General features: G+C 46.7%; 2 protein-coding genes and 1 long non-coding RNA gene across 3 annotated transcripts; all 3 read right to left on the bottom strand.

Moving 5' to 3' along the window:
* Positions 1-38,537: 38,537 nt before the first annotated feature.
* LOC130370002 (uncharacterized) lies at positions 38,538-51,486 on the bottom strand. The gene is made up of 5 exons (XR_008892940.1): positions 51,362-51,486; positions 49,921-50,033; positions 49,634-49,746; positions 39,308-39,436; positions 38,538-38,913 (listed from the first exon to the last, which is right to left on the bottom strand). It is a non-coding gene; the product is annotated as an uncharacterized LOC130370002 (long non-coding RNA).
* A 6,612-nt stretch (positions 51,487-58,098) lies between these two features.
* Positions 58,099-59,873, bottom strand: LOC130369946 (uncharacterized). Its single transcript, XM_056575568.1, has 4 exons — positions 59,821-59,873; positions 59,669-59,724; positions 59,028-59,591; positions 58,099-58,742 (listed from the first exon to the last, which is right to left on the bottom strand). Exons 1-4 carry the CDS (start codon positions 59,841-59,843, stop codon positions 58,210-58,212), a joined length of 1,176 nt encoding a protein of 391 aa, XP_056431543.1. The 5' UTR covers positions 59,844-59,873; the 3' UTR covers positions 58,099-58,209.
* Positions 59,874-65,979: 6,106 nt separating this feature from the next.
* LOC130370024 (uncharacterized) lies at positions 65,980-67,711 on the bottom strand. The gene is made up of 4 exons (XM_056575650.1): positions 67,659-67,711; positions 67,521-67,576; positions 66,910-67,443; positions 65,980-66,629 (listed from the first exon to the last, which is right to left on the bottom strand). Exons 1-4 carry the CDS (start codon positions 67,679-67,681, stop codon positions 66,097-66,099), a joined length of 1,146 nt encoding a protein of 381 aa, XP_056431625.1. The 5' UTR covers positions 67,682-67,711; the 3' UTR covers positions 65,980-66,096.
* Between the last annotated feature and the right edge of the window lie 4,378 nt (positions 67,712-72,089).

The raw sequence follows: 72,089 nt of genomic DNA, 5'->3' as shown, positions 1-72,089 counted from the left end.
GATACAACTGTGCTTTTATTGTTTATCGTTGAATTGAACTTTGCAATGAAGCTCTGATTCGTAAGTGTTTACATATATTCATCGACAAGCGTATGTTCGTAGTTGTCTGGAAACTTGAAAAGCTTGAGGGGGCTAGAGAAGGTGTAGAGAGACTCAGGGTGTAGAGACTCAGGGTGTACAGACTCAGGGTGTACGGACTCAGGGTGTAGGGACTCAGGGTGTACAGACTCAGGGTGTAGAGACTCAGGGTGTAGAGACTCAGGGTGTAGAGACTCAGGGTGTAGAGACTCAGGGTGTACAGACCCAGGGTGTACAGACCCAGCAGGGTGTACAACTAGTCACAATAGGGAGAGATGTAAACATTATCTGTGTCTTGTACGATAATTCGCCCTCCTGTTTGTTGACGATTCTCTAATCAGCGTCGCTAATCACTCAGAGCGTACTCTCAGCGCGGGGGGCCCGCGGTTCACCGCAGGGGCCCAAACAAACATACAAACACGCTTACCAACCCGCCCACTCTGTTCCGGTAGTCTTCCCTTGAACGAGACGTTACGCTCCGTCTTACAAAGTATATTGCTGTCGCTACAGCTGCCGCTACAGCTAGCTGCTACAGCTAACTGCTACAAGTAATTGCTATGGCTAACCGCTACAGCTAACCTCTACATCTAATCCCTACAGCTAACTACAGCTAACCCATACAGCTAAATGCTACAGCTAACTGCTACATCTAACTGCTATAGCCTCAATACAGCAAACCCTTACAGCTTCCCGCTAAAGCTAACTACAGCTCACCAATGCAGCTTACAACAGCTCCTATCTGTGCATTCGATCCTTCTGTTCCATTACGCTGCCCGCCATCTGTTTGATTCTTAATCGATTTTTTTATCTCTGTTCTGCTGCGGCTCCACCGTTTTATCACCCAGCGTTTGGGCTGCGCCGGCCACTGTTCCACATTCCCATCCATTTCAGTCATTTATAACCTTGCACCACTCTGCCCCAAACCCCCTCTTTCACCAGCCCTCACACCCTACTCCTCCTCCTCTCCTCTCATTTCCTCAGTCTTCCTCCTCCTCCTCCTCCTCCTCCTCCTCCTCCTCCTCCTCTTCTTTCCTCTGTCTTCCTCCTCCTCCTCCTCCTCTTCTTTCCTCTGTCTTCCTCCTCCTCCTCCTCCTCCTCCGCTTCTTTCCTCTGTCTTCCTCCTCCTCCTCTTCTTTCCTCTATCTTCCTCCTCCTCCTCCTCCTCTTTCCTCTGTCTTCCTCCTCTTCCTCCTCCTTCTCTTTCCCTTCCTCTACCTCTCCTCTCTTTCGATCACCACCTTTCGGCTCATTCTGGAGCTCCCTCCTCCCTCTCCCACGGTCCCCTCTGGTTCCTCCTGTCTCTTCCTCCTCTTCACTAACTTATCCGTCCCCACCCACGCGTTGCGCTCCTCATCCCTGCCATCTTTTTTTTTATTACCGTCTTAAATCGTTCCGCTGTGTGATCCCCTCCCACCCTCCTTGTCTCCCCTTTCCTCCTAGCTCCTCCTCGTCAGTGTCTCCCCCTTTCTCCATCCTCCTCCCTCTCATTCCCTGCCTCCCCTTCCTCCCCCTCATCTCCATCCCTCCCCCCCTCCCCCCAGCCATCTCCTCCCCCTCACTCCTCCTCTACGCCTTGGTAGCCCTCCTCCTCCCCCACCTCCTCCCCCACCTCCGCCCCCTTAGCCACCGGAGGCAAGAGACCGCGATCTGACACACCAATATGACACGTCCCCCCCCCCCCCCCCCCCGCACCTGCCCGATATACACCTGTTCCCAAACCCCCACGCGCACCACTCGGCCTAGCGGTGCCACCACGCTAATTAGCAGGGCGCTAATTAGAAGGGCGCTAATAAGCATAGCGCGCTAATGAGCCCAGACCCCAGTGCGCCCCCGGGGGGGGGACTGACAGACCTCATGCTAAGCTAATTAGCACGGCGGTAATTGAGCGGGCGGTGGCGCCGTGGTCAGGCTCGCCGCGGACAGCGTCTGGGGCGGAGGTTTTGGGGCGGGGGGGGGTGACGGGAAGAAGGGAAGGTAACAGGGAACAGAGACACGGAGAGAAGGTGTACTGGTTGTTGCTGGTTGATGCTACTGTTGTTTAGTCGCTGAGTAGACACTTTCAGCCAAAGAGACTCACAGTGAGTTACTTAAGATGCACTTCGTTATGGAGTAGGTAGGGGTTAGGGGGCATGTGGAGGACAAAGTCAGGCAAAGCTATGTCGGTCATGTTCTTCGATCTATAACAGCAAATGTATTCTTTAATGTTTTTCCCAAAATTATATAGATGCATGTTTCTTCCCCCCATCACACTATATGCACACTTTTATGTGAATACATACGCATACAGACTTTATCCGATGCAGTGGGCCTACAGCATTACCTACAAGATCCTCAGAGATAAACTGAAAGTGAATCTGCAGGAGTAGTTACATGAGCAAGCAGGGATGCTTGCAAATGTCCTTATAAAGTCAACATGACGCCAAGATCACATCATGAGATTAAAGTGCGTGGCTCTGCTTGCATCTCTCCAAATAGAGTCAACAGTCTAGTCCAACTCGAACTTGACTTGAAACATCGTACACATAAACATGTGAATTTTTTTTTTCCAGCAGGCAACATATAAATATAGCGTATATAGCGTTTGCTCTGTCCCTCAAGATCCTCCAAGATTAAAGTGAAGTCTTCTCTAATGTTTGCTTATTGATAAAATGATCACTAACATTAAAAACATTAATAAACATATGCTGATGATGAATAAGTGGTATAAGTGTGAGCTTTATCAGCCATGTGCAAACCGACCCCCTAGTGACATCACAAGTGGCCCCCGGATGTACAACGCACAGTTCAGCCCCCCCCCCCCCCCCCCTCCCCCCGGTCACTACGGCCCGCCGGATAGGCCAACAAGCGGAGCCCTGATCAATCCTCCATCATGATTAGTTCCTCGTTAATTAGAGGCTCATCAATTACTCATGAGCGAGCGTTATTGCAAAGCGTTAGCGATTTCCCTCTCTCTGAGTTATGGACCGCGTCGAGGAGGCCGACCGACGGCGGAGAGCCCCGGGCCAATGACAGGGCCGGCCCCACGGCGGGTACCGCCCCCCTAGAGGAGGGAGACGAGAGGGAGAACATGGCGGCTAATGAAGAGGAGGGGGGAGGGGATGGAGCGTGGGTGGAAGGAAGTCTGCTGGAGGAGTTATTCAGAGAGGGAGGGCGGAGCCTACGGCTGCTCGGTTACGGACAAAAGAAAAAATCACAGTCAGTCGCGATTATTCTGGTCAATTTTGAAATTAAGATTATTCAAACGATTTATTGAGGTCGAAAAACACGATGCATTTATTCAGCGTTTCTCGCAAAAAAAGAAAGACTTTGTAACTGAGAACGGTGAAGTTTCCCTTTAAAAAATACACACGTCCAAATCGAAAATTCGAACAAATCGAAATTGTTGTACAAATATGTATCCAGTTGTTCTGCAATTTCTATAAGACATTTAATAATATATATATATATATATATATATATATATATATATGTATACATAAAATAAAATAAAAAAATAGAAATCACAATCAAAAGTCGATTAATTGCACAGCCCTAAGAGAACATGATGCTACAGCTCCTCTCTAAGCCCAAAGAAAAAGGGGATGTTCTTCCCCCCCCCCCCCCCTTCAGCCGTGTTTGTAGTTTTGTTGTTTTGGAGTAGGTCTTCAGATAACCACAGAACACTGGGTTAATGGGTTTAGGTACGACTTTCCTCTCACGCCAACGTTGATCAAAGCGTACAGTCCCAATTGGAGCAAGCGACAAAGTTGCGAGTGTTGCACGACCCAGATTCCCTAACATCCACAGAGGAGCTGCAGGACTTAGATCCTGCACACCGCGTCTCGAGCTCCGCTCCCCCGGAGAAGCTGCAGCGTCCTCTGAAGAACCGTAACTGACACCCCCCTGCTTTGCAGGATACTCCACGAAAAAAAGATAAGGACCTTCTTCCTTCAGGGTAAAACGAAATCAACTGTACGTCACGGTGGACGACCAGAGCAGGGCTCCGAGCTGGGCCCGGCCGAATACGATGAATCAACAACGTAATAGCTTTCCCCCCCCCCCCCCCCCCCCCCCCCCAAGTAATTTGGCCCGCAGATATTCTGCGGCAAAACATCCTTTGTTGTTTTGAGTCTGTGTACATAAACTAGGCCTTTAAATAAGATGACATCAGGATAATTGGCAGATGTTTTTACCCGAACACAGACACACAGGTGGAGGTGCAGAGCCCAAAAAAAAGCTCACAACAACAATTGGGAGGCCGCTGCTACAAAATAAAAAAATGCATTCACTGTCGGTGAATAACCACAGCGGTAGTGCCTCTCCACAAAGGGCCGTCTCCCGTCAACACAACAGAAGGCGGGAGGCCGGAGCGGCGGGAGATATGGACTCAGAGACGGGGCCTAGCCGCGGGGGAGCGATGGCACTCTCCCGCCAGCCACCCCCCCCGCAGCTCAGGGATCAGCGTCCCGTGAAAGGAGGGGGACCGCATCGTTCAAGCGGAGAGGGCTCGGAGTGTGAAGAAGAGGAGGATGTGGTGAGTGAGTGTGAGAGTGATGAGGCCCGTGTGCCGTCATGATGGCGTCACAGGTGAGCGTGGTGCTGTGTTTTGAAGAACAATGTAACAAAAACAACTCATAATACGGATGATGTTAATTGTTAGCTATGCTCGCAAGCAAACTGTGCGTGTGTGTGTGTGTGTGTGTGTGTGTGTGTGTGTTTGTGCGCGTGTGTGTGTGTAGTTGTGTGTAGTTGTGTGTTTGTGTGTGTGTGTGCGTGTGCGCGTGTGTGTGTGCGCGTGTGTGTGTGCGAGAGAGATCACGGAAAAGGTGTTGAATGAATAATATAAAAAAATTCCATATTCATATAATTTGTACTCCGATTTCACACATATCCGCTCTCCCACAAGGTTAGCGTGTGTGGGCGTGTGTGCGTGAGTGTGTCCCTGCGTGTGTGTGTGCGAACGACAGTGAATGACCAGGGCTAAAAGGATCATAATAATCATAAGCCGAAAAGCTCAAAGCCTGCTAAAATACACTGTGAAAAGTTGAAGGCAGAATCCGACGTGAACCTCTCGTCCACAGCAGATGGGCATCCTGCCGGCCAGCCGACCTTCAAAAGGGACCCACGGCGTCACCCCTGATCCCCACACTGATGACGGCCAGCAAATGGACTTTGTTCATGTGCACGTGTGAGGTCTGGTGAGCGTGCACGTGTGAGGTCCGGTGCGCTGCAGCCTCCTCATTGCAGGCGCTGTGGGCGAACTCGGATAAACACACACACACAGCATGCACAATGAGGAGACCGCAACACACACACCTGGCAGCGCACAGCAACGCACACGCCTGGCAGCGCACAGCAACACACACACCTGGCAGCGCACAGCAACGCACACGCGCTGGTGTGTGTGATTGGGTTTTGTTTTTCGTGGGCATTAATCCTCCGTTGTCCTGCTGTTTGTGTTTCAGTCTGGAGGGTTGCTGATTGGTTGTGTGTGTTCGTATGCATGTTAAACCAATAACAACGCATTTGAGGCCGGCTCTTCTGTCTCCGCTATGTATCTATTATTAGATATTTATTCTATTTAGTGATTTAAATGATGTCCAAATCGCCCTAGGCCACAGTGAATTGCTTTGCAGATCCATTTCATTAAGGAGTAGGTAGGGGCCAGGAGGCATTTGACCCTGGGACACCTACAGTCTGTCAACTGTTGACGTCGGGGATTGAGGCCAGGAGTCAGCTCCAGGCCAGGAGTCAGCCACCGTAATAACCGCTAGACAAACCTGCCCTCGATGGCAAACAAAATCGTAACAAACGAAATTTTCCGCCGTGCGAAGCAAAACAAAGAAGGCTGAATTTATGTTAGTGATGGGTTCGCTTTTATCACAGCCATCTTTTGTGGACCGCAGACAAACACAATCACCTCCAGCAAATCCCCGACACGCCCGTGAGTTTAATGCGCCACAAACATGGAAGAAGGGCTGTGGAATGCGTCGTATTTGCATTCGGGCCTCGCCACATCTACGGCATATCACTTCAGAACGTCACCGCCGCAACGCATCGGCCCGGCTGACAGACCACTTCTCCGCCGACCGCGACGCCGTCTCTCCGGGGAATTGTTTGTTGTTATACTTTCTTCCTCTTTTTCTTCTTCGTGTCTCGCTCTCTCTGTCTAATCCTTATCTCCCGGGCGCGAACCGCGCGAGCGCGCTAGCCACAAAAGGCGGTACTCCTTGCGGTTTCGACGCGGGCTCCATTCCCGCGCTCATGCTGCGTGTCACATCCTGCTCGCTCGCTCGAAGAATTGCTATTTCCTGTCTCCACGCTTCAGTGTCAGCGGTGTTCTTTATGGACATGACAGCCGATGAGAAAATAAATATGCATCTAAGGACGACGTTTCTTTTGGCGGCTGGGCACGTTGCACGCATTCCACTCACGCCAGCGACCTGTGCAGTCCTGTACGATAAAGAATAGTCAACAAAAACGGGGATATCAAACCTGGCACTTATTTAACAAGGCCCCAAACAACACACAAATCACTGGAGCAGTTTCACTTCCTCTCAAAACAGACAAGGGGTAAGCTGATCATGCGACCAAGTCTTATGACAGATGGAGCCCTGAGCTGTATATTATACACCATCTCTGATCATGTAAAAGCCATCCCTCCCCATCCCATGCCTGCCCCCGTCCCAACGCACCGTTGGAATGCGTCACAGACAGTGGTTAACCACGAGATACGCACACTGGGTGACATTTAACATCTTTTAAATCGACTGCCGCAGTTCAAAGCCCAAGATGGATTACATCACTCCCAGTGTTCTATCCCTGCTCTATGCTAATTCTGCTTTCACGGAATTGTTATGGGGAAAAGGGCTCTGTGGCTGTAATTGGATTAGGTGGACTATTTACTAGCGCTTCCTCGTTTAGCGGGCGCCTTCATCCAGAGACCCACGTGGGGAATACAGATAGGGCTGATTTAAGAGCAGGTGGGGTTTAGGAGGCCGACGGGCAGGCTGTGGAGATGAAGGGTATCGAACCCTGAGCCTTCTGGGCTATCTGCATCGTCCCACTCTCACGGGTGGAGACGCTCTGGTGCCCCTCTCCAGGCAAGAAGCTTTTCTCCTCCGTTCTCAAGAATTGATTTTGTTCATTCAAGGATTTCGCTTTTCCTCGACTGTTTAGGTCTGAGACGGTGAGACTTTTGTTATCTTCTGATTAGAGGCCAGCGCCGTAGTCGTTCAAAGTTAAATGATACAGCCTCTAAAGTCCTTTGAATCACCTCGTAAGCTTGACTCCGTTTGTTTTTTTTTCCTTCATTGGGCTCCATTTTACAACCTCTATTTGTCCACTCCTTCTGGACGAGGCGATGTGATTGGCTCTTTTAACGGGGAGCATTGCCGCACCACAATCGCTTTTTAATGAGTCTCCGAAAATCGACCGTATTCCTGCGCAGTCCCTTTAAATGACCGGGGCGATTGCAATGCCGGCAGCCATAACACCTTCAATTACTATGCCGACCGAGATACCACGTACACATAAGCACACACACACACACACAAACACACAGTCACACACACACAGAAATATATGCGTGGTTATAGGTCTACAAACATCAAACTCGTGTGAACTACATACAGAGAACTGATTTTAAAACGCATGTCTGTGTTGGAAACAGATGTGGGACTCTGCCCCCTGCCAATTAAAGCCATTCTGTACATACCTAACACACACACACACACACACACACACACACACACACACACACACACACACACACACACACACACACACACACACACACACACACACACACACACACACACACACACACACAGGACAGGTGTACCAGCGTGCTCCTGCGAGGAGACTAGATCTCCCGCTAATTGGGGAGAGGAGACGTTCCGGCGGATGTAAAAAGACAGGCTGCTGCAGTCAAGAGTCACTTATTATCAAGTCCCTGGCCAAAGGCAACCTAACAATGAAAGGAGAGTTAAAGAAGGGCTATAGCGCCACGACGGCCATCACCATTTACCGCCAAAGCCTGGAAATCTCCCGAAGAAACGTGTTCATTAAGAAAAGCGATTGAGGACGAGATACCACGGGGACTTTTGTTTAACAGGTGAGGTGTATGCGAGGGGTCTCTGAAGGGGTTTACCTCAGCTCATTGTTTCAAGCCTGAGGCTCGAGTGACAAAGATAAACCAAGGGGGTTGGAGAGAAAAGGCAGGGGAGGAATGGTGGGAGGGAAGGATCGATGGCATGTTTCCTTCTAGGCCAGGGTGGTTGGGGGAGAGAGAGAGAGAGAGAGAGAGAGAGAGAGAGAGAGAGAGAGAGAGAGAGAGAGAGAGAGAGAGAGAAAAATTAAGAAAATAACTGCAAAGGGCCTATTTTAACGGCCTGAAACGCAAGTGAGAACCGCCAAACGCAAGTAGCTTTGTGGGCGGTGCTATTGTGATGTTGCTATTTTACCGGCGGATAAATGACTCTTGCGTCCGGCGCAAATCTAAAAAGGGTAGGTCTGAAGGAGCCTAATTACCCATAGGTGTGGTTGGGGTAACGTGCAATAAACCAATGAGGGTTCCATCTCCCATCCCCTTGAAGCGCCATGAGCGCATTTGATTCTGACAAGTTGATATTTTGACATTCATTCTCCGATGAGACTGATGCATGACCACATGAATTTCAAACTTCAAATGGCTCAGTTTATGGCGAAATAATATGGCCTAATTGGGAATAGCGTTTTCCTCCTCAACTTCAGAAATACTGAGTCCTCAAATAAATTTCGGCAAAGAAAACTTAACACACATATGATATGTGGTAACTGTGGTTCTATTTAATGACGCAATACATTAACAAACATTGTTTCTTACCAGTATCGTATGCCTTATCGTTATCGACTTGTGTTCCTAATATGCATGTGTCCCCCCGTTAATATACATTGCCATGAATGTTTCCTGTTACGGTTTCCATGCTGCAGACCCTTGACGGTAGACATGTGTGAGTGTGAGGGTGTGTGTGTCTCTCTCACCGGCACTGCATTATGCTGCTCACTTGCCACCGACACGCCTACACCCTATTAGAGAGAGAGAGAGAGAGAGAGAAGAGGGAAAGAAGAAACAGGACGGCGTGAGTCAATCTTCCACATGTGCGACAAGAATGGCTTCTCTCACACACACACACACACACACACACACACACACACACACACACACACACACACACACACACACACACACACACACACACACACACACACACACACACACACACACACACAGTAGGGGTCCCGGCGGAAGATACAGTGACTTCAGTCATCACCATGGTGACACAAGGGGTCAGAGTGTAAATTAGCCAATCTCTATTGATTGTGCTAACGGCTCCATTCAACACGAGCTCAGGGACCACTTGACCTCCTACTGCTTCTCTCCTTCCTCTCGTATCGCTCCTCCTGCCTTCAGTATCCCCTTCAGTCCTCTCTCCATCTGCTCCAACTCTTTTTCACTCTCTCTCCGTCTCCTTCCAGCCATTCGGTTTTTTCTTCTCTTTTATCGAGTGGAACTCGCCATCGCTGGTACTGCCAGACGACCCCAAAATTCAATACAGACAGCAAATTGCCTCTTATCAAATCCATCAACCGCTCTGACTATACCTCAGGAAGGGAAGCAAATGTAAAACCGTATGGAAAATAAAACCAAATCGATGAAAAGGACATTTCGGGGAGGAAGGATACGAGCGCCAGCCAACAATAGATGAGCCAACAAATAGGAAAATGCAGACCAACTCCTGCTGAGGAGTTCAGTCTCAGCCCTCTACACTACAGCTGATGATCTGTTTAACACCAGAGGGATCAGCACCAAGCGCAGTCTGAACATCAGCACTAGGGCGGAAGGATTTGGGGAAATGATGGAATGGCGATTCATTTAAATCAATAATGTGATTTGGTATTCAATTTTTCCTTTTAAAATTCCTTATGTTCCGTATTAGTCACTAAACAAGCAATAAATCATTCGATAGTCTGACCAACACAATTCATGATGCATGAATTGATTATAACATCTATATTTAACTATTGAATTGTAAAAGAAAATGTGACTGATCTCCAGTCAGTGACAGTAACAAATCGTGTTCTATTACATCGCAATGTCGGTTGGAATTTGATTAATCGTTCAGCCCTGATCAGCGCTTGTGGAGCAGGAGCCGGAGGATAACAAGTGCTAGTTTCACCCCCCCCTCCCCCCCCCCTAGGTGTGAGCTTCTGCACTGGAGGGGAGGGTCTGGGGACCTCAAGGATGAGCGCTCTGTCTTCACTCGGTGGCTCCTGTCGAGTGGCTGTCGCCCTTGACCTCCGGTGCACATCTAGCTCTGTTCCTCACGCTCCATGAGTGCACCAGCGGTTCTCAACCAGTGGCTCGCGGCCCGTAAGTGGCTGACAGTAGGGGTCTGAGCGGACCGAGAAAGGTAGGCCCTGTCCTATACCTCCAAATCCCACAACTTTGTCATCTTACTTCCTGCTCACTTCCTGTTTCCGTGCTACTTACTTCCTGCTTCTTTCCCCACTCTCCATTTTATTACTGTTCTGCATCCCTTCCCAGTTCAATCTCTCTGTCGAGAGTACTTCTCTGTCAGATCAATTTCTATCCAATTTATTGCACTTGCTCATCTTCTTAATTCATTTTTCCCCGTTCAATCAATTCCTCGCCTGCCCCGTCTCTTCCCATTTATATCAACGTTATCTCACATGCCAAAGCATCTCTCTCTCTCTCTCTCTCTCTCTCTCTCTCTCTCTCTCTCTCTCTCTCTCTCTCTCTCTCTCTCTCTCTCTCTCTCTCTCTCTCTCTCTCTCTCTCTCTCTCTCTCTCTCTCTCTCTCTCTCTCTCTCTCTCTCTCTCTCTCTCCTTGCCTCTGCTCCTTTACACTGTCTTCTTTTAACTGTGTTCGTTCCATATATCTGCCTCTATCACAATCCACCAGACACCTGCTTTGGCCTCTCATCCTCTCTAATCCTCCTCTAATTCTCCCTCCTCCCACCTCCTATCCTTCTCCTCTGTCGTCTTCCCTCCTTCCTTCATCTCTCCTGATCTTTCCTCCTCCACTCCATCCTATCTCCTCCTCCTCCTCCTCCTCCCTGATTCTGCTAAATCCCTCTTCCATGGTTTTCACGAAACGTGCAGAAGACAAGTTTATGATTCTCCCTGTTGTACAGATATCATTTCGCCCACTTCTTATTTTTATCCTAGTCTTTTTGTCTCCTACAAACTCCATCTCCTGGCCTCCCTCTCGTCCTCGTCCTCGACGGAAGACCACCCACACCCCTCGTCTCCTTTCCTCTCTCCACTACCTCGGCATCCGTCCTGTTGGGAGCGCCTCTTCCACTCTTTATCTCCTTCACTCCATACTCCTCGTCCCTCCTCTCCACCCTCTGTCCTGGCTTGCTGTGGGATCGGCGAGGTGGTGGAGCGGTCCCCTCCGCTCTCCTCCTCCTCCTCCTCCTCCTCCTCTCTCCCACTCTGCCTACCTCACCGTGTTCACTCTTCCTTCCGTTTGGCTCAAACCCAATATGCTGGTCCTCGTCCACTCCTCTTCCCTCAACCGATCCTATCAGTCCAGGCTCCTACTGTAGTTTATCTCATCCCTAACATTAAGTATAGATTGACCCCAATCCTACCCCCATAAGGAACCAACGGGGTGTTCTGTTTTTGCCGTGATCATTCATTTCACTGATAATCCACATTCACGTTGGATTTTATAATAGCTATCTTCTGTGATACAAACGTCATTTAAAATTAGCCCTTACCATTGGCAGCACCGCCAACAAACACAACTAGCTGCTAATTAGCGAGTTAGCATCTGAGGATGTCGTGGAGGAGGCATGCATGCATGCTAATGAAAGATGTTATTCAACATGGTAACCATGTTGACTAATCCTCCGGCAAATGTGCTTTCCTCATCCACTTGTGGATTCAAATGATTAGAGTTCATAAATAGGTTGGATGTGTTCGTGGTTTGGTCATTCAGTGATCATCATCATAATTATTATCATTTTGCTTGATTTAATTTGTGTCAATGTGAATTAGCCTTTAAGAAACTCTGTTAACAGATAACAACAAAAAACATGATAATTTTATCGGACAACATCTCTGAATAATTTGTCTCGTGGGCTTTTCGGGTGGCTTAGGAGGCATTCAAAATAATTGCGCATTTGTACTTTGTTTTTAAAAACATCTCAATCCACCACATTAAAGCAGTGTTTGTACACGTGCAACTTTTCCACTGCAGTGCAAATGTTATGCAGTCGTCAAATGGATCCAAGTGTCTCCAGAGTGTGAAGGCCCGCCCCCACACCCCCGACAGCCCGGGCAGTGTGTGTGGGGCGAGAGAATCCCCGCCGTGTCAGACATTAGGACTCCTCACGGAGAAAACCTCGAAACGTAAACACTAATCCCAAGTACAGCTCTAGCCGAGTGATGTAATGCTCTCTAGTCATATGAACATCATCGCTATCCATCTCCCCTGCCAACTTACTACAGCCATCATTACTGGCTCGTTTTATCTCCCCATCTACCCATTAAGACTATTTATTTATTCATCAATCATCTCTCTCTATCTCTCTCTCTCTCTCGCACCCTCGCCCCCTCTCTCTCTCCCCCTCGCACACCCTGCCCATCTCTTTCTACCCCACTCCTCCTCCCTCTCTCTCTCTCTCTTTATCTCCCCCTCCCTTTCTCTCTCATTGCAAGACAAACTATCTCTCTCTATACATATATGTCTCTCTCCAGCTCAAGTTTGTTGTGTTCACGTATTTTGAGTTAGAAAGCACAAGATGTTGTTGACAGGCCGTGAGAGGCCCACAGTGTGCGTGTGTGTCTGTGTGCGTGTGTGTTCCCTGCTTTGAAATAAAACACATTGGACTGTTGGATTTTAACACGGAGGCACAATTAGGCCCCGTCCACACGAAGCCGAAACAGTTACGGTTTCGATCTATCCGGTTTCGGAGTATCTCCGTAAAGACGGAGTCAGGCGAAACCGGGTAGAGCTGTAGAAACGCTGTAGTACACATTCCAGGCCCATAAGGGGCGCTGCTTCTGCTACAGCAATCCAGAAGGAAAATAAATAAGAAGAAGAGGCGAGCATGCGCATAAAGGGTGAGACTCCGCGGGCTTAACAGTCATTGGCTAGAGGGTCGAGGGGTGGGGCGATGACGTCATGGTTTACGGTTTCAGGCGGTTTCAGGCGTCCACACGAATCCAAAACGAAACCGGGTAGATTTGAAACCACCTCCGAGGGTGGTTTCAGAAGTTTGCGGTTTCGGTCAGCGGATTCGCCGGCTTCGTGTAGACGGAAGGCCGAACCGTACAAGACTTTTGCGGTTTCGCCATGAAATCGGCTTCGTGTGGACGGGGCCTTAGAGGTGGCTTTGAAAGAAACAAGTGTGTGTTTGACAAAACCATGCATGTTTACGTAAAGGTCTGTTCAGATATATGTAAGTGTGTCAGAGTGCGAGTGTGTATGTGCATGGACACTGCTTGTGTATAAATGTGACTGTTGGTGACACAAAAATCCTTCTGGTGTTTCCCTTTGTATGCATGTGTGTTATCTGCATGTGTGTGAGTGCTAATGTGCGTTTGTGTTAATATTTGTGTACGTTAATGTGCGTGTGTGTGCGTGTGTGCGTGTGTGTGTATATGTGTGTGTGTGTGTGTGTGTGCTTGTGCGTGTCTCCGTCCTCCACTCAGTGAAATAGAGAGTGAGAGAGACACACAGACAGACACACGAACAGACAGACAGACAGACAGACAGAATGGAGGTATCTGAGGGTACTTTTACACTCTTTACCGTTCTCTGATCTCGGCTGGTAATAACACCCTTCAAAGAGCAATGCGTCCGGGAGCAGGAAACACTCTTATTATATTCATCCATATAATATAATATATATTATATTATCATACGGAGGGAGGCTGTAGGTGATTAAGTAGAGCATCAAAAGAGATGAGAGGTAGAGAGAGGAGTACAGAGAAGAGGAGATGAGAGGTAGAGAGAGGAGAACAGAGAAGAGGAGATGAGAGGTAGAGAGAGGAGAACAGAGAAGAGGAGATGAGAGGTTGAGAGAGGAGAACAGAGAAGAGGAGATGAGAGGTAGAGAGAGGAGAACAGAGAAGAGGAGATGAGAGGTAGAGAGAGGAGAACAGAGAAGAGGAGATGAGAGGTTGAGAGAGGAGTACAGAGAAGAGGAGATGAGAGGTAGAGAGAGAACAGAGAAGAGGAGATGAGAGGGAGAGAGAGGAGAACAGAGAAGAGGAGATGAGAGGTAGAGAGAGGAGAACAGAGAAGAGGAGATGAGAGGGAGAGAGAGGAGAACAGAGAAGAGGAGATGAGAGGGAGAGAGAGGAGTACAGAGAAGAGGAGATGAGAGGGAGAGAGAGGAGAACAGAGAAGAGGAGATGAGAGGGAGAGAGGATACGTGAGGACCGGTAGAGAGAGGAGGGGAGAGGTAAAGAGGGGAGAAAAGAGGAAGAAGAGAGAGGAGAGTAGTATAGAGAGAGGAGAGAATAGGTAGAGAGAGGAGAGTATAGATAGAGAGAGGAGTGGTAGAGAGAGGAGAGTATAGATATAGAGAGGAGTGGTAGAGAGGAGACCAGCGGAAGAGGGGAGAGGAGAGGAAGAGAGGAAATAGAGGAGAGGAGAGAGAGAGAGGAAATAGAGGAGATGAGAGAGAGAGAGCAGAGGAGAGGAAGAGGGGAGAGGAGAGGAAGAGGGGAGAGGAGAGGAAGAGAGAATAGAGAGGAGAGCGGAGAGATTAGAGAGGAGACGTAGAGGGAGGAGAGGAAGAGAGGAGACAAGACGAGAGATAGAGAGAAGAAAGGAGAATAGAGGAGAATAAAGGGATGAACAGAGCGGTAAAAGAGCAGGAGACGCGCTGAGAGGGAAGGAAGGGAGATAAGAGACAAACGCACACAAAAATACACACACACACACACACACACACATCCCTATCCCTGAGGGGAGGATGAAAGAGAACGGTCCAGGGACCATCCATAAGCATTGTGGGTAATTCCAGCATTGTACCCCACACTGCTTCCAGGCAAGAGATCCCATTTGGACCAAACAAGCAATGTTCCTGTCCAGTCCAGACATCCGCCCCTCCGTCCAATCATCTATCCAGTAGATGATAGATGATAGACAGCCATGCTCAACTCCCTCCCCACTCTGCCCCCCCTTCCCCTTCCACTAAAAGCCATGGACTTTGCCCCCCCCCGCCCCTATCAACACTGAAATCTTTAATTTGCAGGACTTTCTTTTTTTGCACTATGCACTTTGCACCAATACCAGTCTACCAGTCTCGTGTCTGTCCTTGTGTACGTATGTATATTTTTAGATATTTTTAAACATATTTATTTATTTGATGTATTTTGCACCTTTGGGGTTGGAGAGTATTGTAATTTCGATCCTCGGTATGTCCTGTACATATTGGTGAATTGACATTAAAAATGAATTTGAATTTGACTTTGATTCATCCATTCATCAGTCCAGACACACACCCATCTGTCCTTCACTGCATCCCTCCAACTTTCCATCCAAACAACCATCTACTCAAAATGTTGTTTATGTAAACCCGTTTGGATTAAGTATAAAGTATTAAAAATACAAAAAAAAAAATACACATTGTTCAAGTCTGATCAGTAAAATACTATATCTTCAAAGAGTGAAACAAGCAACTACTTTAAATTCAACGTAGAATCGATTTCCTCTTCGCTCCAGAGTCCCAAAACTAAAGCAATTTGTTTGAATTCCTCTGGACAGGGAGGATATTAGCGAGGGTGTTGTCCGGCTTCTGACCCCAGCGCTGTAATCTGTCCAAATCCCCTAAAACCCTGTCCGAGTGCTTGTACTGGTCCGGCCTCCAGGGACCAGATGGTGCAGAGGTTGGCCTTTTTCCCTATCCATTAGAAGGCTTAGCTGGCTGGCTAGTGTCCCATAGGGAGGCAGATGTTTAAAAGTGACCCTATTCAACCATTCCCTTGTTCCTCTACCGACCATCTTGGTTCTTAACAGCTACCGTTTAGAACCGTGACGGCCACCACATGATGAACTTCAACTAAATTATTTACCATTAAGCAGACGCTTTTACCAAAAGAGCATCACACTGAACTGTGTTCAAGGAAGAGGGAGACAAAAAGAGTGGAAGAAGAGTAGAGAGGAAGAGCTGGAGAGCAGGAGACGCGCTGGAAGGGAGAACAATAGATGGAGAGCAATAGAGAGAAAATCGTTTGTAGTGTAGGATGGGCCATGGCAGATCCCAAGTGCTGTAGGGGATCCACATATTTCCACCACCACCGCAACAACAACAGGTCAACCCCTAACGGTTCACATACTTTCCAGGGAATTAACAGAAAACAAACAGGCCAAAGACAGAAGGCTCAATAGAGCGACAGAACACGGCCATGAAGACTGTTTACTGCCGCTCCGGAGCTAGTCATCAAACAAACATTTCCCTGTCTGCTCTCTACAGAGTTTGGCCTTCCTGTCTTTCATGTTTCCAACCGCCTCAGAGTCTACGGTTCTACGATTCTAGGACCCTAACCGGCGACCTCTCTCCAAGCTTAAAAATGGTGGTGGTGTGTGGGGTGCAGCGAGTGTTGCCTTTAAGGTGATTCAACCTTAAACAGTAGACAGTAGTAACAGCACATCGTTAAACACACATTATTAATTTGAGGAAGGGCAGAGGAGAGAGACGGAACTGACGCATGTGTGAGTGCTGCAGTACCACGGGTCATCCCATTGGTTGGTTTGAGTCATGTGATGTCGCTGCGCGCACATACCTCAGAATGCTAATTGGGGAAATATGTCAACATAGAAATGTAAATAAATATGGTGACCATAAATAAACATGAATCATAGGCAAACAGATTAAACACAACCTTACACCCTCAGCAAACAAATTAATAAATCATGCAACGGCGTAATTTAAAGAAGATACAAGCAGACTACGATCAACCCACACACACACACACACACACACACACAAAGTTTTGCAGGGCTTTATTATTACTGCGGCACAGTCACGCTCAGATAGTCTAGAAAACACAACAGAATCACCACCACACTAACCCAGAACACAGAGACAGAGAAAGAGACAGAGACAGACAGTCAGAGAGACAGAGAGCAACGGAAAGAGGGAAAACTGAGGAGGGAGGGAGAGAGGAAAAAGGGTGAGAGAGGGAGCAGAGGGAGAGAAAGGAGGAGAAAAGAATGGAGATGAGAGTGAAAGAGGAGGAGAGGGGGGAGGGAGAGAGGAGTTGGGAGGCATCGAGAGAGAGGGAGAGAGAGAAGATGATAGGGACGGAGGAATGGAGAGGAGAGGGAAAGAGGAGGAGAGAGTGAGGGATGAGGAGGAGGAGGAGAGAGAGCAGAGATGGGGGAAGGAGAGGAGAGGGGAGGGAATGCGAGAGAGAGGGAAAGAGGAGGAGAGAGTGATGATGAGGAGGAGGAGGAGGGAGCAGAGATGGGGGAAGGAGAGGAGGAGTGATGGCAGGGGAACGAAGTAAGGCATGTATAAGAAGGAGGAGGCGGGGAGGAGGGGGAGGCCGGAGGAGTGAGGGATTGGTGGAGAAACGTTCAGGGCAGCATGGCTGAAGGGAGGGTGAGGGGATTTATTGACCCCCAGCAGAGAGGGAAAAAAACATTTCACTTGATTAACCCCCTCCCCCTCAGGTTCTGTGCTAGACTAATTAAACACACACACACACACACACACACACACACACACACACACACACACACACACACACACACACACACACACACACACACACACACACACACACACACACACACACACACACACACACACACGGCAGCATTTCCCTGCCTCCAGTACAAAGTGTAAATAGCAGGCTCTTAAGGGAGCGTCCACAGTAAGTAACTATAGCCATTCCCACAAGTCTCCCTGGCAGAGAGGCCGGAGCTTGAAGAGACAAGCCCTCCTTAAGAACACATGGAATTATTCTTATGAGATCCCATTTGTAAAGAACACAAGAGAAAGTCTTAACCTAACGAGATGACCACTCTTTAAAAACACAAGAAAAGGCCTTAAATGAACGTGATGACCACTCGTTAGGAAACACTAGAGAAGGTCTTGAATTAACGAGATACCCACTTGTTACAAACACAACCAGGTCTTAACAAGACAGCCAATCTTAAGACCACGAAAGCTGGTCTTGCCTTAACGAGATGCAAACTCGTTATGACCGCAAGCCGCTATGCTCAAAAGCCAAAGTCTTAACTTAACGAGACAGACACTCGTTAAGACCTGCCTGTGATCCTAGCGGATGGCCATGGCATTCAGAGCCGTTTGTGGTCCTAACCAGGTCTTAACAAATGAGCAGGTCATGACTTAACGAGGTGCCCACTCGTTAAGACCACAGAAGCTAAGCCGCTGGCCATGGTATTAGCCTAATGGACATACTAAGTGATAAAGGAAGCCTGGAAGTTGCACATGTGGTAATGGCAATAAGCACGATACATAATCTATTCAAAAATATGCAGATCCTTTCTGGTCGAATAATAAAATGAGCAAGGAACGCACACACATGGGTTGGCAATGCACCCGCTTTTTATGAGAAAATATATTGTACTTCCAACAAGGATGAGTGGAACTTTCCGATATGTTAGTGACTTTGACAACGCCACACACAAAATGAGACATACACAGAAAATGAAACACACACACACACACACACGTTGAGTGAGTATGTGTGTGACACCCTCCTGCATCCACGACTACACAATCCCTTCCTCCCCTTCCTCCCTCCCTCATCGTCTCTTTCATTCTGCCTCTCTCTCTCTCTCTCTCTCTCTCTCTCTCTCTCTCTCTCTCTCTCTCTCTCTCTCTCTCTCTCTCTCTCTCTCTCTCTCTCTCTCTCTCTCTCTCTCTCTCTCTCTCTCTCTCTCTCTCTCTCTCTCTCTCTCTCTCTCTCTCCCTCCCTCCCTCTCTCTCTCTCTCCCTCTCTCTCTCCCTCTCTCTCTCTCTCTCCCTCCCTCTCTCTCTCACCACAGTGCTCTCCACAGGAGATAGCCCTGTGTGGTAGAGGTGTCAAATTGAAAGAGAGATTACAAACCACCGGCTGCAGAGAAACACCCAGCCCTCATGCACCCTGCAGGGGCATGCACGGTATAGAGGCACTGGAGAGTGCAGCCTGGCATGGACCCTAGCATATTATAGCGCAACACTGTGCAGCATAGCAGGCTGTAGCACAGCCTCTTGTAGCATAGCATTGTGTGGCATGGCCCCTTGTAGCATAGCAACATGTAGCATAGCACCATGTAGCGCTAAGGCAACCTTTGAGCAGTAAAAAGGCAAGAGGAAGATGAGAAGGCTTTTTAAAGGATACATGACAGAGAGATTTTATGTGCTTATCTTTTACTTATCTGTTGTTTTCTTACTGATCTCTGAATAAGATCATATCTAGCTCTCCTTAATTAGCCAGAGAAGCAGACTGAGAATGTAATGGCGCAGAATAAAAATACTTTATGTGGGTGAGTTACTTGCAGTCCACATAAAAACAGCTCAGATTTGTATCAGGAATAGCTTGTTATTTTCCGTTTCCAGCCTTGCAAACCCCTAACCTCCAGTGACATCACAAGTGAGAGTGGCCACCATGATGTATAGGAGGGTTTCAACCATGTGATCCGAGAATCCAACGAGAACATTCCAAGCTGCCACCTAAGTGTTGCTTGACCCAAAAGTCAAGAGGGGCTATTGTTCTTATAAATGGTTAAAAAGTTCCAAGATTGTGGGATGGAATGTGCACTGTAGGCGAATCTATCCACCACACAAGCGTCCATACGTTCACAGTGCAGCCACTCCCACTTGGGATGTCACAAATGCACTTAGTTTGAAATGGATCGCAGTGGCTGATTAGCATGGCATCTGGTGGCACAACAGGGGCCCTTTAATGTGTGAACACACGGGCCAGCCCGTCGGCTATTTAAAAAGACTGAGCCAGTGAGCGCGGGGCAGAAAGTCCAATATTTGTGTTGCTACCAAAGGTGTGAAAAAGGCTGACGTCAGGCTGGATTACCCCTGCTCCTGTTGACCTTGTGCTCCTAATTGGCCAATTAAAAAGACTTTTGAAGGGCTGCATCTGACCCCCTCTTGATGTCAGACATGGCAGGCATCAGGTCTCCCATTAATATTTGACAGAAACAACATTCTCTCACACACACACACACACACAACGTGTATGTGTGTAAACACCTGGAAAGGTCTCGCTGATAAAACATTTAGGAAATGCACCTGGCCTACGAACAACCTTGCGCGGCTAAAAAAAAAACGACTACATATTATCACCAAACAGGAGGCCGTGATTGGTCGTGTTTCCGAGGCACCCTTCTGCAGCTGCTCCCAAGGTTCTGCCGACAGCGCCACAGATTTATTGCTCGTTGCTGAAGCCATGTTCTGCGTCTTGGGGGTTTTGTTTCACCTCAAGTTTGTCCTTCAAGTCTTCTCCGGAATCAAAAAGCAAACGCCACCACCGGCTCACCGCGGCTGATTGTTTCCACTTGTGTAAGATGGCTTGCGCCGTCACAGACAAGATGGACGCTCCACTTCAGAGCGGGAAGAGGCCAGGTGCTCCTTGGAGGCTCTGAACAAAGATGGCCGCCTGCACTCCAGTCACGGAAAAGAACATTGTCTTTTTCAACTATCGCCAGTCGTGATATTCTGATATATATATTTAGAATGGCAGTTACTATATTACTGTTCCATATAGATATGGTTTTATTTGGAAAATCTTTATATCATGGAAGTCAGACAAACTTGTTGTTGTTGTTTTTAACTGGTGACTTAATGTCCGAATGACCCTCAGCATCTTGGAGCGAAACACCTTCTAGCTTTGCTCAGTCCTGGCATTTCAGACTGGAATCTGCCGGTTGGTTGGTTGGTGCGAAATGGTGTGCCAATGAATTTGCATATTTCATTTGGTCGTCATCCATGGATGTGTCGAATGTGGGATTGTGTTCAGCAGTGAAAGTCTTCATGTCTCTTGCTCCGTCAACATGTTCCAGTAAAGTAAGACTCATGCTCAATACTCATAACTCAACAAGGTTCATACTCCTAAGCGCCCCTCCAATCAGTCTCACGATTTGGGCATAGGGATGCAAACAATTAATCGATTATCGATTAATTGTCGATAAGAGATTACTCGATTAAAATAAATTACTTGCAATTAATCGCATTTTAACCCGTAATTCCCCAACCGTCCACGTGAGGGCGCACTTGACGCCAGACGTACTTGACGCACACGCGGGAACACAAGCGGGAACACAAGCAAAGCAGTGCCGTGTTCCAATACCCGTACTTCCATGAGTATACTTAAAGGAAGTATACTATCCGCACTGGCTACTACGTTAATTTTTCAAATGTGAGTGCTGTTCCAAATCGAGTACTCCGTGGTGCACTAACCGGAAATTACGATCACGACTGCCGCCGTGGCTCCTCCCCCGCAATAAACATCCCGCTTTGAACGGTGAACTATTTACGCCTAGCAGCTATAAAAAGCTATAAAAACTATAAAAACTACAAAATGACTCTATTAATGCAGGCTATGTGGAAAATGCGCCGACTTTGGCTTTGCCTGGCTCCGCCTCTTCTGCTACGTAGCTAAGAAGGCTGCCGTTCAGTTCAGTACGGGGAGTGTCCTTCGATCCACACTTCACGATTAGCCCGTTTTGAGTACGGCATCCGGGTCCTTGAAGTATACTTCTTTTCGCCGGATCTGAATTGGAGTACTGCGTACTCAAATTTTGGCTAGTAAGTACGGACAGTACGGGTATTGGAACACGGCAGGACAAGACAAACGAAAAGCGGGACACTGACACGATGAAGAGGGCAAAACGGAGTGCAGTATGGAGCCACTTTAAGTTGGTTAATGACGACAAAGACGCCAAATGCACAATATGTGGAAGTATTTTAAAGTACAACAACTAAACGACTTTGTTGAATTACCACCTAAATGTGTCACATTCAGAAGGAAATTCAGCTTCTCAGAAGAATTGCCGCTTATCAATTAATCGATCATCGATCGATAAGATGAAACAACTATCGATTAATGAATTACTCGATAATTTGCATCCCTAGGCATGACCTCCGCCCACCCATCGGGTCTGAGAAGAGAGTTACTTTAACTCTCGTCGCCGTTTCTGTGAAACACTTTCAGAAGTAGCCCGAGCACTCTGAACATTGGCGGACTCTACCCAAGCGTACCGTGCCAGGTGTTACGGAGGAGTTACGACAGGAGCTGTCCCACAACATTGCCTTAAGGCCCGAATATGTCTATTTCAAAAAAAGCCTTGCAGCGCATTTTAAAATCAACATCACTTTGATTTAAATATGTACAATGTGTTTCAGATTCACACCAGTGTGCTCCGCTTTTATGAGGGGCACTTTTTCTGCGCTGAGCAATATCGAGTGACTAGCAAGATATGCATTGTGCAGCGAGAAGCCAAATGCTGCCCTCCGTTACAGTGTCATCTTCGCATACCGTCACCGGATTCTAGGGTGTGAAAGCGGACTCACCATTTCAACGACAACATCCTAACTTCCCGAAGCATCGCCACGTAAAGACAACACACAACATTTTATTTATTTTTTATTCTCGAGAATGGAGATCTGATCCGATCCGTTCAGGGCCGGTACAGTCCGTGTCTTAGCGGCAGCGTAAACAGCACATGACTATGCATCGGTATCAGGGGCCCCAGAGGGAGGGGGGGGGGCCGGTGTATCCACAGAAGCATCGCGACCAGTGAGACAGAGTGGGGATAGGGGGTTTAGGGAGACGTAAAAAAAGCACCGATGCTCCCTCGATTTTACCCTGTGAGGCTATTAGAGAGAGAGCGAGAGAGAGAGAGTACGTCCAAGAGCCAAGCGGTAGGATGTTCAAGTATTAAAGCACTCCGATTACCTTGTTACCAGGGCAACAAAAGGACATCCCATTATGACGGTACCAAGTTAGAATACACTGAAGTACGTCTGACCGTCTGTCCGCCCGTCCCTCCATTCACCCATCCAATGCAATATATATGGTATATATAGACTGTATTGCAGATGGATCATTCTCAGGGTGACAGAATACCTCTGAGCCAATTTAAAAAACTCCAATCCCCTGGCCACGCTTCCGGTTTAAACGTCACAAAACTAATAACATCCAAGAATAAAACTGACGCCACCGTAGGCGACATGAGCCCACTACAAGAACACACAGTGACTGAGCTCAGGGACGACCCTCTCAGAGACTTGGGGTCAAGCAACCACGGCCATGGCTTCTGACACGGAGACACAAGCGATTTGGTTCCACACGCGCAAGCTGTGTTTACAACCGCGGTTGGCCCAACTGAACTCGCTGCATCACGAAACCGCGAAACCTCCAGCCAACAGAGAGAGAGAGAGGTTTTATCTGTTGAACTTTACTTGACAAACCCTGACCTTGTTTTGAATTTTGAGCTCACAACTTTTATAAATTTTATCGTAACGGTATTGCCATCTTTATCTGTGTACTCTGTTCTATCCCAAGTTCCCAGTTCACCGTGGATTATTTATTGTAGGTTAAATTTTTGGGAATGTTGGCATGTTTCCAATGCCAATAAAGCCCTTTTAATTGAAAATTGAATTGAGATAGGGAGTGAGATAGAGACAGAGAGACGGAGAGACAGAGACAGAGAGTGAGAGAGAGAGAGACTTGGTCGAATGCCATTCAAAGACATTTCACAGTCAATGAACACAACTGTCTACATCAGTCAAATATTTGGTCAATTTCACACATGACGGAGACGGAGAGACCCGCACAGCACTGTTAAAAATGTTTTGACCTTCATGATATGGCACAAGGTCATTTATATTATAGAAGAGATGAATGCACTAAAAAATTAACCAATAAAACACCCACGACGTCAGTGTTGAAACACCATAAAAAGCATCAACACAAACACACCAACACACAGCCCTGGGCCCGAAATCCTCCTCATCATTACCACAAAAGTCTAATAATTAGCCGAATGAAAAAACAATTATTTGGGTTGGAGATGAGCTCCAACTGAAATTGAGTCCTGGTGTAAATCAACTGGGACTGGAACCCCCTCAGCAGTAACCACAAACCTATACTGCCCTGTTGGGGGAATCAAACCTGGTACCTTTAGGTGGCCCTGAAATATACAATAACTCAGATATATCTCCCTTAGTACGAACGTCTTTTCCCTTCCCCACATGAACTGTCCTCATTCAATACACCGAACAATATGCTCCATCCATGTTACACTAATCTGAAGCCCTGCGCTTTGAACAGGGAGACCCTGTTACTCTTGGTCCTTATTAGGACCCTGAGGAGGAGGAGGAGGAGGAGGAGGAGGAGGAGGAGGAGGAGGAGGAAGAGGGTGAGAGAGAGAGACTAGGGAGGAGAGAGAGAGAGAGAGAGGCGGAAGGGAAGACGAAGAAGGAGGGAAGGGGGGGATAGAGCATAATGAGGAAACCCCAGAGCTGAGAGAGCTGATCTCGGGAGAGGCGTGCAATCTCAAATGCACCGCTCCGCACGCACGCACGCATGAACGCACACAGGTCAGAGTGGGACGGCACAATCACGTCAGATCAGTTCAATTTCCCTCCCTTTGCAAGACCAAATCTGATTGTTCCTTTTAAGCCTCTCTCTCCCTTTCTATCAATTCCTCTCTGCCGTCTCTCTCAACGTGTCTCTCTCTCCCCCTCTATGTCTCTTAGCTGCTCTCACCGTCTCTCTCTCCCTCTATGTATCTCCCCCCTCTCTCCATGACTCTCTATGTATCTTATTCTAACCCTCTATCACACCCCCTCCATGCATTTCTTTATCACAGCCTCTACATATCCCTCTCCTCCTCTCTCTGTGTCTCTCCCCCTCTCGCTCCTAAGCTCTCTTTCTCTGGGGAGACACAGGTAGTGGTCCTTGATCTGCCGCAGATGAGATTTGACGCAACAGAAAAGCAATTACCAGCACGGCAACACACACTCACAATTCGACAGAGAGAGAGAAACAGAGAGAGATAACAAGTCTTTAATATGCATGTGAGTACAGGAATGGACTCACACTCGCTGTCGCTGTAGGCACAGGAGATATTTGCTCCATCAACAAATTGATCTGTGTGTGTGTGTGTGTGTGTGTGTGTGTGTGTGTGTGTGTGTGTGTGTGTGTGTGTGTGTGTGTGTGTGTGTGTGTGTGTGTGTGTGTGTGTTTCCAACACACACTTCTTAAATTATCCTGATTCCCAGACAAACAGTCTGAGAGTCGAAAAGAGAGATACAGACTTTAATGGACCTCAAACTCGCAGTGACGTCAATCAAAAAAGTAGAAGACCATTCATTAGGACCCGGCCGCGTGCACCACGACATCTGACCGACCACCGGGTAACGTCTGTCTGCATACGGAATTAGGCTCCGCACTTAACTGCGAGCCAAGGGGGACTGACAAGAAACGGTGGCGTTTTCCTTTTGTAGGTCTGTTACAAAAGATACCAAATAGAAACACACCCAATCTGTCAAGTGTTGACGCATATCTAGGCCAAAGTTAATTGAAGAAATAACCGTGTTGTTTGACAAAGTCCAATGTCCTGGGCGCTTTAATCCGCCCCGAAACATGGTGGATTAGCAGAAAACACACACCCACACGCACACACGTACGCACGCACACAAGAATGATTCACCTCCCAATGTGGTGCAGGTATTTTGCGCCATTCCATGTGAGGCGCCGCCAATCGCATGACTATGGCGCTCCAATCAAAGTGAGAGTGAGGAACTAATTATCAACACCCGCACGGTATTCGGCGTGCGGGTCCCCTCCCCCCTACATACACACACATACACAGACACACACACATACACAGACACACACACCCACCGACCACCATTAACCGTCAAGGTGAGAGAACAATGCGTAAAAATGCGTTTTTACGCGCTCTGGCGCTCTGTGTCTATCCTCTGCATTACCAGTCCTCAAGTCACACAACACCTCAAACAACATCAGTCCGATTCAAATAGAACAGCCAAAAAGGATATACATGAATTCGAAAAGGACACGGCATGTTTCTACAAAATAGCTATCCATCTATCCAGCGGCATACATGCTACTCGTGTGTGCCTCAAGTCGCCAGCCTCTAAAGCTACAAGTGCGCACTGGCTCAGCCGATCAAAGACCATCAGGGGAATGCGTCTGAATAGGAATGGGGTTGAAATAAGCCGCCCTTACCCAAGAAATGATCCTCGACCCATGGCGACACTTTCGATGGTTATTTAGAAGAAATTTTCCATTGCAGCCTCCGCCTTCCCCCAGTGGTCCTCCTCGTGTTCCGGTCCGGTCCTGCGCTGGACCAGTAGGACACTTCTCCTTCCTTCACATGCTCTCCCACCAGGGTAACGAAAAGCACCCACACGCACAACCAATCCTATCTCAACGCCGGACTAAGGAACACGCGTGGCTGGAGTCCAGGTTTTATCCTCTCTTGGTATGTCACGGCTCTTTTTATTGCAGGATCTGTCCTGGAGAGAGTGACCAACAATGCGCCTACGATCAAATGAACCGTTAAAAAAGACGCTAAAGTGGAACGAAAACAAACGCTGGTGGAGTATGTTTAAAACCGGAGGGTCCGCGGCGCAGTACGAGAATCAACGGACGGTGTTCCACCGACAGTCGGTGAACGTAATGAACCGGGGTGGGTTGGATAGGCCGGTCAGAGAGAGAGAAAGACGGGGGGGGGGGGTGGGGGGGGGGGCAGAGAGAGAGAGAGAGAGAGAGAGAGAGAGAGAGAGAGAGAGAGAGAGAGAGAGAGAGAGAGAGAGAGAGAGAGAGAGAGAGAGAGAGAGAAGAGAGAGAGAGAGAGAGAGAGAGGAGAGAGATGAGAGAGAGAGAGAGAGAGAGAGAGAGAGAGAGAGAGAGAGAGAGAGAGAGAGAGAGAGAGAGAGAGAGAATGCATTCCGACTTCCTTCTCAACAACAAGTTCAATGTGAGAGGGGTTTTCTTGACACACTGCGCCACCTAGAATTTAAAATCCCATTGTTCATAAAAGGGATTTTAGTGAGAGCACGTGTCCGTTTGTCCGCCAGCTGGATCCTTCGGCAGGACAAGCCGTCTCTGCTCGGGTCACGACGGCTCCTAAGCGTGTTGTATTACTAGAATATGTGTCCATTAAATCTGTAGTCGCTGCTATGACTCACCACTTCATCTAATTAAGGTAATGGTACCAGACTGGTTGATAAATTAGGTTTTTGACCCTAAAGTAGGGTGTCAAAGATTGGTCGAACGAAATGCATATAAAAAAAACATTGCAAATTTGAAAATTCAACCGCATTAAAAGGTGTGAAGTGTACAATTTTGGATGCAAATATCTAAAAACGACTTAAATATTTTGTTTATGGAAACACCAAAAAACACTCGTCCAACGAATTTATTGATACGATTTTTCAATATCGATCTATTGCTACGATGCGCCAATTGGACGAGTGGCATGCGTGCCACTGAGATAATGCAACGTCCCCCACGCATAGATTTACTTGGGCGGGTCATTTTATTTTTGTATTTCTTCATCCTTCCGAGAGAACGATACAAACCGCAATACTTGTGTACTAGCGCCTTTCTAGGTGTGTCTGATAGTTTCCACCAAAATACACATATGGAAAGTCAGTTGAACCTGTATTACATTCAGTCTTTGTTAAAGTGGACATATTATGAAAAAAACACTTTTAATGAGATTTTGGCTGTTGTTTTGGGTCTTTGGTGTTCCCACAAGCATACCAACTTTGAAAACTGAGACATGCATTTCTGAAAGTACCCCGCCTACAGTTACCAAATGAATGAGTACGTTACGGCGAACCCCTCCTACGTAGGAAGGGGGCACATTTGAATATTACCTCCCACTTCCCCCTCCCCTTCCAATCCGAGCATAGCTAATGCCGCGTTTCCACTGCAGGGTGTGGTACGGTTCGGTTCGCAAAGGTGAGGTTCGGATTGCGTTTCCACCGCCAAAAGTGGGCGTGACCCGGACTGAGCCGTACTCGTTTTGCCCTCGTTTTCAGGACTCCTCCGTTGGGGTACTGAAAATGAGACGAGACGCCTGAAAGGGTACCAGAAAAATTCGAGCTACACACCCCCTCCGTTGATTGGTCGACAGAATCGTCACGGACTGCCGCCAAAGCTCCGGCGGGTGTACTCCGGGAGCTGAATCCGGGAGTCCGGAAGCTCCGGCGGGCAAGGCCGCCTAATGCAACGACATACCTGCGGCTTTATTTTATTTTTTTATGTTGGCTCATGATAGGCCCGCCGATCGGCGTAGGCCCAAGACACGCCGATCCACCAGTGGTACTGGTGGCTGGGCCCAAAGGCTCCTTGACACCACAGCCATCTCACCCCTTCATACTGGTTTAAATAATACATTTTAAAGTATTTCCCATCTTTGCTGAGCAAGAGTTTTGTTTGAAAGTTCAGTGATTGAAAGAAATAAAAAACTGGGCGATTGAACTTTTACGGTAGGCCTACCACTGTCATGCACCTACCCGATGTCAAGTGGACCGGGTTGGATTCACTGCGGGTCTCTCTTCTTATATCCTTCTTACCAAACATATTTTATTACTATCCTTCTCAACACTCTCTGATCTCACTAAAAGGCTAGCAGCACGAAATCAAGGGATATTTATAATAGAAAAAAACAGCTTCAAAAACATGTTTTATGGAACTCGTATACTATGTTTACTTGTCGGGAAAACACCATAATATTTCTCTTTAAGTCAGTTAACCTGTATTATGTTCGGCCTATGAAAAGTCAGTTTAACTTGTGTTATATATAGTCTATGTAAAATCAGTTTAACCTGTGTAATATATAGTCTATGTAAAGTCAGTTTAACCTGTATTATATATAGTATATGTGTAGAGCTGCAGTGTTGTAGAGCTGCTGGAATACACTTCTAAACAACCATTTATATCCATTGGGAACATTTGGAAAAGTAAGACGTCTCCGGTTTAAAGCTAGTTTAAGGAAGGGTACGTTGTAATTCATCTATTGTGTAGACGTACTGAAAAAATGATGACTCTATAGAGTGCAGCTGCCAGACTGTAAATAATATATGTTGAATATATGTCTTTCTAACAAATTAAAGTTACGACGACGCTCAACATGCTCATAAAGTTATTTTGACCACGGAATACAGTTGGCTTGCCCACATAGCATTATCTACAGCTGTTTGGGTAGTCGACTCATCTAATGATAAGTCAGCAAGTTAACACTATGCATGTCGATTTAATTTGAATTCAATGGCATCATGTGAATAGTGTGCCTCTTTTGTGTTTCTACGGTTCCTAAACATTTCTGTTACGTTTCTATGCTTCTGTGTACAAGTTGTATCTATGGTGTTTCTATTGCGTCTCTGTTGTTTATACTTGTTCATGAATTGTTTAAGATTTGTCTCTATTGTGTTTCTTTTGTCTCTACTGGGTCTGTACCGTGTCTCAACTCAGTTGTTACCCCGTCTGGTGTATATTGCATTTTATTGAGTCTCTGTTGATTATCTACTTGTTCATAACGAGTTTCAGTTGTGTCTTTAATGTGTGTACATTGTGCTTCTGTTATGTCTCTACTCTCTACTGTGTCTGTACTGTATCTCCACTCAGTTGGGTCTCCGTTGTGTGTACATTGTGTTTCTGTTCCGTCTCTGCCGGGTCTGTACGGTGTCTCCACTCAGTTGTGTGTATATTGTGTCTCTACTGTGTCTGCGCTGTGTCTCCCCTCCCCTTCTGAGGGGCAGCAGGTCAGAGCCCTCTGGGTAATGGATCAGAGCTGGCGGCGGTGGCGGCGGGCAGCCTTATTACCGACTAACGGGTACAGCCTTTACATTCATTTTAGAAACTGCCTATTGCAGGTCGAATGCTATATGTCCATTAATCCACGCTGAAGGTGGAGCGGGGGTGGTGGGTGTTACTGTTTACCATGACTCGCATTGAACCCTGCGGCTTCAGATTGGTTCACTCGAGGGTCAGCTGTGCCGACACCTTGTTGGTGATTGGTTGTTGTCTCGCTGAGCGTGTGCATCGTGATGGGAGGACTGGTCTAGTTGTGAAGAGGTCGAGACCTTTGTGGGTTGAATGACAACGGCATGAATCAGCTGGCTTCAGGTGACTGCGTGGCATTCCTGAACTACATTTACATTTAGGGCATTTAGCAGACGCTTTTATCCAAAGCGACTAACATCAGTTAATACACACATTGACACAACGACAGGCAGAATCAACCATGCAAGGCTTGACGTCCAGTTAGGGTTAAGTGTCTTGCTCAGGGACACATCAATACTCAGCTAGAAGGAGCTGGGGATCGAACTAGCAACCTTTCGGTTACAAGACAACTGCTTTACCTCCTGAGCTAAGCTGACCCCACTTTGCTCGATTTCCCCTGTGACTTTAATGTGCGTCTAATGTATTTTAACCATCATGTCTCTGCTGCATCCCAACTGCATCTCATGTCTATCTTGTTGTCCTAGTTTGATATATTGGGTTTCTATCACTTTTTTTATTATCTTTCAACTGTCTATGTGGTATCTCTATTATGTATATTATGTTTCTATTGTATTTGTATTGGGCCTCTATTTCTGTCCAGTGTGTCTCTATTGTTTACTTTGTCTCTTTAAGACATTTCTGCATTGTTATATTATGTTTCTACCGTGTCTTCTATTGTTTTCTACTATGTTTATTATAGCACATGTATTTGGCCTCTGTCTCTCCTGTGTTTCTATTGTTTACTATGGATTTATGTATCTACGGTGTCTCTATTATATGTAGATCAAGTGGGAGAGAGACCGAATGCAGGAGAGAGATATATATACACAAAATGTTATTGTGTACGGGGAATGGGTTAACCTAGCGATTGTTAGTGCTTTGCACGTGGTTCTATGAACATCTTCATTGTACCGACAGCGATATATTGTTTCACCTTCTTATGATAAATGTACATACTATAAGTCGTTTTGGTTGAAATCCTCTGCAAAATGCCATGAATGTATATGTAAATGAATACAAATAAGGGAAATATCAGTCAGATGTGCACTATGCAAGGACGTCTTTAGACGCGACATTTTACCATCCCCTCCCCTGGGAGCTAACTCAGAACGAGGACTGTGATTGGCTGGTTCATTCCTCATTAGCATTATCCAGCAAACCTCTCTCTCTCGAGCCGTCAATTACCAAATAAGCACTCCTCGTGGTGAGTCAGTGGGAGGGAGAACAATAATCACCCTTCGCTTCTCCAACAAAGTGCAGTGCTCTCATGCTAATGCTAATCACAGGCTGACGGCTTCTTTCCACACAGGAAGAAACTGCTTTGCACATTTGTTTGGTGTTTTCTTTTGGATGTTTGGAAGTTGAGGGTTCGTACAAGCTTAACACACACACAGTCAAGTCAAGACTACAAGCTTAACACAGTGTTAACCAGAGAAGTTAGCCTTTTTTAGGCTACGTTTACATGATGACGGTCTGAACAGAAGACGCAAAAGTGGCGTCGCGTCTTCACTTTTTATTCCGCGTTTAGACTAGCGTTTTTGGGAGGAAATCTGCGTGCACACGGTAACGCAAAAGTGTGTGGAATTCGATTGGGTATGCATGTCAGGCGGCTAGGTGGTGCTGTGATGCACTATCACACAACACCGCCATGTCTGAGCGCATGCGTAGAATCTTACTGCTTCTCTTATCTGCGCCGCGAAAACGAAAACATAATTTCAGATCCTTCTCCGTTCAGTAATACTATCTGTACATATCCTGTACATTTCATGGAAAGACTCCTGTAAGTTCATTAGAACTGCCAGAGCAGCTTGACGGTCCGACGCATGGAAATAATCCAAAATGTTTGTTTATTTCCCTGTACTGGGGCATGTATGTGACGTAGACGCGTACGCGACGTGAGCCGATCTGAGCAGAGTTTTGCGTCTTGGCAGTGTAGACGGAAACGCTATGGCGGAGCGTATTCAAGTTTTCCACTCTGGAGGGTGGTTTCAGATTTTTGCGTTTTTAACCCATTCAGACCGGATCACGCATACGTGTGTATTTACCTTTAAGACGCGCATCTATGCGTAGTTACCATTGAGACCGGGAAACGCGTCTGTGTCATTTTCAGCAATGCGGTCTTTTTCAAGGCAAATGACCAGTTATACTCACTGTGATTGGTTGATATATTCTTGGGGTGAGCGAACGAGATGCTTGGGATTTTTTTTAAATTAATAGCGAAGCATTCTATTGGTCGAAATACACGTGGATCATGTTTTAGTCAGTGGGACGTTTAAACTTTAAATCGCCGAAGCGATCGAATATGGCATCGAACATCACACATTCGAGTGACGTTAGTGACATCGAAGACACTGAATTAGATAACTTCGATGAATTAGATAACTTGGAAGAAAATATTTTACCATCTGATCGCGTGGTAAGAGAGCAATGGATTCAAGCGATGTTTGGGGAAGAAGAGGATTTGAGCGAGTTTGAAGGCTTCGCGAACGAGTGGAAGAGTGGCAACTTTCACTCGCGGGAAAAGATTCCATTCAATCGCCAACCTGGCATAAAGATCGAGCTGCCAATGCCAGATGTTATAACACCGGTGCAGGTATTCTCCCATATCTTCACAGAAGAAATGTGGATGCGTCTTATAACGCAAACCAACCTCTATGCAGAGCAAACGCGGAGTGCAACGCCTTCGAACAGCAAGTGGGATCCCGTCACAATCCATGAAATGAAGACGTTCGTGGGACTGTGTCTGGCCATGGGGATACATGATAATGATTTGATCCTGATACTAATTACAATGCGTTATGTCACAAGTCACTGATAATAATGGATGATTTGAATAATAATATGATACATAAAAACAATACAAATGACAATTATAGATTATTCTTACGATAATAATTCATGTCTGATGATAATGATTTGATCCTGATACTAATTACAATACGTTATGTCACAAGTCACTGATAATAATGGATGATTATGGATAATAATATGATGATAATATGATCCATCAAAATAATACAACAAAGAAAATGAACATTAATAAAAATTGAAATTATTAGGTAAAGAAGAAGTAACCCTCTGTTTTGTTTTGTTCTATATCTGTGTTTCAGTGTCTATCACTTGTCACTTTGGTACCTCAAAAGTATGACATAGAAGCAGATCTGTATTGATTTTCAAAATGTTCTTGATGTTTTCTATTGTCTATTGATTTTTTAAAAATATGCAGTTGAAGTTTATGGCCAAGCAAGTCAGTCAAGTTGACAGCCAAAGAATTAATCTCTCAAATGCCTTTTACCTCATGTTTTTATCTGCTATAGAGCCTGAGAAATTAAGGTTTTATTAGGCGTTGACAAACTTTGAATATTGTTCTGAAAACCTTCAGGTTTTGAGAGGGGGTTTACAGAAAAGTTCTTAGGCATAAAAAGGCCTTTTTTAGTAGGCGTTTTAGGCCTAAATGGGTTAAGCCCCAAAAACGCCGTCCCCATCTAAACGAAAGGCACAACCGATAAAATATTTTGTCGTTTTTACCCGCAAGTGTCCTTGTGTAAACGGGGCCTTAAAGAGCTCCCCAATTTGATCAGGTGGGATGTTAATTAGCCATTATAAGCCATCCCAAAATCAATGCCAATTTATGACATCACTCATGAGAGTGTGGGCTGTACCAAGAGGTAGTAAGAGGTAGTGGGTTGGCCAGCCAGCCCTTCACAGCCCTCGGAACCGTTAAAAGCTCTTACCAGCGTTTCCTTCATCATGCCCTGACCTCTGCGGGACCTTTCTGTGTCAAACCTAAGCCATGTGCCCATTGATTTGAGTTTTCCAATCACCAGCGTTACTCTGCATTCCCAACGCAGGGCGATCAATAACATACTACTCCCAACGGGGGGCGGTTTGGCCTCGGGGGGGGCGGATGGGGGACACACCTGCCGATACCGTTTGGTCAACGGGTCGTTAGGCAGATCGCTTCCACCCAGAGAGGTTTTCAGTGAACACAGACCGGAGCGGGAGCAGGTCAGGGTGCAGGACTTCCCGCTCTAAAGGCTGCTGATATGGTGCGTCAAGCCCAGTCCCTTGGGAGTGCTGTGAGTCAAACACTGTAGTCACTACTCCAGCCCTCCCCTTCCCCCCCCCGTGACGCCCTCATACCCCATTTGAATTCAGGTCGTTAGCCCCCCCCGCCTCATCTTATTCCTTGCCGTGCGTGAAATGAGGAAGCCCGCGTTACCCTCTGCGATTTAACTAACGGCTGTAATAAAACGGCAGAATGGCTCGACGTGACGCCCCGTCTCCATTGCTTCCACATCCGATGAGCTGCTGGCGAGGGGAGCTGGTGACCATCGCGCCCGGACCCCCTGTTGGACCCCCGGGGGGTGACAGTGATTGGCCATCACAAGCCCTCTCAAAAGGAACGTTGTGACATCACGAGTGGGAGTGTCCGCCCAGATGTTTAACAGATAGGTCTACCCTGTGGACTGTATCAACTGGTCGACACTTCCGCTTGTTACGTCACAAAAGCGGTTGATTTAGTAATGGCTTGTTAATGCTATAAGCTAATTAACACCACACATGGGGAAAAAAAGTTCTGTGATTCTTCCTCTTTTGCACTGATCTAACAAGCATGGCCGAGAGACATTTGTTCGTTGGTTCCTCCAAGTCTTAATAAATATTAGATTATCCTTTTGTCCTACATGCTCAAGCTTACAAGGTGCATCGACAAGTATGGATCCGCTCATTAGGCCTGAAGGAAGGGGAGGACATCCGTGTAGGTCTCCTGGCACTCATCCATCCATGTTTAATTAGCTACCATATAGGCCATAGTGTTCACATCCCTTCTACCCTCAACGCTCATCCGTTCATTTTTAATTGAGGCAACTGAGCGGCTTTAAAGGGGATGTCTACTGCTGTTGATGATCCAGACCAATCACAACCTTCAGACTGGTGTCCAGAATATTTGTTTTGCCAGAAAAAAACCATCAAAGGACAAAAGAAACACAAACCAAGAAGTCACTCTTCTGGTTCTCAGAGTCAGCCTTTTTGTTGTGGGGTTGTGGAAAAGATGACAGATTTTGGTATTCTACTCTAGTGTTTTATGGTAGTGTTCGCTGCCATTTCTCGCGGTTATTTCCCTCTTCATTCAGTGAGACCATTTCATGCGCAAAACCGCGCAGCGGGAATTGGAAGCGGGAACCTGCAGATTGGAAGTCACGCTAGGGCTAATGGGGGTCATTTGGAGTTCTTTAGGGAGCGGGCGTACACTGCAGAGTGCACCTCCACTCCAGACACCTGGAGGCATCCCGACGTGGGGAACCAGCCATCTGTCACAGGCTTTGATCTTTTTTCACATATGTTTTGTTGTTATTTCTTTTGGTGGGCCAGGAGTTTAGGGCTTGTGGCAATTTTGTCACAATGAAAAATATACAGAGCTTGTAAATCTGCTTCAAAGTGTAACACATGGATGAGAGAATCTCTGTCTCACACTCTCTCCATCATCTCAGTTCTGTTGGGGTTGGATGCAGCGAGGTGGGAGAGAGACGGAAAGAGAGAGAGAGAGAGGAAGAGCTGGAGAGGAATGTGGAAGAGTAGCGTAATAAATCAGTGGGGAGGGAAAAAGAGGAAAAGAGCTCATAAACATAACGAGGCACAAGAAAAGGAGAGAACCGTGGGTTTATTATGGCAGGAGTGAGTAAGAAGACTGCCAGGTCCATAAAGGTTGATATATATAGAGAGAGATTCCGAGAGACCGACAGAGATACAGACAGAGATACCGACAGAGATACAGACAGAGATACCGACAGAGATACAGACAGACAGACAGAGATACAGACAGGCAGACAGAGATACCGACAGAGATACCGAGAGACAGACAGACAGACAGACAGAGATACCGAGAGACAGACAGAGATACCGAGAGACAGACAGAGATACAGACAGAGATACAGACAGACAGACAGACAGACAGACAGACAGACAGAGACAGACAGAGACAGACAGAGACAGACAGAGACAGACAGAGACACCGACAGACAGACAGACAGACAGACAGACAGACAGACAGACAGACAGACAGACAGACAGACAGACAGACAGACAGACAGACAGACAGACAGACAGACAGACAGACAGACAGACAGACAGACAGACAGACAGACAAAGCTAAGGATTCATCGAGACAGATAGATAAATATAGACACAGTGATGGAGACATATATGGCTACAGAAATAGAGATAGAAATAGAAGATAGACAGAATGATAAATAGACAGAGAAAAGTAGAGATAGAGAAGTAGATTGATAAATATGGATAGACATGGGTGGAGGTCGACAGAGGAAGAGGGACAGACACTGACCAAATTCCCAGTCAGTCAGTCAGACTCTTTAAGACGCGCAACACTGCATGGTATTTCAATGTTTCAGTGTAACTACTAAAGTGCTCGGTGCCTGTAGGTTATTGAAGTTCAAAGTCAATGTTCGCCTTCATTGTGACTAAAGTGGGCGCACTTCAATAAGCCAAGCCAAACCTTTACACTCAAAACACACGTCTCCTTCAGTAACATAATCACCTCGCCTCACCACGAAGACTAACCACCACGCCGCTAGGCCTACAGCGCTGGCGTTTACGTTTACCATTCAACAGACGCTTTGATCCAACGATCCACGTCATTAAAGAAGAGGTAGGGGGCTGGTGCCCACAGGGGAGCCGTAGGCAGGTTCTTACCCACCAGCATGCGCCTGGGAATCAGACGTCCTGCTGCATTACCAACAATGCTAACGGGCCGTTTCTTTAAACCAACACAACCAGCATGGTTGTCCAGGAATCCAGTATGGTTGCAGGAGAGCGAGCCCTCCCGGCTTAACGACAAACCCGGCCTTCGTCCTCCTCCTCCTCCTCTTCCTCCTAATCAGAGGTCACAGTCTCGCCGCTCGTCCCTTCATCGGCTGAAATATTAAAGCAGTATGTCTCCCTTCCGCTAATGCAGTGTAATGCGGCGGCCTTGTTGACCTTCTTACGCTACTCAGGGCGGGGGGGGGGCAATGTCGGTTGCCGTGGTTACCCCCCGGAGTTCAATTTGCGTTTTCTTTGTACTGCGGAGAGGTTATGTGTGTTATGTGCGTTTAAGTAGCGGGAGGTTAGGCCCTGTATGCTATCGAATTAAGCCAGTCGTACTGTATTCATGGGCAGGAAGAGGGTTTAATGATGATCGTCTGGATGCTAGGGCGTTGATGGTGTGTCTGTGATACTGGCTTATGACACGGATCAAAAAAAAGATTTTGGAAAGGTTAAGACGATGACACGCTGAGCCTCCAGACGGTTCGCTTTATTAGCATACATATTGAAAAACAGACACTCCAAGTAAGGGGCGGATAACCGGGTTGTCCGTTTCTCCATCAGTCCTCATTTGTGGAGCCGTGCACTAAACATGAACTTAAGCGTCCCCAAATAAACTCACCGCTTGGGGTTGACTGACAAAGACTGTGATGGTTCCTGGACCCCCATTCTAGCTGCTTCAGGCCATACAAATACAGGACTTTACAGCTGCATGTCATTATAAACACATCTTTACAAACACAGGTCCTTAGAAATACAGGTGCTTAGAAATACAGGACCTTACATCTGCAGTTCCTCACAGCGACAGGCCCTTCAGGTCCTGCCTTAAAATAACAGGTTCTTACAAATGCTTGTCCTTCAAACTACTGCCTCAACGATGAAGGCTGTCACTTTGTATTTCCCAAAACCCTCCATCGGCCGTCCACGACTTGAGCAAGCCCTGACAAACGCAGTCGACCAACAGTAAACACACGAAGAGCGCTGACAAATGTCCTCTGGGCTGAGCCTCCCTCCCCAAGGCCCCGGCATTGTTCTCACCGCCGACCCGAAAGTCTGAAGTAGTTAAGCTTAGCGCTAAGAGCGTCCTACACTCAAGAGATTATGGCTTTTGACGCCCAGTCGCGTAGCAGGGCGTGGCGGGATCGGGGGCTACACAGATTAAACGGATACCTGCGCGATGTGAAGACGTTAGAATCATGTCAGATCAAGGACGAGTGCGCTGGGGGTAACGTCGATCGTGATCTTTGCTTTACGCGCAGACACTGATGAGGAGGCCCTGTCGTCAGTGAGTCCCTGACCTCCGACCCCATGGCCGGGAGCCAGGGGGAGGGGTTTAGTCAGCGTGTACGTGGTTTGTTTAAAGCCCTCGTCACTTGAAACACCTTGAGTAATTATTATATCGGTAGCACAGTGAGGATAATCAGGGCTAATCACTGCTAGGAGAGACCGAGACCATGATAGCTATCAGAACCAGCTCATTAACCTTGATCTTCTTTTTATGAATATTTAATCAATCATGCACATGGATTTAACTACAGCGACTTACGACGAGTTCAGATACATGTCATGAAGCAGTAGGTAGCGCTGAGGGCAATCCTTCCCGACCTTGGACCTTAGGTGTACCACTAAACGTTTTTGGCGACCACCTCATATGCAAACATCCATACGTCGAACACCATAGCCACTAGACAACATGGTTCCTATAACTAGGCTTTTCGAAAGAGAAACATGTACATATTTATTTTGTTGAGCTTTATTTAAAATCAGTATTCGATCAGCCAGCCTCCCAACCACTTTTTTCGACTAACTACTAAGAATTTCCGGCCAACTGGTTATCATCACAGTTACGACCCAACATATGTCTGAGGAGATCGGCCATCTTGTGAAGGTCAGCTTGGGACATCCTGAGGGGGTGTGTTGGACCCGAGTTGGTTAGTCTCCCTTCGCACCTGCTCCTTCCCGGTGTTTCCGCCCAGACACTAAATGATCTACAGAATGGACCCAGCCGACTGATTCATCAACAGCTGTTGTCAACGAGGCTGGGATAGATTCTCCAAGCGGCGGTAAATGATTCAGCAAACAGATTCATAATGGAATTGTTCTGCGTAACCTTGCTCCCGCATTCTGTACAATGGCTCGATGTGCTGTCGACTCTTACCGTTTGTCTCTTATTTATTTATTTAGATATTATTTTTTTCTTCCTATTCAAAAGGTGCTACAGAAATAAAATCGAATATTAATATATTTATTGTGGGTGCAAATTATAAAAATAAATCCAAGGTTATAAAAAGGTTAGGAGCGGTAGAAGTATGCGCATGAAAACTTCTTGAAAAGGACATCTAGTCCGAGTCTCGATGGCTCAAAATCAAACATGTCGCTCACCATATGGACACCGCTCAGTGAGGCCACTGCAGCTCAGACTCTACCCCGCGGCCTGGCGCGTCTGCTGGTAGATGGCTGGTCGTTTTCACGTCCTGCTGAACATCACTGCAGCCTTGTGACTATAAAGTCCTGTCGTGGATAGAATAGATTGTAATTGAGGATGGGATAACGACATGCCATCATATGCTAACGACTGGATAATGGCAATTATATTTTCTGCCAATGGGGGATGAGGAGGAATGGGGTGATCTGGTGCGGGGAGGGGGGGGGGGGGGGGAATTGAAGACATTTAGGCACCCATCAGCATTAGCATGCTCACGTTGCTGCTGTCTGGGAGCAAGCATCCCAGTATACGGACAACCCCCCTCACAGACCACCTCCCAGCGCAATGAGGCTTCTCCACGAGCCTGGTGATGACATTGATCAGCAAGGTAGGCTCTATCGTTTCCTATGGACCCTCAATGTACAGCACCGCAATTCAAGGTTCACGCTTTATACTCTTATTCCCATGTCCATGTTCCAAATCCTCTGGAATCGCTGCTAGTGTCTTTTTACTGTTATGTATTTTCCTATTATTTAATACATTTTCTATCCTTTTCCCCCACTTCTTTGATTTGATTCCTGCTACTTAGTTGTTGCTGCTATTTCCTAAGCATCCTGTGTTACCACAAAGCAGACAACCGTGCACAACCATGTGACAGGACCGCTCGACCCATCTGAAGGACTTGTGGCATAGAGGCGTGCGTGCGTGCGTGCGTGCAATATTAAACTCCTTATTCTCCCAGGGGCTTTGGTGCGAGTGTAAGAACATGGGGGGGTCCTGTTTGCGATCTACACACCGCATGCGCGTGTGTGTGTGTGTGTGTGTGTGTGTGTGTGTGTGTGTGTGTGTGTGTGTGTGTGTGTGTGTGTGTGTGTGTGTGTGTGTGTGTGTGTGTGTGTGTGCAGCAGAGTACTCATGTTTAAATGCATGATGGAGGACCTGCCATGTGACAGGGTTACACGGGGGGGCTTCAGCCCATCACTGCCGGCCCCCTGGTGGTTCTGCTCGGCATTCTGTGGGGGTCTCGGCTTAGGTCTGGTTGACGGGGCGTGAGGCGACGACCCGATTGGTTCACAGATGGTTCCGGCCGGTGACAGGCGCGAGAGAGAGAGAGAGAGAGAGAGAGAGAGAGAGAGAGAGAGAGAGAGAGAGAGAGAGAGAGAGAGAGAGAGAGAGAGAGAGGAGAGAGAGAGAGAGAGAGAGAGAGAGAGAGAGAGAGAGAGAGAGAGAGAGAGAGAGAGAGAGAGAGAGAGAGAGAGAGAGAGAGAGAGAGAGAGAGAGAGAGAGAGAGAGAGGAGGCCATAGACAGTGAGGAAGAGAGAGAGCGATGGAATGGATGAAGAATGTAAAAGGACCCACAGATGTCACATTATGTAAAGCTGATGGTAAACGCCGGCCCCTCACTCTCCCTCTCTCACTCTCTCTGTCTTGTTTCTGCTCTTTATCCATCACTCTTTCTGTGTCCTCTCTCTCTCTCCGTCCCTCCCTTCCTGTCATCCGCCCCTCGTTGCGTTCTTCCTCTGGTTCTCCCTGAATAGGGAAATGAGTATGTACGTAATGGACTTGATTTATCTAGAGGGGCCGTGTGAAACGGTAGTCTACACACATACGCAGCATTGTTTGGAAATTTTGATTCTTTATTAGTCTTCATTTCTTTATGCACATCTAATGTGTGCAAAACAAACAGCTGAGAAACTTTCTTAATGCGTTTTAATCTACCATTATTATTATCCGCTGTAATGTATTCCAGGTCATTTAACGTGGCAGAATAGAACACAATTTGATTTCATCACGCAGTGTTGTAGCCTCTATGAATTGTTCCTTCTACAATTCCTAAACTAATCTCTAGAGAAATGTGTCCAAACAAACTAAATAGATTATTAATCAAAAAGGAGACTAGGTGGAAAGTTCCTATGCAACACTCTGTAACGGCTAGCCAACATTGATTAACTATGTGCTTTCACAGAAGGTTTGGGAGCGCACAATAGAATTTCCGGGTTACACAATGTTCCGGAACATTATACCTAATGTTCCGTGTCGGGTATTTCGGAACAAAGTCTGACTTCTTACTGGAAATGCATAGAGGGGGTGGTGTTTCCGTTGGGGAGATATTTCCACCGCAATTGAAACATACGAATAGGACGGATATAGTATGGGTAGCACACGCACACGCACACGCACACACACACACACACACACACACACACACACACACCTAGGAAAACAAACTACGTGTACGTTAGCATACACACATATGCACTGGAATATGTCTCTGTGGGATAGAATAGGTAGTATATTCTGCAAAAGATGTACGGAAAAGAAGGAGATTTGTTTAACTTGGCTGGGACAACCACCAGAAAAATCCATATTTAGCGTTGTCTTATGAAGGAACAAGTAGAAGTTTTGTTGTAAAACTGAACGCCTCAAATAGTTGTGCATTCATTTGGATGAATAAGGAAGGCAGGATTTTCCTAGTACTGTCTCACTATTTTAATCATCTCTGGCTTTGAGACACTTCAAACACCTTAACCATTTACCTTATACCTACATACTCCAACCAGCCAATCAGCAGCAAGGAGCTTGTTAATGAATGATTGAATCGATGTTCTCCAAAAAGGAGTGAAGGATCAGCCCTCCAACATTAAAGTAACTAAAACAATATAGAGATGGTATCATAGCCAATAATCCAATTACAGTATCTGTCTATCTCCATCAGTCATCTCTCTTTCTATTCATCTATCCACCCATCACCCTCGCTCTCTATCCAGAGTAAGCCTGCAAGCCCAGCAAACAGACTACACGAAAAGCAGGGATCACTGATGTCCTTGATGGCGACCTGCTCCTCCACAGGAGACAGACAGACAGACACAGGTGCACACACACCTCATCCTAGATGTAAAGTATTCTCAGGACTGCTTCAAAAGACAGAGCGAGAGGCAGGCAGAACGGGGGACAAACAAACAGGATTGTAGTATGTTCTTTGATTAGAGCACGTTTCTTGTTCGTGCTCCCCGATATGACAAATCTGTTCCACTCCTCAACATTTACACAATCAAAAGCAATCACACACACACACAACACAACACACACAAACTCACACAATGACCACTTCTGGCGGGAGAATTATTGCAGAAAAAAAAGTTAATAACTTGTTATAATCAATATCTTACTACTATAATAGCAGGCCTGTCGCACCAGTTACTCAAGTTACTCATGTGCGCATGTGCCAAGCAGCATGCAGCTCCCAAACACACACACAGCACGCGCGAACGCATACATACACCGCAAGCACGCACATACACACTGCATACACACACACCGCACACACGCGACACTTACATGGAAGCACACAGGCACGCACACAGGCACGCATGCGCACACACCTTACGTCAAGACAAAGGGAGCGAGACACTCACCGAGCCAGTGGCGTAACTAGCGGTAAGCAGGGTATGCGGGCGCGTACGGGCCCGGGCCAATCAGGGGCCCAAAATGTTTTTTCCGCTCCATTCCCCCCCCCCCCCCCCGTCAACAATCGCTCCGAACCACCCCCCCCCCCCCCCCCGTCAACAATCGTAACGAAGCCCCCCGGGAGGGGGGGGGGCCCGCCTTGAACATCCTGCATACGGGCCCGTCGTTGCCTTGTTACGCCACTGCACCGAGCTAAGACGTCACGCGGAGGTAAGAACACACACGCACGCGCAAACACCACAGCGACACTCGCCCTGGTAAGACGTTATGTTTTTAAACATAACTGCTCCGCCATCGACACGCGCGCCCAGGTAAGAACCCACCACACACCACAGCGACACACTCGCCCAGGTAAGGCGTTCTGTCTATAGACTGTAGAAATTGTGATAAAATGAGGGAAGAGACAATTATCACACCTCGACAAGCAACGGCGGGTCGTTCATTCAAGCATCGCACCAACCGGCATATCAACACAGAAGTCACGGGATTCTTAAAGAGACAGTGTCCCTATCACACAGAACAAAAACATTATGTCTATAGAGGTAGAGCCCACCACAAGACTACACTTTGTTGCTCAACATTACCCTCCTCCTTGAGCCTCCCGAAATGGCTTGCGATATTGATATCCTCCCTCCCCCCTGCAGACTGTTTTAGTTGTTTTATTTTTCTTATTTTTTTGGTGTGTATGCTATGTGTGACTGTAGGCTACTGCTGACTGTCTTGGCCAGGACACTGTAAGAGATCTTTAATCTCAATGATGATGATTATTTTCAACTACCCAATAGTAGTTGCCTTGCATTTTAACATGTCAATGCTCTTTTCTGCCCTAAAAAACAGTTAAAAATCTTTAATAATTGATATGCATATAGTTACTGCACTTTCCATTGAACAATTACCCCCGTTACCATAAATTGACTCACACACTAGCTGCTTTCAGACATACGTGTAAATCCTGATATTCTCCTGATGGGCCGTTTGTGTCAACCACATATCTTGACATTTGTACCCGGAAAATCTCCTGAATAATACTACCCCTGAGGTAGTATTCTCTCTGTAGGAAATGTAAATTACCTTATATGTTAATGAGGAGTAGAAAGTATTTCTCAAACCACTTCAGTTGGCGTGTTGATGATGCTTCTGCATGTCATTGATTGGCCCCCTAAATGATAATCAGCCTGTTACCTTTTGTTCGCTGAATGGTTAAAAAAAATAAAAATGTTGGCACTGCTTTTAAAAAGGCACCCAGTGCAACTTTCGAGGCTTAAAAATAAACATTCAATTTCTAGTCTTTTTTACACGTAGTAAGTTTCAATAACTCCATACATTACATACCGACATTCAAGCAGCAAAGATGAGACGTCGTTGTGCGGTGAGAACTGATAGAAAATCGATAACAACAACAATGCCGCCATTTTCTTTATTTTTTGTAACCTACAATAAATAAAGCAGGCTTCCAGTCAATGGAAAAATGGCTTCTCCCCACCGGCGATTGTTGTTGTTTACAATTTTCTATCAGTTCTCACCACACAGCGACGTCTCATCTTTGCTCCTTGAATGTCGATATGTAATGGTATGGAGTTATTGAAACTTACTACGTGTAAAAAAGACTAGAAATTGAATGTTTATTTTTCATTGAATGTTTACATAAAGTTGCACTGGGTGCCTTTAAGAGTCATTTGTGGTGAACGAATGATATAAGTTGTACAATTATAGGCAAAATGTTATTATATTATGTGCTCAGAAATGTGTTACACGATCGACTGGGGTTTCCACATTATTGCTATGGGTATAATTACAACTAGAGGTTCAGCGCGCACAACCCGCGTGCGTAAACTCCAGTAGTAATAATGAGAGCCATTTTTCCTAATCATGCCCTATAACTATAAACTGGGGATATTATACCGTACACCAGTGGCTGCTGGTGTTTTTTAAAGTGAGGGAGGAAGGACTGCGCACTTGGTTGTAATTGGCCTGCTCGCATTGTTAATGGTGTGGTGGCGTAAGACTCAAGTTCTTTCAGGGTGTTTTGGTGAACTACAAAATAGCAGGGAGGGATAATTATGTGAATTGATACAAATCCACCAGTGGCAGCATTGTACTTTGAAAGCTTCTGGGCAGCATGTCTTGGACTACAAGGGCAGAAGGAAAGGATGCAAAGCCAATTAGTCAAATCAGGCCTGCTCTTAACTTGTAAAACTAAATAAAAAAACTGGGCCAATCGTTGGGCCTATTTATGCCCTCAAAGACTGAAGCTATTCGTTGTAATTTGGCGATGTTTATCGTCAGCTACAATTGTTTTAAGACACAAAACCAAAAGTGATGCCGTTTAAAATGCATCATGCTCTGATCATTCACTAACATCCTTTCCACAATGTCAAACAGAACGGTCAGAGTAACAAACAATTAAAAGAACAACAACATTATTTCACAACTTTTTACATCGGCTGTAAAGGTACGGCCACACCAGACGCGTATCTCGCGTAATTTTTACGCGCGTAACGCAGCTAAAATGTTGCTTGACCATTTTGTGTCAAAAATGGGCATACGCTCCTAACGCGCCTACGCTCCTACGCGCCTAGATGAGTCCATGTCCATGCAAGTGAACGGAGCGTTCCCTCTTCGTCATAACTATCAAACCAAACATCCTTCACATTCACCGAGCCAATATTACGAAAGTAAAATGCACATTTCTCGCTAAAAATGTTTCCATAAACGCATTTAATGGCGTAACTATGTTACTATTTCCACCCAGAATAAAGAAAGTTGTCGGCCGTGGCTGCGCTGGAGTCCGAGGTAGGAAACCCAAACGCCGCCGTGTTTGGGTGATAGAGTTTAGATCGGGTTAGATTAAATAATCTCGGATATAAATAACAATAATCGGGTTAAATAACTTCACATGGTGTGTCTGGTGTGTTTCCAGCATTCGTAGTGTTGATCAGCAGATATAGTCCGCCAAGACGTTGAGGTTGCTTAGTAACCAGAGACTCTCTCCATGCCAGTGAACGGAGCGTTCCCTCTTCGTCATAATTATCAAACCAAACATCCTTCACATTCACCGAGCGAACATTATGAAAGTAAAATGCACATTTCTCGCTAAAAATGTTTCCATAAAAGCATTTAATGGCGTAACTATGTTACTATTTCCACCCAGAATAAAGAAAGATGTCGGCCGTATGCTTCTGTCCAAGCTCACTACTCTCTGCCAGTGACGTCGGGTCAAGCTCAACGCTGATTGGGCAACGCGGCTAATCGTCATGCGTATGAGCGTAAAAAGTTCAATTTTTTGAACTCTTGAAATGTACGCGCATCTCTTTCTCTCCAGACACTTTTTCTCCGTCTCTCAACCCCTCCCTCGCTTCAGCTCTCCCTCTCTCCCTCTCCCTCTCCCTCCTGTCTCTCTCACTTGCACTCTCCTCGTCAAATTATTTGAATTTTAGCGCCAGGCTAATTAGCTGCCGTGGGCTCCTATATCAAGATGCACCAGAGGTGGAAGGGGAGTAGAGGGTGGAGGGGGTGACGAGGAGAAGGGGAAGAGTGGAGGAGAGGGAGGACATGTCTAACCATAGACCTGGAGATTATCTGTTCAGGATTGGGGGAGAGAGGGGGGGGGGGGGGGGGGGGGGGGGGGGGTACTTCCCGAAATGCCAGCGGATATAAATCTAGCCGCGAGACGGCGACGTCAGTGGCGGCGGCGGCGGCAACGAGCCGGGCTAATGACGGCGGGACTAGCCGTTGCGGCGCTCGTGGCAAATTGCCTTTTTGCGGTCCGCCGTAGCCGAAGTGAATTAGACGCCATTAGCTTAGCTCAGACGCGGAGCAGTTAGCAAGCCTGGTCGACGTCACGGGTAACGGCTTCCGCCGGTCGTTAGCGGACCGTTTCGTCTGACCAAGGCGGCGGAAGCCATTAGTCGTTTAGGTTCAGACTAATTTCATACCGATGTCTCTACGATGACAATAACACGAGTGGAAGGAAAAAAGGCAACGACTCGGGAATGGAAAAAAGTGTAAAAAGATAGACAAACGCTTAGCTCTAAGCAAAAACGCTTATTTGTTTATTTTGGGCCACATTGAGTTTTTCTGTTTAGTATCATTTTGAATTCTGAAATCATGTTTCCATTTTGTCGTCTTGTTTGATGGATGGTGTTGTGGTTGCCCACCACTGGAGCTGGATATGGACTGAGAGTGTCAGCGTGTTTTTTCTTCCTAAACAGCAACTCAACAGTTCCTTGACCTTCGACCTGCATTTACCAGCCTGCAGATTGGATCTTTACAGCAAGGCCAGGTTGTGGACCCACACACACACTCTTACACACAGTCAAACGCATGCATACACATTCAAGATGCACACACAAAAAACCACCATACACAGGTCGCAGACATGCACACACACACAGTTTTAAATACACACTTACACAGATATATACTGCACCCACCATGAACCTACTGGCTTGGGTAAGCATACAACACACACACACACACACACACACACACACACACACACACACAATTTAGGGCTAGTTTCCAGGTCACGGTTTATATTAGTTTCTAACAGGAAGGGCAGAGAGGCGTTAAACGCCACATAGAAACTGTGGAATTCTAAAACCCAGACATTCACTGAAGTTCATAAAAGTGGAAAGAGTTGTAAAAACTGTATCCGTGGTCAATAATAACTAACATTCTGAACTCTATTAACTTACCACTATAAACTTACTTTTAACCCACAATCTAGTCATTGTAAAATGACTGCAGTACTCACTTGAACTCCCATTTATTTGCAGTTTCTTCTGATTCAAAAGAGAGGTATGCAGTGCTACGTCTTTATTAGTTTTACATTTCTCTTCGAAATGATCTTTCTGTATCTATTGACATTGTCCCTGAAATGTTTATAAAATACGACGCCTGAAATTGTGAAGCGCCTACAAATTTCCGTTTGTGCTTCAAAGATGCCGTTGGGATACTCGAGCAGTGCCTGGCCTCAGCCTCAACACTGTCACGCCGGTGGAGTTATGCGCGCCTTAATAGACCCAGGAGGTGAATGTTGGTGCGCAGCTCCTCCAGTAATCAGCGGAACCATCCTCAGCTGTGTGGCTTCCTGTGACATCACCGCTGGGTCCGTCTCGCTGCCCGGGGAATGGAGGTGCGCGTTCACCTCTCGTTAGACCGGAATTAGTCACTTTATCCAACAAAAGCATGCCAGAAAATTGCAAGTCGCAAATTGCAAATTGTCTATCACTTCTTTTACATCTTCGCCTGCAGTGCCCTGCGCAATTTGAAATGCAATTTACATTCGATTCTGCGAGACTTACACAATAGACTCAACTATTTTACACATTTCAGTTTATTGAAATTCCTACAATTGAAAAACCAAGCACAGTTTAACTTCCAGTTCAATGCCTCCACTCTAAAGACGGGAACACAGCTTTGCGGCGTAGTGAGACAGGAAAAGAGCAGTGAGACAGGAAACAGAGCAGTGAGACAGGAAACAGAGCAGTGAGACAGGAAACAGAGCAGTGAGACAGGAAACAAAGCAGTGAGACCGGAAACAGAGCAGTGAGACCGGAAACAGAGCAGTGAGACAGGAAACAGAGCAGTGAGACAGGAAACAAAGCAGTGAGACAGGAAACAAAGCAGTGAGACCGGAAACAGAGCAGTGAGACCGGAAACAGAGCAGTGAGACCGGAAACAGCAGTGAGACAGGAAACAGCAGTGAGACAGGAAACAGCAGTGAGACAGGGAAACAGAGCAGTGAGACAGGAAACAGAGCAGTGAGACAGGGAAAGAGCAGTGAGACAGGAAACAAAGCAGTGAGACAGGAAAAGAGCAGTGAGACAGGGAAACAGAGCAGTGGGACAGGAAACAGAGCAGTGAGACAGGAAAGAGCAGTGAGACAGGAAACAGAGCAGTGAGATAGGAAACAGAGCAGTGAGACAGGAAACAGAGCAGTGAGACAGGAAACAGAGCAGTGAGATAGGAAACAGAGCAGTGAGACAGGAAACAGAGCAGTGAGACAGGAAACAGAGCAGTGAGACAGGAAACAGAGCAGTGAGACAGGGAAACAGAGCAGTGAGACAAGACAGAGTGAAGACCAGCTTGGACGACCACCAGACCTAGCCAATGGAGGCTGACGGTTGGCTAGAACCTTCTAGATTTGTTCCTCCAAGTTCCACACATTGAGAGAAAAGGTCAACAGTGGGAAGTTGTCTTTTCTCTCTACAGCCCAGTGCCGTCCCAGCCCGCCGGGTGGCCAGACCTGCCGCTGTGGACCAGTCCATCATTTATATCACCGTCCACTAATAGCCCCACGCGGTCGAGTTTGGCCTAATAACGTCGTGCTGCACGGATCCAGAACTCAAGCCTTAGCACATTGCTAAAAGTTAGCCACACCTTCTTTTTTTATCGCCCCCCCCCCCCCCCCCTTGGACAATTTAACACTGCAATGCCTTCTCACGGAGACATGACCCGAGACCCGGGCGAGAATGAAACGAGAGGGAACGCTGAAGTGGATAAAAGATGGATGGAACCATGCAGGGAATGTTGATATCATAAGAAAGAGATTAAGAAAGTGAGGGAGTGAGTGTGACGCAATACGGAGAAAACCATAGAGCGACATCGATCCAGGCAGACTGATAGAAAAAGATGGAGAAACAGAGCTCATTTACTAGCGGACGGCCCAACATCTGTGTGTGTGTGTGTGTGTGTGTGTGTGTGTGTGTGTGTGTGTGTGTGTGTGTGTGTGTGTGTGTGTGTGTGTGTGTGTGTGTGTGTGTGTGTGTGTGTGTGTGTGTGTGTGTGTGTGTGTGTGTGTGTGCTTTTACCTCCAGCGCTGGAGCTTGAGGTGTCAGAGCGATGGTCGACCCCGCAGTGGTCCTCAGTTCTGTGGGAGAAGGTCGAAGGGGGTCCATCACCAACCGCAGAGGTAATATTGGCCCTAGGACTCAAACCAAATAATATTTTTATTTGAATTGTTACTTACTATTTATTTATGTGTAAATTCTCGTTGCCATTTTGAAACGGTTAGATAAGAAACATTTCTCTGTGTACATGTTTTATCAATTCAGTGTTTTCATTCTTCAAACAAGGAAAAAGAAAGTGTGAACCTCACAAGCAGGCTGTTCGATGGGCCTTGAGGCTGAGAACACAAGGACCTTACGAGTCCCTCTATTCTTTCCAGTCCTTTCCACTCTGTTCTGTATGTCCTTTCAGCTCTCCATTGATCTGTAATGGAGACCTCTCATGAACACAACTGTTGGCTCCCACCAAACCCTGACAGAAATTAACCACAAACAAAAGCCACCAATCGTTTTCTAATTGATGGATAATTGCTTTTAAAAATGAAAGCCTCATGTCTGTATTGATGTCGGGTGGTTTCTAACGTTGGTTGCGTTAAATTTGGATCAGATTAACGTATGTTCTGTCGGCCCAGAGTTGAGACTCAAGTTCCTCTTTCCTAGTTTCAATTATCCTCCTCCTCTTTCATCCGGAATCTTCCTCTGGGTACAGAGCCACCAGAGCCACTTGGTTTCAGGGTTTGAACAAGCAGGGTTAAGTTACAGCTATCTTAACATGGCACGGACGGAAACACAAAGTACTGAGCTTCACACAGCACAACCGGAGGCACCGCTCAGCTTCAAACACAAGTGTCGTGTTCTCTAACCCGCCGATTCTATTTGGAACACGCCCCGCCAGGATGTCATTCTAAAGTGGTTACTCTCCCTTTCCCACCCCCCCTTCCACAATCTCCAGATGCTCTACTTGGTAGGCGTCATGCATACACTGATCCAACATCTAGTAAACATGCACGCATTGCAGACACATTTGTTAAACTCATTGCCAATCCAAAAATAGTGCTTTCTTTACGGGCAAACGTCTAAAAAAAGTGGATCCGACACACTGCTGAGTCCACAGCAGCCTCGGGCTAGCTCTCTAGCTTTACTACGCGTCTCTGTCAGCGGGTTGAACGGCGACGAGGGAGGAAGATCTCGAGGTTTAGGCCGTGAGCAAGTGCTGACTCGCCATAGGAGGACAATGGGATGCGCCCCGATTTGTGGCTCTTTTGTTCCCTAGCTGCTAACGTTTACATTACGTTTGCGAAAATTCCTCCGTCGCCACGCCGCCGGCTATATATTCTTACAGTTATTGCTTCAAAAGGGAAGGGAAACCAATATGGCTCCTTCCTCCAAGAATTATTGACTCTTGCCTCGCTCAAGCGGGAGCAGTTTAATACAGAGTCCTTTATTAACAATTACATTCACAGTTCACCCCCACAACGTCCCCCCGCAAGCATTAATTATGACTTCCCTTCACAAAACCAATGAAAGATTATTTCAGTGTTGTAAATGACAAACCCTGAATGGTTTTGGGGCAGACAAGGTCCTGGTGGGAGTGTCAAGACACTCTGGTGACACTCAAAATAAGCATTAATAGGACGGCGATGAATTGCTATCTGACGTGAGGAACTGAGCAGACAAGACTTAGAGAACACGTTCAATGCATTTGTGCGTTGTCGCTGACACAGCCTGTGATTAGAGGAGGAACGGTCCTACCCTGTCCTCCACGGAGAGAGCCGGTCATCCGTCGTGTCTCCCAGGCTCATCCAACAGCGATATCCCTTCACCTTCTCTGCAACTGAGGTGAAGTGTGGTGGCTGCCACCAGGTGGGATGTTGATTGGCAATCCCAAGGCATTCCAGCATTTACCCTGTGCAGTGACATCACAGCTGGGCGTGTCCACCTAGGACACACCCACCTGTGATGTCACTCTCAGGTGGCGTTATGCTTGTTCCTTATATATGACAAAACCGCAACAGCATGTCTTCCGAGAACTCTTTATGATTTTAGCGGACCAACACATGTACAAGCTCATAACTCTTATCACGTCGGGCATTTTCTCCATGTGCCTGGTGCTAAGCCTTGTGGGTAACGTAGTTCAACAAACCTTTATCAACACATCTCCCTTCCGTCAGAAGTAAAGCAATTTTCTTTCTGAACAAATGCATTAAAAAATAAGATCCGTTACTGCATTACCACAAAATAACATTTAAGTTGAAGTTGTTCTTTAGCTTAACCATAAGCATCAAACCGAAGCCTTCTGGATTACATGGTACAACAAACCTTTACCAACACTGGCAGATTTTCAACACAAGCCCACAGCTTCAAACCACTGGCGGTTTGCGGTTGACTAGCATGATTGACGGCGGGAAAAAGGTGGAAGACTGGATTGTTTTCATGGGGTTGATGGACAGATGAATAAAATATGAATACATGAACACAACGATGAAAGGACGGTACAGCTGCCTTTCATGTCACTGCCTGGCACCCGTAGTGATCCGGAACATCTCTCTGCAGTCAGCCCATATCCGGAACGCCCCGTCCCCCGTCCCCCGTCCCCCGTCCCCACCGAGCCCTCCCGAGCGCTGGACGGACGGATCCTCCACACCGTCCCGCGGGGCCCAAGGGGTCCCTTGGACCGTGTCGACTGGTCTTCAGGGGCCTCATTACCTCGTGTCCCCGTGTCCACACGCTCACACGCTCACATGTAGGTGTGTGTCTGTGTGTGTGTGTGTGTGTGTGTGTGTGTGTGTGTGTGTGTGTGTGTGTGTGTGTGTGTGTGTGTGTGTGTGTGTGTGTGGGGTCCGGTGAGAGTGTGGCCCCCGGGGCACACGGTTCTGAAGCCAGCTGTCAAAACGTCCCGCGACTCCACTCTCGTTATCGTCAGGGAAACGTAGCTGTCGGGGGGGGGGGGGGGGGGGGGGGGGGATGGGGGGCGTTATTTATACATGAACTGTCAGACGTAGTGCCTCACAGGTGGGGGGGCTGGGGGGAGGGGGCTATCAGATGTGTGCTGGGTTGATCGCAGAAAGGGAGAGTTTGGGTTAGAGGGACAGAGAGAGAGAGAGAGAGAGAGAGAGAGAGAGAGAGAGAGAGAGAGAGAGAGAGAGAGAGAGAGAGAGAGAGAGAGAGAGAGACAGACAGACAGACAGACAGACAGACAGACAGACAGACAGACAGACAGACAGAGACAGAGAGAGAAACAGCATTGTGGGATCGGTTGGCTAGGGGCACAGCACACTGATTAAGCTGACACTTGGATACGATAGACGACGGCGATGATGAGGTTGTTGACGACGACCATGCATAGCCCTGACACAGAGGTCAATGCCCTATTACTCCACTGATCAAATAACCCTAACCCTGATCATAATAATAAAAAATATCTTTCAGCCTCCGGTGGCTCCGAGGGGGTTTCTACCGTAGGGGAGTTGATAAGATACATGCTGGGAATGCAAGAAGGTGGGCCTGCTGCCACACACATGGACCGAGATGGTCTTCAAGGACACGGAAAACATCAGAGTGCATCATCTCACGGGTCTGTTTGTGTGCGTGTATGTGTGTGTGGTGTGGTGTGTTTGTGTGGGTGTTTGTTTGTGTGTGTGTTTTCTTCTCTATCTCACCGTTGGGTTCAAACAGGAGAATTCTGTGTCTTGCTGTGTCTTCCCCTGTCTGTGGTGGGTGCGTTTCATTTCCTCGCAGGAAAAAAAAGCCTCCTTCCTCTACCTCTGAAGCCTATCTCCGTCTCCGTGCCTTTAAGTCTCTGCTCCTCCAACTTTGTCTTTGCCTCTCTTGACAGTCTGTCTCTCCTCCTTTCAGCCTGCCGTTCCGTCAATCAATCAATGCATAAAAACACATCAATCAATCCGAAAACACAACCAACACCACCGCCGCCACCGGTACCTCAACACCACATCCCACAAAACCCGCCGATACAATCCTTTTCCCAACAAGGTTGGAAAAACAGACAAAAAACAGAGAAGAGACAGCGTGTGTGTGTGTGTGCGCGTGCGTGCGTGCGTGTGTGTGCGTGACACATCACACACACAGCCAGCCCACTGTGTCTCTTGACCGGAAGCTAGTGGCCTAGTTTCTCCAGAGGATGTAATCTCGGTCGACAGAGCTAGAAATGAAAACTACGTTGGTGGTGGTGGTGGTGGTGGTGGTGGTGGCATCCACCAAGGATCCCGGCCTTCCACTGGCAGGAAGAGACTCTGTCTGCGCCAGGAAACTTTAAACCACTTTGGACGAAAGTCTAAAGTAGCGGCAACGGAGATGATTCAGCTAAGGGAGTCAGCAGGTGCACACACATAGCTTGGTAGCATAGCCACTACCAGAGATAGCATCTGAGCAATGCTAATGATAGTAGCATCTAACAGTAGCAGCTGATCAGTACCTTATGTAGCTGATGATCAGTATCTATGCTACTTATACTAGCATAGCTGATAGTAGCATAGCTGATAAGCAGCTGCTGTAGCTGTTGATCAGTAGCATAGCTACCGATCGTAGCGTGGCTACTAACATAGCTACCGATCATCTTGATCCTAATTGTTTGTTTTCAAACTGTCGGTTCGGTTGGTTTGTGTCTGGTAGTGTGCTCAGCGGTGAGTCAGAAATGATTCCCCCGTGAATAATACTGGGAATAAAATATAACGAAACATTTCCAGGTAATTTCTTCATGATGAGGAGTTTGCTCTTCGGGATTTCTTCCCGAAAGACTACATTTGCAGACGAGGGTTTTGAGTGACTGTTAATTATCCCTCGGGACATTAAGAGTTCTGTGGAAGGGAAGGTCTAGACTAACAAGGCCAGGGGTGTGCCTAGACTGTAAACGCGTGTGTATTTATACTCTCTCTGCTCTGAGACGAAGCCAACTGGGGCTCTGGTGGAAGCCCTTGGTTGATTGCCTATTCATTTATCTGTAATTGGCCCCTGCCACCTAACAGTCGTGTTACCAAGGTGTTTCCCTCGTCGGTACTTATAATTCCAAGACTCTCCACAGAGAGCCTTTTAGGAAATGGCTTGTGCAAATTGCCAACGTGTGAATTGTATTCTTTAGGCTCCAGTAGCCCTGTTGTTTTTGTAACGGCATCGCACTGCTTTAACTGTGACATCAAATGTCTGATCACAGGGTTTATCTGTATAGGCTGTGCACTGAGCAATGATTACACCCTCTTGGATGTGCGGTGTCGTGTACCCGTCTCTATTAGAAGGTGTGCGTGGGTGACACCCCCCCCCCCCCCAGTGTCTCCAACGGGGATAAATAAAGTCGATCTAATCGGTATTGTCACATACATTTCAGTGCCTTCTTCACAAATCCGTCACGTCTGGTTCGACAGGACTCAATACCGTTTTTCTTGATTAATTGTCCGTGTTTTTTTTACCTTGTTGTAAATTATAATACTTCCCTTCATTTTTTATCGATCAAGTGGTTCTCAAACAACTAACCGTTCCCCCTTTAAAAAACTCAAACGAAAAGTTTGAAACAAATATGTGGACGGACATTGATCTCACGGGGACACGGTGGATTGCTTCTTTCCTCCACTTCCTCTTCCAACATATGAACAGAGAGTGAATGTTATTCTTTTTTCAACAGAATTCCAACTGCCACAGCTGTCGGCCCTTTGAATCTCTCTATCCCTTCGAGGGTCCGCAATCACTTTCTTTCCGTTCCTCTTCTCACCTCTCTTGATTTTCCCTCCCCCGGCAAGGTTCGGTTCTATGACGAATTGTCCCCTGACTTCACCTCTCTCACATACTGGCTGTCAATCCATCAATGCCCGCCTCTCCCTCTCCCTCCATCTTCTGGTTCACTGTCTCTCTCTCGCTGTTTATTCATTCATTCTCTCTCTCTCTCTCTCTCTCTCTCTCTCTCTCTCTCTCTCTCTCTCTCTCTCTCTCTCTCTCTCTCTCTCTCTCTCTCTCTCTCTCTCTCTCTCTCTCTCGTTGTTTGACAGGTGGGTATTGGACTAAGTTAATCACAGACGAAAGGAGGTTTGTTGAAGTCAAAGAGAGAGATCACAGCGACATCAGCTTACCGTTCATTTCGTCTGTTCACCTTCTCTATTTTCATTTTGCTTATCTTCTCCTTTCCTGTGATACTTTATGCGTTCCCACCCACATCCTGTTTGCTCTTCATCTATCTACCGTTCCTCCTGTCCCTCTCTCTCCCCCTGTCTGTTCAGAGTACATGTACTTTTTTTTTAAATAGATGGTATTTTATTTTTAATGGAAAAGAGATCAATAAAGCCATGATCTAGTATTTCTCTGGAGTTTGACAGTGTTTCCTGCCTGTCATGTAGTCTGCGTACCCTCACAACCAAATCAGAAATATATAATTATTTCCGTTGTACTAATATTATGCTGTTATCTTTCAGCCTCATTATTATTCACAGCCTTGTACTTCTATCTTGACACAGATCAGTCAACCCCATGACAGCAACTTTGCGCAAAGAATCGGACGACGCCGATGAAAACCGCTACGCTTCATGGGATACAGCGCAGACATACTTCACAATATGGGTATTCAGCAGCGTGCCTCAGGGGAAACATGAGTCGTACGCTAGTACAAAGTTCGGACGCGCCCCACAAAATGGAGGTGCATCAAGCAGTGGGTGATGTGAAGGGCTCCAGTGAGCCAGACGGAACGCAGCACAGGCCTCCATTACAGCCTCACTGAACCCAAGCAGAGAGAAGAGGGAATCCACCGCGGGCCCCCAGAGATGAGAAGGCATACGTTAGTGGGGCGCTACACCAATCAGGGTCAGGGTCAAGTGGATTCGCTTAGAGGAGCTATATATATTTATTTATTTTCCAAGATCCAAAGAGCTTTTCATCGTCCCCAGTGTGGACTTCAAACACCGCCCAATATCCACAGCAGCACCCACTCAGCAAAGAGTTCTGCTCTTCCCGACGTTGGCCTGTTCACGGAACAGATGAGATGGGAGGAAAAGGAACCCTTTTCACCTTTCCTGGAACGGGTGCGAGTGCAATTAGCCGTTACAAGACGTTTTGAAAATCTGCCTCTTCAAACATCACAAGTGGGGGTGCAGGCCTAGATGACTAACAGATAGCTGAGCAACGTTTGCTACAGTCGACTGGGTAGGCTGATCTATCCAGCATACATCTAGGTGGAAACGCCCACTTTTGTCGGAAGAAGGCGGATATTCAAAAGGCTTGGAACGGCTGATCACTCACACCCGGTGATACGTCAGCTTTAACGGAATGATCACGCTTGAACTGGACTAGATTGATGGATTGTTGGCTGTTTACCATGATGACGGTCTCCCATCTCATTGGTCAGAAGTGGTCATTACTTTAACCCAGCACACCCAGATGTGTCCACCTGGACACATCTCCCCAAGCGCTATGGATTTAAGACATCCCATTGGTGTAAAAAAATATAAAGCATTTATACAACCACCATGCTCGACTCTCGGTGGCACTTAACAATTAAAATTACTGCCACAGCAGGGGGCCAAACTATATCAGCAGCACAAAACCCATTGCTACAAGAAAAATTAAATGAAACCAGAAATGTCGAGATACTTGACACTGGGCACACTGCCAACAATATTTCCATCAGAAGGCTAAACAGGACTCCACATGCAAGCCAGTCAACAATGAGTCACATATTGTTGGCAGAAAATGTTCCAAGAAAGCAACACATGTTGCCATGACATTTGGGAACTCGCCCCTTGGTATCAACACATCCATCTTTGCAGGTGATTTATAATTAGAGGACTAGAGGAACCCAAAGAGACCTAGCAGCAAAATCGTTATGGACACTAAATTCTTCAGGGAAACCATAACTCAGTTTGAAAGTACAACCAAGGGGTGGACAAATTGAAGCAAAGTGTTGATGGCAAAGAGTTCTATAGCTGCAAATGATGTCGAGGTAGAACATTCATACCATCAATTGAAAAGTCTGTCAGTACAGACAAATTAAAGATTAAAGGCCCGTTTACACGAAGGGAAAACGCAGATATTTCCACACGGTTTGGCCTCTCATTTACACAAAAACGCCGTTTTTGTCACAGAAACGATCATTTCTAAAAACTCCGGCCAAAGTTGAGATTTCTGAAAACGCCGGTTATGTGTTGTCGTGTCAACGGGGTTTTAGGTACTGAAGCGTCACATTATGCACCAGGAAATGCTTAACGTCATATGAGCGCCCTATGTTTACATTTTGTTTGTTACAGGAAGACGCTCGTGTTATTCGTTGTTGATTCTGCGGATTCTGATTGGCTTTAATTGCGCTCGACGACGTATTTATGCGATTTGATGTAAACTACAACTTTTTTGAAAACGATGTTGTGCACAATGTTATTTTTGAAAATGTAGGGGGGGAAATATTTGTTTCTATAAATACCCTGCTACGTATAAACGTGGCCTAAGTAGAACCAACTCCCTGAATTAAAAGGTAGCAATAAGGGCGTCAGAAAAGACAGGTCTGGAAAACAAAACCATTGAGGTACATTTTATTTGCATTAACCACAAAGGAATTCCGTTCCGTTGACACCGTTGCATCTTGGGGAGGAAGACCATAGCCCTTATACTCAATGCTACCAATAGTAAGACATCATGGATCTCCCTTTAGACCTTGGCCATAAGACATCTGCTGCTTTAGACTCTTTCTGAGCTTCCATACTGGGTGTCAGAAAGCTCTTATCAGAGGCACTGGGGAAGGACTGGACCCGCTGGTCCTCTGCATGATCATCATATCTGCGGTAGTGGTTCACCTGCCAGTCGTCTCTGCCACGCTCCACACTTTTGGTGAAGTCAGGGTACGTTCCTCGCGCGTACTGGCCCGTGAGGAACAGCAAGTCATAAGGGAACGGCTGCTCGGAAGAGCCCATGGGCATGGTGGCTTTTGGTTGAGGTGGCCTGGTGTTGACCATTGCATCCTGAGCATCTTTTGCACCCTTTTCCTGGGTCTCTGACTCGTAGGCACCATCCTCCTTCGTGTTCTCGATGCGGAGCAGTTCTCCTGGGATGAACTGTGAACCAGGTGAAGGTTTGGGATGGCTCATGTGACTGGTGGATGGCCCAGTGTCTTCCCCAGAGAGGACACTGGGAGGGATAACCGAGAGGATGTCTAGAGGCAAAAACAAAACCATTGAATAAAAAAAAAAAAATTAGAATGATAATGAAACATAACAGCCTGTAGCTTGGCCATCAACCGTATGGACTAGACTCGTTTCTCCCGACAGGATCCATAGCGAGGGATTGAGCCTCCACCACAGGTTTATGAGAGGGATAATTTACCCCCCTGCGTTAATCATCAAGGACACAGGTCCAAGATAGGCAATAAAGGGGGCGGTAAGAAAGTGCTCATGAACACAATACAATTTGACACCGATAGTTCAGTCATTCCAGGTACCTTGAGGAGATGTGGGTGTGAAATGCTGGCTCTCCACAGCAGCAGGGTCCTTGCCTCCATGTCCAGTGTCCTGGCCTCCAGGTCCAGACTCATAGCTAGTGTCCTGGCCTCCATGGCCTGACTCATAGCTAGTGTCCTGGCCTCCATGTCCAGACTCATAGCTAGTGTCCTGGCCTCCATGTCCAGACTCATAGCTAGTGTCCTGGCCTCCATGTCCAGACTCATAGCTAGTGTCCTGGCCTCCATGTCCAGACTCATAGCTAGTGTCCTGGCCTCCATGTCCAGACTCATAGCTAGTGTCCTGGCCTCCATGTCCAGACTCATAGCTAGTGTCCTGGCCTCCATGTCCAGACTCATATCCAGGGTCCATCTGCAATTCAGGCTCATAGAAACCTGGAGCTTCAAAAGGTCCGTCTTCAGTGAAACTAGCTTCATACATGGGATTCCATCCTGGAGCTTCAGAAGGTCCGTCGTCAGTGAAACTAGCTTCATACTTGGGATTCCATCCTGGAGCTTCAGAAGGTCCAACTTCAGTGTAACCATCGTCATACATTGGATCCAAACCTGAGTGTAGAAGACCAGCCTTTGGTAAGAATGGAAAACACCTTTCTGAATAAAACAAACATTTGATAAAAACATACCCCATGATAGAGGATTGCATTGTATATCCAGAAGGAGCACCGCTAGGAGAAAGACACTAAAACAGAGAGCAAACGTTTCAAACAACTTAAACATCACTAATGAACTAGCACACCAGCTACAACTGCTACACCTGCTTCACTGCTTCACTTACCCCATGACCAGCCTTGACTCCATTTCTCCAAATAGACATAACCCAATAGAATTAAAGCTTGGTAGAGGGTTTATATAGTTGCCAGCTGACCAACTACCCCTTAATGAGGTGATGATCCACAGCTGAATGATTGTGTCACAGGTGGAGATTGGAATGCAGCCTCTGGCTATGTGAGAAGCTAAGGAAGCAGCTTCAAATCGAGGATACATCGGTGTATCATGCTCAGGAAATTAGGCTATTGATGTATTTTGAGTTGTACTCCTTATGAATTTGTCTGTGTGTGATTAGGTGGTTAAAGGAGTCAGAAAGTGATTGATGTGTTTGTGTGTGAGAGACAATCTGTAAAAAATATGTGACAATTGTTTTTCCCAAATCATTTTCATAAGCAGGGTGCTGTTGCGTTTTCTCGAAGAAAGTTGTCCAATCCCGGGTTGCTTTAGGCTCACTTCATTTATTATAAGTCGTTGGCATGTTTCGGCATGGTAACTGAAGCTATACGGAGGGAATTGTAGCTAAAGAGTGGAACACGTGTGAGAGATAATAACTCTGGCTACTACGGGACACGGGCAAAGGCCCGTGTCCCCTCGCGGGTGTCGCTGCAAGTCTATGGGCCACGGGCAGAGGCCCGTGACCCTACGCGCGTGTGGTTATTAATCTCTGGTCTCTTCACACTGGGTGCACAGGTAAGAGACCGCCAAGTGGGCGTAGCCGGGGTGACGTAATGACTTCGGCTTCTTCGTATATATAAAAGTGCTGCTATCTGTGGCTGGAGCAGCCTCCAATAAGGTATTGCTCCCCTTGTGGCTATGTATAGTATTTACGGCTTATATGTTTGGTCCTGCTTCATTTTGGTCTATGTGTGGGTAGCTTAGATTCTTAAAATACGTAACAATCCCTCCTTGGTCATCTTAGATGACCATACAATAATATTTTAAATCATAAACACCATTTACCACACCGAAAACATAGTCAAATTAGGATCAATCATCAACACGTGTGGAAAACTCTTGAATAGAGGAAAAAACCACAATGCGCTCATAATACTGAGACGTCATTCACCTTGTGGGTCTCATTGGGAATACAGGTCATTATTTAACAATACAACAATGAACATAAATCTTGTTATCATACAATCACATGTCCAAACAGCACACAAACAAAACTACTCATAGAAATCCTGAGCTAATACTTTTGGTTATGTGCTACAAGGCCATACAATTTTCATCATGTGCAAAAGTAAAGTAAAAATTGGTAGTCATAATACAATTTTAAAATTTCAAAATGATTGATAAGCTAACATGGATTTGGGGGGTTCAGGTGATCTTCGTGTATTGGTGCGCCGGTTCATGTGGGTGGTTTGGGCATGGATTTGGGGTCATTGTTTTTTCTGTCGCCGTCTGGCCTGTAATTCATGATCCCAAGACTCGTCCCTCCTTGTCAAGGGCTCAACTCAGAGAGGTTACTCCTACATCATGGGAGCCTTCAAACAGGTTCTCCGTCGTCGTCGTGTCAGTAACAGGTGGCCTGTAAAACAATCGCCTCAAGGAAGATCAACTGTACCATTATTAATGCAGCGATTCAGAAATAACGGGTTGCACTCGCAACCAAGCAACATTACACAATAACAAACATAGTCTGGTATGGTTGTTTTAAAATGTGTTATTCAAGTAAATCCGGGATATTGCCTTGCTCGGCGGTGGTAGTTTGTAGGCTCCGGGTGTGTCTGCATCTGGAACTTTTTTTTTTCTATTGCAGAAATACAAACTCATGTACAGCAGTTAGTTGTTCAAAAACATATTTCCATGAATTCTAATTTTAATTGTTTTACAGTATCTACTTTGGTTTAATTTCACACTACATCCCTCCTTGCGCATTGCTTCAGCCATGCGCATTGAATGACAACCAAAGCAAACCACGCCGTAGTTTAACCAAGTTGCTATAACCAAAAAGATGTAAAAGGGAAATAACAATGTTGAAATGTGCATGTTCAATATCACTTCTGTGTTAACCGTATCTCATAATAACAGTTACCTTCATCATACTACCCGTTTGTCCGACACTAACTATGTATATTGGATGACCTAATCTTCATTTATTCTACCTATTGCTCGCATTTGATGTTGCCCACACTTTGATTCACTCCTATGTACATCGCATACCACATCAAACGTGAATACGCCTTATTCTCTGCACAATATCCTATTGCGCCACTTTCTGCATACCACATCAAACGTGAATATGTCTTAGCAAAGTGAAGTAAAGTAAAACTCAGTTTTATCTTTACTTATTTTATAGCTACACATGTCCCGGACACGTTCATTACTATTTCCAAAACAGTTTTTTTAGCTACGCAGGTCCCAGACCTAACTATACCATTACATGAACAGTATTTATTATTATAATTATCTAGTTTTTTGTTGGTCAACATCAAATCGATACATTAATTCAACCTTCTGACTTACTGACCCACCCGATTTCTCCCCGTGTGAGCCCGCGAATGACAACTCTCCCGGGGCCTCCCCATGAGCCCCACCGCCACCACTCCCCGTGTGAGCCCGCAATTGTACTCTCCCGGAGCCCCCCATTGAGCTCCACCGTTACCACCTCAGAACTCTGCAGGAACGATTAGTCGATTAACGCGTGGCTCGGAGGCTCCTCAAGGAGTGCAACAATCCTACGTCTTGACACCTGGTGCAGTCGACGTGTGGCTCGGGGGCTCCCAGGAAGTGCCACAATCCTACGTCTGACACCTGGTGAATCTTGAGCTAGGTCAATCAAAACCGTCTAAACTAGGTAGAATAAAGAGTCATCCAAACTTACAACAATTATGCACATCTTGGTATTAAATATATGGTGATATTCTATAAACAAAACAAAAACTGAACCTAAAAGAAAAATTCAGAAGTTATCGTTTGAAACAAATGTTATTGTAATTGAACTACAGCAGTTGAGCTAACTCCCGCCTTGTGCACCGGTTAAAACCATTTATTAATTAAACATTATTTTAACAGTTGAACCCCGTGTCTATTTGAACCATCCTGGTTCCCTAATCAATGTGCATGACACAACCCGTGTCTATTGCACTTCTGTTTTGATACACAAAACGCATGTTGAATAGACAGAAGGGCTTAGCAACCTGAAAAACATAATGTCTGAGTGTTAGGCATTCGTTACTGCATATACTGCTATTTCCTGAAGAGAGAGAGAGAGAATATTAAGATCAATGCACACAAACACAGGTCGCAAAGGCTAAATTTACATCCTGGTTCCAACACATGGCTAGGTGTGAGGGTTTGAGGGTTTGAGGGGGTAAGGGGCAATTTAACTAACAATAGAGAGGCGAGTTGCCTTCTCAGGGGGATGGGGGGGGGGGGGGTCTGACTACTGGACCTGTGAAGACTGGGACAAAGGGAGTGGGGGGGTATCACGAGCGAGAGAGAGGAAGAGGGAGAGAGGAAGAGGGAGAGAGAATGTAACACCGTAGTTGGGCTCCCCGCTGCTCTTGGTCTCTGCAAGACCCAAGATGGCGGACGTCTGGACAAAGGAAACCCACGTCACGAAGACGCGCCGTCTCTTTAACACCACGTGGTTACACTCTACGGCTGCGTTCTATACTAATCAAAATTGCACATTAGACTTAACTGAACCGGGAGGAATCAATCCAATTTGAACTCCTTGGCCAAGCCTCCGTTTTAATATGCAACTAAGCTAGATTAACGTTAAAAACCTGACCTTTCCTCCCCCCACCGTAAAGAGTTTGGAACTTTATGGTCGGTAATAAATATACCTTATGGTGGCCCGGCTTAACTTCGAGACATTCACCAATTACCTTATGATGATCTCGGCTTAACTTCGAGACGTTCATCATATAACACAAAAACCACCTACCACGTGGTACAGACAGACACAGAGACAGACATAACACACCGGGGGTCCCTTTGTGCAGGCTACCATTGCCTTATCAAACAGCCAGGAGCGCCCAGGTAAACAAAGGGATGGGGAGAGGGGGTACTCGTGTGTTGGGGGCCTGGAGGGGGGGGGCGGTGGGGACTTCACGTGTGTAGGGCGTCAGGGGGTAACGACCGGACGGTGGCTAAAACAAACTTACACCTAAATGTTCTTATAACCAATCCTATTTCAGATTTAATCTTTAAAACAATGAGTTATACTTACCTCAGACGTGCGGGCCTGTTGAAGTTGTTTTAGCGTCGCGCCCGCCGGGATTTCTCGGGACTTTCTTCCAAACGTCTCGGGTCACCAAATATGTTGCGTTTTCTCGAAGAAAGTTGTCCAATCCCGGGTTGCTTTAGACTCACTTCATTTATTATAAGTCGTCGGCATGTTTCGGCATGGTAACTGAAGCTATACGGAGGGAATTGTAGCTAAAGAGTGGAACACGTGTGAGAGATAATAACTCTGGCTACTACGGGACACGGGCAAAGGCCCGTGTCCCCTCGCGGGTGTCGCTGCAAGTCTATGGGCCACGGGCAGAGGCCCGTGACCCTACGCGCGTGTGGTTATTAATCTCTGGTCTCTTCACACTGGGTGCACAGGTAAGAGACCGCCAAGTGGGCGTAGCCGGGGTGACGTAATGACTTCGGCTTCTTCGTATATATAAAAGTGCTGCTATCTGTGGCTGGAGCAGCCTCCAATAAGGTATTGCTCCCCTTGTGGCTATGTATAGTATTTACGGCTTATATGTTTGGTCCTGCTTCATTTTGGTCTATGTGTGGGTAGCTTAGATTCTTAAAATACGTAACAAAACTAAGCCGGCCTGTTGATGCACCAATGTGTAGAGGAACCCACCCAAATTGTTATAGACACTTGCTAAAGTCTTCAGGGAAACCATAAAGACTAGGATAACGTGGTAACGGTGGAAACGCCCACTTGTGTCAGAAGAAGGCGGATATTCAAAAGGCTTGGAGCTGCTGATCACTCACACCCGGTGATATGTCAGCTTTAACGGAATGATCACGCTTGAACTGGACTAGATTGATGGATTGTTGGCTGTTTACCATGACATTCTCACATCTCATCGGTCAGAAGTGGCCATTATTTTAACCCAGAACAGGTGACCACCTGGAAACATCTACCCAAGCGCTATGGATTTAAGGCATCCCATTGGTGTAAAAAAATAAACAAAGCATTTATGCAACCGTCATAGTCGATTCTCGGTGGCACTTAACAATTAAAAGATTGAAAATTCAAAATTACTGCGACAGCAGGGGGCCAAACTATTTCAGCAGCACAAAACCCATTGCTAAAAGAAAAATGGAATGAAACCACAAATGTCGAGATAGTTGACACTGGGCACACTGCCAACAATATTTCCGTCAGAAGGCTAAACAGGACTCCATATGCAAGCCAGTCAACAATGAGTCACATGTTGGCAGAAAATGTTCCTAGATATCCACACACGTTGCTATGACATTTGAAAACTCACCCCTTGGTATTGAAACATATCATCGCAGCTGGTTAATAATTAGAGGAACCCAAAGAGACCTAGCAGCAAAATCGTTATGGACACTATAAAGTCTTCAGGGAAACCATAACAACTCACTTTGAAAGTACAACCAAGGGGTGGACAAATTGAAGCAAAGTGTTGATGGCAAAGAGTTGCAAATGACGTCGAGGTGGAACATTCATACCATCAATTGAAAAGTCTGTCAGTACAGACAAATTAAAGATTAAAGGCCCGTTTACACGAAGGGAAAACGCAGATATTTCCACGCGGTTTGGCCTCTCATTTACACAAAAACGCAGTTTGTCACAGAAACGATCATTTCTAAAAACTCCGGCCAAAGTTGAGATTTCTGAAAACACCGGTTCTGAAGCGTCACATTATGCGCAAGGAAATGCTTAACGTCATATGAGCGCCCTATGTTTACATTTTGTTTGTTACATGAAGACGCTCGTGTTATTCGTCGTTGATTCTGCGGATTCTGATTGGCTTGCATGGCTTTAATTGCGCTCGACGGCGTATTTATGCGATTTGATGTAAACCACAACTTTTTTGAAAACGATGTTGTGCAGAATGTTATTTTTGAAAACGGAGGGGGGGAAATATTCGTTTCTATAAATACCCTGCTACGTATAAACCTGGCCTAAGTAGAACAAACTCCCTGAATTAAAAGGTAGCAATAAGGGAGTCAGAAAAGACAGGTCTGGAAAACAAAACCATTGAGGTACATTTTATTTGCATTAACCACAAAGGAATTCCGTTCCGTTGACACTGTTGCATCTTGGGGAGGAAGACCATAGCTCTTATACTCAATACTACCAATAGTAAGACATCATGGATCTCCCTTTAGACCTTGGCCATAAGACATCTGCTGCTTTAGACTCTTTCTGAGCTTCCATACTGGGTGTCAGAAAGCTCTTATCAGAGGCACTGGGGAAGGACTGGACCCGCTGGTCCTCTGCATGATCATCATATCTGCGGTAGTGGTTCACCTGCCAGTCGTCTCTGCCACGCTCCACACTTTTGGTGAAGTCAGGGTACGTTCCTCGCGCGTACTGGCCCGTGAGGAACAGCAAGTCATAAGGGAACGGCTGCTCGGAAGAGCCCATGGGCATGGTGGCTTTTGGTTGAGGTGGCCTGGTGTTGACCATTGCATCCTGAGCATCTTTTGCACCCTTTTCCTGGGTCTCTGACTCGTAGGCACCATCCTCCTTCGTGTTCTCGATGCGGAGCAGTTCTCCTGGGATGAACTGCGAACCAGGTGAAGGTTTGGGATGGCTCATGTGACTGGTGGATGGCCCAGTGTCTACCCCAGAGAGGACACTTGGAGGGATAACCGAGAGGATGTCTAGAGGCAAAAACAAGAACATTGAATCAAAATAATTAGAATGATAATGAAACATAACAGCCTGTAGCTTGGCCATCAACCGTATGGACTAGACTCGTTTCTCCCGACAGGATCCATAGCGAGGGATTGAGCCTCCACCACAGGTTTATGAGAGGGATAATTTACCCCCCTGCGTTAATCATCAAGGACACAGTTCCAAGATGGGCAATAAAGGGGGCGGTAAGAAAGTGCTCATGAACAAAATACAATTTGACACCGATAGTTAAGTCATTCCAGGTACCTTGAGGAGATGTGGGTGTGAAATGCTGGCTCTCCACAGCAGCAGGGTCCTTGCCTCCATGTCCAGACTCATAGCTAGTGTCCTGGCCTCCATGTCCAGACTCATAGCTAGTGTCCTGGCCTCCATGTCCAGACTCATAGCTAGTGTCCTGGCCTCCATGTCCAGACTCATAGCTAGTGTCCTGGCCCCCATGTCCAGACTCATAGCTAGTGTCCTGGCCTCCATGTCCAGACTCATAGCTAGTGTCCTGGCCTCCATGTCCAGACTCATATCCAGGGTCCATCTGCAATTCAGGCTCATAGAAACCTGGAGCTTCAAAAGTTCCGTCTTCATTAAAACTAGCTTCATACATGGGATTCCATCCTGGAGCTTCAGAAGGGCCGTCGTCAGTGAAACTAGCTTCATACTTGGGATTCCATCCTGGAGCTTCAGAAGGGCCGTCGTCGGTGAAACTAGCTTCATACTTGGGATTCCATCCTGGAGCTTCAGAAGGTCCAACTTCAGTGTAACCATCGTCATACATTGGATCCAAACCTGAGTGTAGAAGACCAGCCTTTGGTAAGAATGGAAAACACCTTTCTGAATAAAACAAACATTTGATAAAAACATACCCCATGATAGAGGATTGCATTGTATATCCAGAAGGAGCACCGCTAGGAGAAAGACACTAAAACAGAGAGCAAACATTTTAAACAAGAACTAAAATATCACAAATGAACCAGCACACCAGCTACAACTGCCTCACTTACCCCATGACCAGCCTTGACTCCATTTCTCCAAATAGACATAACCCAATAGAATTGGAGCTTGGTAGAGGGTTTATATAGTTGCCAGCTGACCAACTACCCCTTAATGAGGTGATGATCCACAGCTGAATGATTGTGTCACAGGTGGAGATTGGAATGCATCCTCTGGCTATGTGAGAAGCTAAGGAAGCAGCTTCAAATCGAGGATGCATCGGTGTATCATGCTCAGGAAATTAGGCTATTGATGTATTTTGAGTTATACTCCTTATGAATTTGTCTGTGTGTGATTAGGTGGTTAACGGAGTCAGAAAGTGATTGATGTGTTTTTGTGTGAGAGACAATCTGTAAGAAATATGTGACAATTGTTTTTCCAAAATCGTTTTCATAAGCAGGCTGCACCGATGCAAGTTTGTGTTATGTCAAAATCGTCAAAAAATCGTTTAAGAAACCTGGAGCTTCAGAAGGTCCATCTCAGTGAAACCAGCCTCATACATTGGATCCAAACCAAAGACTAGAAGATCAACCTTTGATAAGAACTTAAACACGTGCACAAAACATTTTTTTTTTATAAACATACCTTGTGAAAGAGAAGCGCATTGTTTATCCAGAAAAAGTGATCTAGGGGAGCGGCTTCAGATCGAGGATACGTCAGTGTATCTTGCTCCAGATATTGTATGAATGTATTGCAATGTATTTTGAGCTATACTTTGTATGACTGTGTCTGTGTTGTCAGGTTTTTAAAGGTGTCAGAAAGTGTGTGTGTCTGAGTGAGTGAGAGAGAGATAGAGATCATAAATAGAAATGGCGTAAAAGGAAGAGAGGGAGAGAGACGAGGAGAAGGAGAGGAGGGGAGGGAGAGAGAGACTGATGGTGGATATTAATCCAGACAGAAGTATGAAGACAGCGTGGAGGAGGACCACAGAGGTCCCAGAGAATCTCAAACTAAATTTAATTTTCCTGAGCGAGAGAGAGAGTGAGAGTGAGAGTGAGAGTGAGAGTGAGAGAGAGAGAGAGAGAGAGAGAGAGAGAGAGAGAGAGAGAGAGAGAGAGAGAGAGAGAGAGAGAGACAGAGAGTGAGAGAGAGAGAGAGTGTGTGTAAAAAGGAGACGTGACACCGAATTGACACGTAGACAGAGGACTTTTCCTAAATGTGTTTAGAAATTAATCTGGAATCATGCTGCACACAGTTAGTGTGTTTGTGTCTGCGTGCTGGTGCGTGTGTGTGTGAGCGGGAGAGAGCCTTTAGCCTAGCCACAGGCAGCAGCAGATGGTGGCACCCAACGCAGTCCCTGGGTGGGTGGGCGGTTGAGGAGCAAACTGAGCATGATCCTTAACCGCCCCCCCCCACGAACAGAACCCATAACCATCACCCTGAAAAAAACGAGAGACGAGAGAGAGACATTAAGCGATAAGACGAAGGAGAGGGTGGAGTCCAATAATTAGGCAGCAGAGTGATGCAGTGTGTAACAGGAGTTTGAAGTAACTATTGATTAAAACACTCTCACGTCACTCTATTCTCCTTCACTCTATTCTCCTTCACTCTCTCTCTCTCTCTCTCTCTCTCTCTCTCTCTCTCTCTCCCCCTTTCCCCCCCTCTCTCTCTCTCTCTCTCTCTCTCTCTCTCTCTCCTATGCATTTCTATGTAGACACACAACAACAGACAGTGGAACTACTTCGGCATAGGCTGTCGACGAGCAGGACCAATCACAACCTACATCATGAACTGAACTGAACACACATAATGGCAGCATTACAGGCACAACAGTCAAACTTGTCAAACACCTTTGCCTCTCACTTGCCGTCCTATATCTCTCGCCCTTGCGTGACACAGAGTGATGTAACACAGAGCCAGATGGCGAGACCGGTCAGCGTGTAACCGTGTGTGTGTGTGTGTGTGTGTGTGTGTGTGTGTGTGTGTGTGTGTGTGCATGCAAGCGTGTCAGACAGGAACCTGGGGTCTGAGTGTGTTTGTGCTTTGGACGGGGCGTTTGATGGACACGACACTGAGGACAGCCATCAGAGACGGGGAAGCAGGTTGGAAAGAGAAGGAACAACATGTAGCATAGAACCACAAATCGAACCTGGGCCGTGTGTGTGTGTGTGTGTGTGTGTGTGTGTGTGTGTGTGTGTGTGTGTTACTAAATATGTTCGAGACAAATAGCGAAATCCAAATAGGGTTTGTCTCTGACCCAAGTGCAAAAGGGTAAAATTAGGTGAAATTAATAAAATAAGCAATATTTACCAAAAATATTCTAAATATTGCAAAATTATTCTGAAGGTAGGCAAAACAAAACGGTAAGACAATGTGCAATGAAGTAAAAAAAGTAAATGGTCCATGGGGGTTCTTTGGTTGTGTGTGTGTGTGTATGTGTATGTGTGTGTGTGCGCGCACGTGTATGTGTGTGTGTGTGTGTGTGTGTGTGTGTGTGCGTGTGTGTCTCTGTGTGTGAGGAAGGGGACGTATGCCGTGAGTAGGCGCTGTCTTTGACTGTAAGCTAAAGTTCAGGTCTCCAGTTGGACCGCTTGGTATAGGAACCTTCCAGACCTAAATGTCAAACTTACCATATCCTCTCATGAGCTCATTAACAGTGGATTGGTCCTCCTACCTTGGGGATCACGCCTCCACCTCCATACCCGCCTCCACCTCCATACCCGCCTCCACCTCCTCCTCCACCTCCACCTCCACCTCCACCTCCACCTCCTGCTCCACCCCCACCCCCACCTCCACCTCCACCTCCTCCTCCACCTCCACCTCCTCCTCCACCTGCCCCCACTCACTCGTCCGAGAGGTGCTATGAAAGTTGTACACATCAAGTTAAGTTGTACTGTGTTCAAGGAAGGTTCCGGAAGGTCGTAGTTTAAGTTTCAGAAGGTTGTATTTCAAGGAATAGCATGTTCAAGTTCACGTTATGAGAGGATGATGGTGAAGTTATACAATATTATAGTTTGTGGGTGCCAGAAGGTCATAGTTGGGTTTTGGTTATTGTTATAGAATATCAAAGTCTATCTATATCTTTGTACTCCCAAAGCGAGAGCTGTGTTCGTGTTCTCGGCAGCCAGTCAGTTTTGTTCTCAGTGGGTGCTGGTCTCCGCCAGGGCTGCGCCTTGTCACCAATCCTGTTTGTGATATACATGGACAGGATATCGAGGCGTAGTCGTGGTGGGGAGGGGTTGCAGTTCGGTGGTCTGAGGATCTCGTCACTGCTTTTTGCAGATGATGTGGTCCTCATTGGATCATCGGCCTGTGACCTTCAGCACTCACTGGATCGGCTGGCGGCCGAGTGTGAAGCGGCTGGGATGAGGATCAGCACCGCTAAATCTGAGGCCATGACTCTTAGCAGGAAACCGGTGGATTGCTTACTCCGGGTAGGAAATGAGTCCTTAGCCCAAGTGAAGGAGTTCAAGTACCTCGGGGTCTTGTTCGCGAGTGAGGGTACTATGGAGCGTGAGATTGGCCGGAGAATCGGAGCAGCGGGGGCGGTATTGCGTTCGCTTTACCGCACCGTTGTAACGAAAAGAGAGCTGAGCCGCAAGGCAAAGCTCTCGATCTACCGGTCGATCTTCGTTCCTATCCTCACCTATGGTCATGAGGGCTGGGTGATGACCGAAAGGACGAGATCGCGGGTACAAGCGGCCGAGATGAGTTTTCTCAGAAGGGTGGCTGGCGTCTCCCTTAGGGATAGGGTGAGAAGCTCAGCCATCCGTGAGGAACTCGGATTAGAGCCGCTGCTCCTTTACTTAGAAAGGAGTCAGCTGAGGTGGTTCGGGCATCTGGTAAGGATGCCCACTGGGCGCCTTCCTTGGGAGGTGTTTCAGGCACGTCCAGTGGGGAGGAGACCTCGGGGAAGACCCAGGACTAGGTGGAGAGATTATATCTCAACACTGGCCTGGGAACGCCTCGGGATCCCCCCGTCAGAGCTGGTCAATGTGGCCCGGGAAAGGGAAGTCTGGGGCCCCCTGCTTGAGCTGCTCCCCCCGCGACCCGACCCCGGATAAGCGGATGACGATGAGGATGAGGAATATCAAAGTCGCATTTCTACAAGGCCTAATTTGAGGTATATTAAAGTAAGGTTTGTAATAGGCTATCGTTTAAGTTCAAGAATCTTTAGGTGAAAGTTCTGGAAGGTTACTTTGATCGTTTTACAAGGTGAAAGTGAAAGTGACCCACTCACACACAGCCCCCCCAAGACCCCCCAGGTTCTGTATTCAACGTGTGCTGCAGAAGTGAGGTCCCTCACACGCACAGCCAGACTACAACGTCTGCCCCAAAGGCATCCACCACACATCCGTCACACCTCCCAGAGTCGAAGAGTGCAGGCCCTGATTTTCCACTACTGCTGTCGTATGAGGCAGCGTATCTCTCACAGTAGAAGACATCCCAGCGTGATGGTTCCCCTTTAGCTCGGTATTCGTCTAGTCTTGTCTGACAGCAGC

This window comes from Gadus chalcogrammus, chromosome 17, assembly GCF_026213295.1.
Source record: "Gadus chalcogrammus isolate NIFS_2021 chromosome 17, NIFS_Gcha_1.0, whole genome shotgun sequence".
Taxonomy (NCBI): domain Eukaryota; kingdom Metazoa; phylum Chordata; class Actinopteri; order Gadiformes; family Gadidae; genus Gadus; species Gadus chalcogrammus.
Note: the sequence above shows the minus strand (reverse complement) of the source record. Positions and strands in the feature narration are given on the sequence as shown.

Coding starts and splice junctions, on each gene's coding strand:
- LOC130369946 (XM_056575568.1), bottom strand. CDS start 59,843: ATGGAGTCAAGGCTGGTCATGGG. Junction 59,725..59,820: donor GAGTCAAGGCTGGTCATGGG/GTAAGTGAAGCA, acceptor TCTCTGTTTTAG/TGTCTTTCTCCTAGCGGTGC. Junction 59,592..59,668: donor ATGCAATCCTCTATCATGGG/GTATGTTTTTAT, acceptor TTCTACACTCAG/GTTTGGATCCAATGTATGAC.
- LOC130370024 (XM_056575650.1), bottom strand. CDS start 67,681: ATGGAGTCAAGGCTGGTCATGGG. Junction 67,577..67,658: donor GAGTCAAGGCTGGTCATGGG/GTAAGTGAGGCA, acceptor TCTCTGTTTTAG/TGTCTTTCTCCTAGCGGTGC. Junction 66,630..66,909: donor CACACCCACATCTCCTCAAG/GTACCTGGAATG, acceptor TTTTGCCTCTAG/ACATCCTCTCGGTTATCCCT.